The sequence below is a fragment of the Lemur catta genome, chromosome 15 (assembly GCF_020740605.2).
Source record: "Lemur catta isolate mLemCat1 chromosome 15, mLemCat1.pri, whole genome shotgun sequence".
NCBI lineage: Eukaryota > Metazoa > Chordata > Mammalia > Primates > Lemuridae > Lemur > Lemur catta.
Genome location: NC_059142.1, coordinates 38,977,628 through 39,045,207, shown reverse-complemented (window position 1 = coordinate 39,045,207; position 67,580 = coordinate 38,977,628). Strand labels below are relative to the sequence as shown.

At 58.0% G+C, this 67,580-nt stretch overlaps 4 protein-coding genes across 4 annotated transcripts; all 4 read left to right on the top strand.

Moving 5' to 3' along the window:
* The first annotated feature begins 23,719 nt into the window (after positions 1-23,719).
* Positions 23,720-29,442, top strand: LOC123621188 (keratin, type I cytoskeletal 42-like). Its single transcript, XM_045527024.1, is given in 13 exon segments — positions 23,720-23,788; positions 23,919-24,006; positions 24,093-24,166; positions 25,189-25,335; positions 25,465-25,614; positions 26,714-26,860; positions 26,862-26,882; positions 27,469-27,594; positions 27,852-28,042; positions 29,113-29,129; positions 29,132-29,161; positions 29,305-29,343; positions 29,346-29,442. Coding segments are annotated over 13 exon segments (1,155 nt in total). The 3' UTR covers positions 29,402-29,442.
* A 1,840-nt stretch (positions 29,443-31,282) lies between these two features.
* On the top strand, positions 31,283-36,379 carry KRT17 (keratin 17). Its single transcript, XM_045526515.1, has 8 exons — positions 31,283-31,878; positions 32,851-32,933; positions 33,365-33,521; positions 34,142-34,303; positions 34,758-34,883; positions 34,977-35,197; positions 35,299-35,324; positions 36,136-36,379. Exons 1-8 carry the CDS (start codon positions 31,447-31,449, stop codon positions 36,228-36,230), a joined length of 1,302 nt encoding a protein of 433 aa, XP_045382471.1. The 5' UTR covers positions 31,283-31,446; the 3' UTR covers positions 36,231-36,379.
* Positions 36,380-42,813: 6,434 nt separating this feature from the next.
* KRT16 (keratin 16) lies at positions 42,814-45,814 on the top strand. Its single transcript, XM_045526510.1, has 8 exons — positions 42,814-43,400; positions 43,864-43,946; positions 44,097-44,253; positions 44,368-44,529; positions 44,621-44,746; positions 45,049-45,269; positions 45,362-45,408; positions 45,563-45,814. Exons 1-8 carry the CDS (start codon positions 42,891-42,893, stop codon positions 45,661-45,663), a joined length of 1,407 nt encoding a protein of 468 aa, XP_045382466.1. The 5' UTR covers positions 42,814-42,890; the 3' UTR covers positions 45,664-45,814.
* Positions 45,815-61,605: 15,791 nt separating this feature from the next.
* On the top strand, positions 61,606-66,134 carry KRT14 (keratin 14). Its single transcript, XM_045526509.1, has 8 exons — positions 61,606-62,214; positions 63,465-63,547; positions 64,094-64,250; positions 64,517-64,678; positions 64,764-64,889; positions 64,997-65,217; positions 65,309-65,355; positions 65,881-66,134. The coding sequence occupies exons 1-8, from the start codon at positions 61,669-61,671 to the stop codon at positions 65,976-65,978; spliced, it is 1,440 nt and encodes a 479-aa protein (XP_045382465.1). The 5' UTR covers positions 61,606-61,668; the 3' UTR covers positions 65,979-66,134.
* Positions 66,135-67,580: the final 1,446 nt, after the last annotated feature.

Below are 67,580 nucleotides of genomic sequence, written 5' to 3'. Positions count from 1 at the left end.
TTAGTTGACTTTCAAGTCCCCTCCAATCACTCTCTAGCTGCAGTTCATGTTCTTTGCTCAATTCCCCAGGAATTAGAGATTCAGAGCCACAGTTGGCAAGCATTTAAGCTCCCCATTGGCAGTCAGACGTTTTCTCACTGATCAAATAATAAGCTGGGGCCAGGTGTGGTGGCTCATGCCTGTAATCCTAGCACTTTGGGAGGCCGAGGCGGGAGGATTGCTTGAGCTTAGGAATTCAAGACCAGCCTGAACAAGAAAGAGACCCCCATCTCTACTAAAAATTGAAAAATTAGCTGGGTGTGGTGGTGAGTGCCTGTAGTCCCAGCTACTTGGGAGGCTGAGGCAAAAGAGTCGCTTGAGCTCAGGAGTTTGAGGTTGCAGTGAGCTATGATGATGCCACTGCACTCTACCCAGGGAGACACAGCAAGACCCTGTCTCAAAAAAAAAAAAAACCCAAAACAAAACAAAAAAACCCAAAAGCTTGGGTGAAGTAAAACTGTTTTAGTGGACACTGGCTTGGAGCCTTCAAGCTCTGCCTAGAATACTTTGCGCGTTGGTCATTGCCAACAGCTGGCTGTAACCAGCCAGCCCTCTCTCAGAACCCAGGTGAGCTTTTGCTTACCCTATCTGGGCTCCTAGCTGCGTTTCCCAAAATGCCACCAGGTGGCAGCAGATACTAAGAGTCGGGGCTCATCGCTAACCTGCCAGCGCCAGATCGCCAGCAGGGGGCGCTGCTGCCCCGCCGCCAGGTGAGCGGGGTCAACGCAGGCAGAGATCTGCCAGGTGTACCTGCTGGACTAAGGGAAGCTGGGTCTGACCCACTAGGAGTGGGGGGGAGCGGTGCTAACAGCAGCAGAGAAGGAAGGCTTTGTGGCCCCCTTACTCTCCCTCATTTGTACATGAGGACTTAACGTCTACTTTATGGATTTATAGGCAAATTGTGCAAGGCCATAGGCCTCTGCCACAACCGCTCAACTTTGCCCTTGTAGTGTGGCACAACCCATGGATGAGTGGGCCTGGCTGTGTTCCAACAAATCTTTATTTATGGACACTGAAGTTTGAATTCCGCACAATCTTCAAGTGTCACAAAATGCAACTGTTCCTGGATATCCTTGGGGCATTGGTTCCAGGACCTCCCTCGGATACCAAAATCCACAGATACTCAAGTCCCTGCTGTAAAATGGAGTAGTATTTGCATATAACCTACACACATCCTCCTGTATACTTTAATCATTTCTAGATTACTCGTAATACCTAATGCAATGTAAATGCTATGTACGTAGTTATACTGTATTGTTTAGGCAATAAGAAAAAAAAGTGTGACTGGGCACGGTGGCTCATGCCTGTAATCCTAGCACTCAGGGAGGCCTAGTGGGGAGGATTGCCTGAGGTAGGAGTTCAAGACCAGCCTCAGCAAGAGTGAGAACCTGTCTCTACTAAAAATAGAAAGAAATTAACTGGGCAACTAAAATAGACAAAAAAAATTTTAGCTGGGCATGGTAGTACATGCCTGTAGTTCCAGCTACTTGGGAGGCTGAGGCAGGAGGATCACTTGAGCCCAGGAGTTTGAGGTAGCTGTGAGCTAGGCTGACGCCACGGCACTCTAGCTTGGGCGACAGAGTGAGACTCTGTCTCAAGAAAAGAAAAGTCTGTACACGTTCAGTACAGGCACAGTTTTTTGGGGGGAATATTTGCCATCCGTGATTGGTTGAATCCATCCCACCTGGGCTCCTAGCTGCGCTTCCCAAAATGCCACCAGGTGGCGGCAGATGCTAAGAGTCGGGGCTCATCGCTCACCGGCCTGCGCCAGGCCGCCGACAGGGGACGCTGCTGCTCTGCCAGGTGAGCAGGTGAGGGGTGTGGAGGGCCAACTGTATTGTTCTTTTGATTTTTAAGAGGACTACCTAAAAACGTAAAACTCGTTGTTAGCTCTTGGGTCATAAGAAAGCAGGCAGGGTGACCCTGTCTCGGTAAAGTCTCCAACAGATGCCTGGCACATAGTGGGCGCTAACTCAGTGGTAGGTGCTGCTAGCCACCTGGGAGCGCTCAGTGGGGGCGAGTCTCTGCAGTTCTCCTGCAGCCCCTGCGGTGGGGTGGGGCCCCATCCTTCCGATTTTGGCCCCCGGCTCTCTTCCTCTTCGCAGAAAGCCCGCAGTGAAGATTAGCTGTCTCTCTCCTCCCCGACGGGGCACTTGCACTTCCATCCTGCCGGCCTCTGCTCTCGCAGTTCCTTCGTCCCAGTGAATCCCCTGTCCTTGTCATCTCTCAAGGCCCAATCTTGTTGGTCTCATTTAAAAAATTCAACTTTATTGAGATATGAGTTACGTAAAGTAAAATTCATGTACTTTAAGTGTAGAGTTCGAGTTTTGACAAATGTGTACATCCAAGGAACCACCACCACAGTCAAGAGAGAGAACATTCCCTTCACCCCAAAAGCTTCCGTGTGCCCCTTCCCAGTCAACCTTGACTTAAAAAAATCTCCCAATCACCAAGAGCTCCAGAGAGGCCCTTGAGGAGTTCGGGGAACGTGGAGAGGTGGGGATGATTGTCACAGGTGGGGGCCTTGGGGCTGAGGACTCTGAGGCTGTGGGGTGGGAGGCAGAGCTGGGATGTGAATCCGGGCCCCTCCCTTGACCGCTGTCCCGCCCTGCCTTTCCCCAGCGCCCTTCTCACGCTCAGGGCCAGTTTGCACACACCTTGGCCAGTCCCAGCTACTCCAAGTGTGGCCTGGGACCAGCAACCTTGGCATCCCTTGGGAGCCGCTCAGAAATGCAGCTCTCAGGCCACTCCCACAACTGCAGAGTCAGCCCCCTAATTTCAAGGCTGAGAAGTTCTGTCTGGAGGCCAGGCTGAGGCTGTCTCTTCCTGGGCAGCGGTGGCTGCGTCTGTGTCCCCTTCATGGCTTGACTATGACCTCCTGGGGGGCAGAGACTGAGCGCTCTGGTGCTCACTTCAGGGCCTCGCCTTCCAGCCCCCATGAATCAAAGTTGAATTCATAGTTGAAGGGAAGGGCAGGAGGTCAGAGATTTGGGGGTGAGGGTTCGGGGTGTGGGGCTGTGTATCTCAGGGGCTGGTGGGGGAAGTGAGGCCAGCAGGCAGGGGGTGGTCCATCCTCTTGGAGTTTGGAGGTCTGGTTCTCCACTCACTGTGGCCCAAGATGACGCAGGGAGCCTGGGTTCATTTGCATACCATTTGCATGTGCTTAGCGTATCTGTGGTGCACTGGGTGGGGCAGGCTGGATTTGTGGGGAGGGTGGGCAGGACAGAGGGCTGGGGATGTTGGGGGGCTCTAGGGCTGCAGATGCCTATCCTGGAGCAGGTCTGAAGTGTCAGTGCCCACCCTTTTTGGGTGAGAAGAGGACCTGCTAGATCCTCCCAGCTCTGGGCACTTGCTGTGGCTTGGCTGTCCCTTGCCTGGAATGCCCTTCCCCCTGTGTCCCCGTCACAATCCTGTGATCTGGGTGCTGGTTACATAGGTGGGTTCACTCTGAAAGTTTATTGCGTTGTTGTACAGTGGTTACATGTGCATCTTCTGTATAAAAATAAAAAGTTGCCAAAAGACCAGACCTGACTTGCAGGAAGAGTCCTGTGCATGTTCCCCTGGCTGGGAGACCTTCTGGTGCCTCCTTCCCTCCCGCCCGCCCTTTGCGGTGAAGGCCACGGTTGCCTCCGATGTGTGATCATCCTGCCCTCCCCCGAGCTGGTGCACTGGCCTCTCACCACCACTCTCTCTAGCCCCCTGGCACCTCCTCTTGTGCGTTCACCCCCGACCTTGAGACCACCTGGGTCCCTACTGACTCCCTCTTCAGACTTGGGGACAGGGGAGGCAGAGGCCTGGCTTCTCTGGACTCGGCCCTGTGTGCTGGGGCTGCTCTGGACCTGCCCAGCCCGGCGCCTGACTCACCCCTGCCCCTCCCTGCCCTGCATGTCGGGGCCTCCATGCTGCCCGAATTGCAGGGGCCTGTAAGCAGGCACACAGCCCCCTCCCCACCATCTGGAGCTTGTCATAGAAGGACTTCAGGCAATGGGCTGGCCTCTCTGGCCTCAGTTTCCCTTTTCTGTAAAGTGAGGAGAAACAATTCTGGCAGCTGTGAGGTTGGAGAAGTTGGAGGGTGCGGGGACTCTGGGACCTGGAAGTGCGCGGAGCAAAGGCCTGTGGGGGGTGGGGGATGGTTACTGAGGGGCCACACACAGGCCTCCCTTGCAGTTGGGCTGGGGTTTGCACGGTGGGGCCAGGCGAGGGGACGGGAACGACGCTGGGGAGAGCACGGGAGGGTCAGGGCCTGGGTTTTAGCCCAACTGGATCCTAACTGGCTGCAGGTCCATTCACCCCTTGCCTCACTTTACCCTTTGTCAAGGGGGCCATTGGGTTAGATTGTCCCTCTGGCCCCATGAGCTCTCAGGCTGTTTCAATGCCACGCTTTGTTTGGCCTGTGCAGGCTATTATTTTAGGATTCATTTCTAGAAGTCGTTTCTAAACTGTAAACATCGGAGGCTTCTCACACAAATCCAGAGTTCCAGCTTCCGGAGAGGAAAACGAGAAGCTCTGGCCCTTCTGGGATTCCACGTTTGCAGGCAGTGAATGGCACAGCTGCTGGGGAAGGGTCCCTCCCCACCACCCACACCGAGCAGGCCCAGCCTTGCAGGTGTTGGAGTGTGTCCCTGCCTGGGACCCTCTGCTCCTGGCCGCCTGAGCCCCAGCCCCCCCGCTCCTGGCTGGCGCATGCCCGGGCAGGCTTCTTCTCTTTCGCTCTGCCAGCTGGAGGCCTCGGAGGGCAGGTCTGGATCGGACTGGACGGGCATTAGCTCACGTGCTTACCCTAGCAGAGAACCAGGACTGGGCATTTACGGGGGGTGTCTGGAGCCTGGGTCAGGGTCCAGAAGCAGTGTCTATAGGTGGGAGGATGGGTCCTGTTCCCAGTGTCCCAGCCTGGCCATAAAGTCCTTGGAGCCGGGAGCCTGCCGTCTCTTGGCCTCCCCACCAGGCCCCCACAGAATGCCCACACTCCTTGTGTTCTTTGTGGCACTGGCTGGCCACAACTTAAGTCCCCTCCCTTTCTTCCCGGTCCCCCTCATTCAAGCCTCAGCTTCTCCAGACCCTGCGAGGCTTCCCTGCCCTATCAGCCCCCTGCACCAGGCTGTGTGTCCCTGGCCACCTGACGGGATTGTGTCCTGCCTCCCTTACCCTGTGCACACCCCAGGCCATGGGGCTACCGAGTGCTCTATTGCAGGAAGGCTGGCTTTTGTCCGAGAGGCAGGGGGCTGAGGCTGGGGCAGGGACTCGCAGCTCCCAGGGCCGATTGGGACTTGCTCCCGACCTACCTTTCTGCTGGCTCTGGGAAACTCAGCCGGGCCAGGGGAGCATGCGGGGGGCAGGGCAGATCCCTGCTGCTCAAATGGGGGCCCAGCAAGGCAGGGGCTGCGTGAATGTCCTGACTGACTTCACACCACAGCCTGGCTCAGGCCACCCAGGAGAGGGTCCCAGCACCCCAGGCCTGGGCCCATGGCTTTGAGCAAGTCACTGCCCCTCCCTGGGCCTCAGAGAGGCCCACAGCAGAGTATGAGCGGACCCTGGGCCTGGGGCTCAGGCTGCCAGGTGAAGGGGTCACCAGGGGATTCCTTGGGCCACTGCCCACCTCTGCTGGGATAGGGGGGCTGCCGCCTCAGGGCTGGTGGGGCGGGAGGCCCTTCCCTCTAACCCCTTGTTGGCCAGCCACTCCTGACCACAGCCCTGGGCTCCTGCACTCATCCCTTGGTGGCAGCCACTGGGTGCCAGCCCCAGGCAGGGCAGCGGGGCTGCCGAGATGGGTGCCAAGCCTTCCAGCTGGGGCTCCAAGGCCAGGTCCTGCTTCCCTGCCCAGAGCCCGACTCCTCCACCTCTCAGCACAAGCCTGCCCAGCTCAGGACAGGGACTGTGCAGGCCAGCTCCTGACACTTTACAGATGGGGAAACTGAGGCCCGGATAGGGGAAGTGACATGCTCAAAGTCATGGGCTCAGGCCTGGGGTCCTGGGACCCTCTCCTGGGTGGGCTGAGCCAGGCTGTGGTGTGAAGTCAGTCAGGACATTCACGCAGCGCCTGCCTTGCCGATGTCCCAGACCCCCGGGCCCCCGTTTGAGCAGCAGGGAGCCTGCCCTGCCCCCGGCGTGCTCCCCTGGCCCGGCTGAGTTTCCCAGAGCCAGCAGAAAGGTAGGGCGGGAGCAAGTCCCAATCGGCCCTGGGAGCTGCGAGTCCCTGCCGGCCCTCCTGCCCTGGGGCCCTGGGAGAGGGAAGAGAAGCTCCACACCCCGAATCCTCCCGCCTCCCCTCCCCACCCACGCCTGCAGCCCGGGGCCCAAACATGGCAGCTTGCCAGGCCCCAAACCCTCCCTCCTTGGTAACCGAGGCGCAACACCCAACACTGGAGACTGTTTGTCCTGCCAGCGCCGCACCCCAGCCCGGGCCTTCGTGTCCCGGCTGGTGGGAGAAGCCTGGCTGGGGGTAGGGGAGGCGAGCAGGGGCTGCAGGGCCCCAGGGCCTGGAGACCCTTCCCCTCCACGCCAGCTCCCCAGGGGCTTCGGGGCACAAGCCAGCCAGGGCTGTCCTCTCAGCGCCTTTGGCGGTGAGGCCCCCAACCCCAGGCCCTTAAGACCTTGTAGGGCCTGGGAGGACAAGGGCCAGGCTGTGCCTGAACCGCAGCAGAGTAGCACAGGGCAGAGGGAGAAAGTCCTCCCTGGCCAGCCCGGCTGCGAGAAGGGCTCAGGGGAGGGAGGCCTGTGGTCCCTTTCCTGGCAGGCAGGGGACGGATGGGGATTCAGCCAGCCCCAACCCTGGCCCCAGCCCCGGCCCCTCAAGGCTCTGCTTCCTGATTGTCAGGGTCCGTCTGAGTGGGCACCATGAGGCCCGTCAGCAGCATGTCTGGGGGCTGGGCAGACATGGGTGGGCAAGGAGGGGATGTCAGAGCGGGAGGGGAGTGGGGGGTGGCACCGGGCAGGGCAGTTTTTCTGGCCTTCGCTGGCCTGTGGTCTCTGTGGTCCAGCGCATGGGACTGTGGGGAGACGGAGCCAGGCAGACGGGGTCTCCGTCCCTGGGGAGCCTCCTGTCTGGGGGAAACAGGGCCCAGTCTTCAGGGAGCACCTGGTCTGAGGGGGAGACACACTCCCTGTCCTGGGGAGTTTTTAATGTCCCTTCTGGGTGACAGGAACAGGACGAAGGAATCACTCTGCTCTGCCTGGAGCACGGACTCCCTAGGCCTCACGGGCCTTGGCCAACGCTTCTGCTCCTTGGGGACAGCTGGGATCGGAGGGTCTTTCTGCTTCTCTGCCCTGAGGGGGAGGCACCTTCCCAGAGCTGGCAGACCCTCCCCAAGTTACCAGGCCTGGTCAGAGTTGTCAGTGTTCCCCAGCCGAGCAGTAGCTTCCCACACGCCCCTCCACCACCTCGACCCGTGCTGTGGGCGGGAACCCGCACTGTCCCCCTTTTGCAGATGAGGACACTGAGGCTCAGAGCAGTGTCAGTAAAGTGACAAGTTTCGTGCTAGGTGGCTCAGGGCTTAAGGGGAGGAGCACTGTGCTTAGAGCACCCAGCTCTCCTGACATCCGGGGGATCGTGCGGCGGGCAGCCCCCCACCCAGTGCAGGAGAGGGGTGAGTCCGACAGTCCCTGCCGGTCCCCGGAGCGCTGAGGCCCCGTGGGTGCTGTCCCCACTCTCAGCCCGGCTCTCAGGCTCTCCAGGTTCAATCCCGGGCAGGCCTGTGGGGAGGGTGGGGTGGGAGAGGCTCGGTTCTGCTGAGGCTGCAGCCTCCCGGCCCACCCAGGCTGAGTCAGGGCCGGGCAGCAGCCGGGCGCGGCAGCTTTCCCAGGGCCAGTCCAGGCGGTGTCCACATTCCTCGTGAGCAGGGTGCGTCCGGGCTTGGCCAAGCCAGGTGTGCTGTGCCCCGCCCAGGCCCCCACCTGCCCACCGGCCCCGGAGCCAGCTCAGCGCTCGCCTTGTAAGGAAGCTTCTGGCAGTCGCCTGGAATGGGGTGTGGGAACTGCTTGCCTTGCACGTCCTTGCTGGGTGGGGTGCAGGCCAGTGGGGGGGTGCAGCCTGTTGGAGCCCCAGATCCCACAACAGCCATGGCAAGTGGGGTGCCCACTGCTCACCCGCTACTCACAGCCCCCTGTGCCCCTGCAGCTGGAGAGCTGGAGGCTGGGCCTGGACAGTCTGCAGTCTGGGGCCTTGGGTTCCGTCATGGCTCAGTGAAAGCTGGTGGCAGGACGAAAGATGTCTACGAGCTGGGGGGGCTGAGGCCCCACCGTGGCTGGGAAGCAGCGGGGAGCACGTTCTGTTTGTTGTCCTGGGTCGCTCAGGGAGACCTTTGTCCTAATCAGCTTGGGGCTCTGGGTGCCAGGTGGGGTCCTGGGGCAGAGGCTCTGTGGGGGCCCTGCGTCATGGGGGATCCAGCTCTGGGGGTACTGCCAGCACCTTGCCACCCTGGCCCTACCCCCCCCCCCCCAGCTGGGCATCTGGGGCCAGGAGGTATCTGTGTGGGGGTTGGTCAAGGTCAGTCCTCACCACTTACTTGCAGTGAAATTCTTCCCACAATCCATCTTCTCTCTCTGGGCCTCAGTTTCCTCACCTATAAAATGGAGATGGGAACCCCCTTACCCTGTCAATGTCCATGGGTTCTTGGTGGATGGAATGTGATCTTGTGACTTGAGGATATGCTTTGGGACCCGAGATGGGCTTTGCTGGGACCCCACCCCTTCCCCACCATGGGACCCCCCCAAGTTAGCTCTGCAGCTTCCCATCAGGCCAGGCTCCCGGCTTGGGGAGGGGCAGGAAACTTCAGGTCTGGGATTTGGGGACCCTGTCCACTGTTCAACCTCCTCCTCGAGGGCTGCTGGTAGAGCCAGCGTTTCAATCACACCAACGACTGGCTATGAGGGGTCCCTTATCTCCCCATCACCCAGTTCTGAGGCCTCAGCGGTGATGAGCACAGCCTGTGAGGCCCGGGCTCGTCCCCTCTGTCATGCATTTGAAACAGGCAGGGCCGGACTCTTTCCTGGGAACCTCGCTGCAGGCCTAGGGCTGGCCCAGGGTGGCTTGGACTGTAGAAATCACTCCGCAGGCCTTGGTGAACCACCAGCTCCTGGCCCTGGGTCCAAGGTGGGCGTGAGAATTCTGTCCTGAAGGGAGGTCAAGAAGGGGGACAGCAGGGCTTTGGGGACAGAGGCTGAGGGATGGGCTGGGACTCTGGGTGGGGGAACAGGGAGCAGACAGGCACAGCCCCCGGCCAAACCTAGCCCTTCGCTGAGCAGTGGTGGGCAGGCCTGGCTGGGGATGTCCCAGGCTGGGGCAGGGGCCCCCTCTGGGGGCAGCACCTCTCTTCCCAGCCCTCCTTTGGCTGAGGCCTGGAGCTGGTGTCTGCAGTGAACTTATCTCCAGGGGATCTCTAGGGACTTTGGCTGCTTTCCCTCCTCCCCTGTCCGGGGCCTGGTAGCAAGAGGGCAGGACTTTGTCCTGGGGGGTGGTGCTGCTTGCAGTGGATGGAAGTGCCTCAGCCGCCTGAAAGTCCTGCTCTGTGTCCTGGTGTCCTGAGGTTGAGGACGGTGCAGTGTGTGAGTGTATATGTATGTGCATATACATGTGTATACGTGTGCACATATGTGTGTTGGTGGGGGAGGCAGCTGTCTTGGTGGAGGTGGGCTTCTGGCCATTCAGACCTGGGTCCCTGTGGTGGGTTCTGAACCCTGAAGGATTCTGGGAACTGGCACTGAGAGCCGGGCCCAGGGCAGCCTGGGAAATCGTGGGAACAGGTGAGAACAGGCTGGAACCGGCTGGAAGGGCGCGCCAGCAGCTGGAATGTGTGGGCTCAAGTAGCCCCACCCTCCCGCACCCAGGAATGGGCCCTTGCTGCGGAGCCAGGACCAGCCCCTTTCCCCAGCTGTCCCCAGCTCGGCCCTGCCGGCCTCCTCAGCCCCTGCACACCCCTCACTCTTTGCTAGGCTAGAGCCAGTGGGGTCCAGCTGGGGTGGGCTGTTTGGGAGACGCTGGCAACTTTCCCTGAAGACCCCCAGGTTCTTGGTGCTGTGTGTTTCTGGCTCTGTGCGCAGACAGACCCTTTGTCACTTACAGGGGCCTCGTTCTGCTGAGTTAGGGAAGAGCATGAGGACACCTGTGAGGGGCTTCCCTGCACCATGGTTGCGTTTCTAGGCCAGCTCTGCTCCTGGGATGGGGGCCGAGGGCAGCCTGCCAGTCTTGGAGGTTCTGGGCACAAACTATGGGCCTCTGCAGAGTGGCTTTGTCCTCTCCTGTCCTGTGCAGTTGATCAGGACCCCCTGGCCTTCAGGAGCAAGGCCACACTCCCCAGCGCGGCACGAACGGCCTCTCCCAGGCAGGCCTGTCCACCTCTCCAGGCCCAGCTCCCACCTCCGCCTCCCCAGCCAACTCCCCTCATGCGGGACGTCTCTCTCTTCCCTGAGGGTGCCCGGCCCCTGTGTGCCATGCCCCCTGGCCTTTGCATGTGCCAGTCACCCTGCCTGGAAGACTAGAGTCTCCCTGTGGCTCCTGCTGAACTTGACCCTGCTCCGACTCCTTCCCCTCCATCCTGCCTCCAGGGCTGTGCCAGGGACCCCTCTTGGGTGTCCCCAAAGCCTGGCCTGCTCAGCCTTCCCCAAGATCAGGGCCCACCGTGTGGCCCCTGTCATGTCCCCAGGGCAGGCCCTTTCTCACGCAGGGCAGGGGTGCAGGAAGTTTGGGGAATTCCTCTGAGGACTGCCACTTTGCAAAGCGCTGTTGCACGACCCTGGCCACCATTCTGCTTCCTCCAGTGTGAGGAGAAACATCCCTCTGCCTTGGGATTAGGGTCTTCTGGGGAAGATTCCAGAAGTATCTCTTGGGATCAGGGAGGGTACAAGCTCCTTCTCTCCCTCATGAGGATGCAAAGTTAATGGCCTAGAAGTGGCAGTGGCAGCTTTGTGTGAATGTATGAATGAGTGTGTGAGGTGTGAACACACAGGAGGCCAGGTGAGTGTGAAGTGTGCACAAGTGTGTCCATGAATATGTGAAAGTGTGAGTGTGTGGGTGTGAATGTGTGTTGGTGTGAGGCTGTGCCAATCTGTGTGAGTGTGTGTGAGCTTATGAGGGTGCGGGTGAGTGTGTGGGAGCCTGTATGGCTGAGTGTGACTGTGCACGAACCTGTAAGTGTGAATGTGTGTATGAGTTGTGTGTAAGTGTGGGTGTGTATATGAATGTGTGCGAGCATGTATGAATCTATGTGTGTGTCGTATAAGTCTGAGCATGAATGTGTGAGTTCATAATTTTGTGTGACTGTGTGTGTGAGCTGTGGGTTAACTGTGTAAATGTGGGAGTCTGGGGGCGTGTGAATGTGTGGGAGTCTGTGAGTGTGTAAGTTCGTGTCAGTGTGTGAGCGTGTGCATGTGAGCTGTGTGTCAATGTGTGTGTGCATGAGTCTGTGAGTACGTGCATGAGTGTGTCTGAACGTGAACGTGTCTGTAAGTGTGCGTGTGAGCTGTGTGTCAATATGTGGCTTCTCCCACAGGAGTGTCACCCCGGGAAGCTCGGATCCAGGCTGTCCCCTTCCCCGAAGCCATGATCAACCACCGGGAAACGCAGAGCCCCCCACCCCCATTCTGGGGCGTTCTGGGGGGCATCCAAGAAGGCTCAATTTTGCACCAGAATTGTTAAGTCTGAGGGGTGGTGGTCTTTCCACATTCCAGAGAGAGCTCAGAGGCTATGCTTTATTTTTAAAAAAGTAACGCGGAATAGATTCAAACTAATATTTACAAAATATGTGTAGGATTTAAGAATTAAGATACAACAGACACCCGTGACTCCAGCACACAATTTTAGACACGTGACATGTGCCTTTGACATGTGCCTTCCCGCTCTGGGCCGCGGTGGAACCAGGCGCCCGGGTTTTGGGTGGTCGTCCCCCTGCTGTTCTTCATAGAGCTCGAGCGTTCTCGCCGCCCGTGTGCCCCGGCGTCAGGCGACGCGGCTCAGTGCTGCCCTCTGCGGGCGAGGGACGCCGGCTTCCTCGGGCTCAGCCCCAGCCGGGTGAGAGGAAGTCCGCCCATCTCGCCCCGGTGAGCCCGCACGGACGTGGACGCAGTCGCTGTGCACACGCACATGCAGGACACGCGTGGACACCGATCCACGCACGGGCCCGCACAGAGGTGTGCATAGACTCTTCCGGCGCTCGTCTGTGTTGTGTCCCCAGCGGGGGCCACGCCCTGTGCGGGCAGCTCCAAAAGCAGCCGCTATGCCTAAGGGGTGCGCCCTGGGAACGGGGCGGTCCCCGCGCGCGGGAGGGTGCCCCGCCCCCCCCCCCCCCCGAGCAGGGACCCTCGGACTCGGCTGGGTGGGCGTCCTGGCTTTGGAGCCCGTAGATTAATAGAGGGGGTGGGCGGGGAGGAGGGAAATGTGCCAGAGGCAGGGAAGGGCTTTTTTGAGATGGAGGGCGGGGGTCGAGGGGCACGACACAACGACATAATGCGCAGGCCAGCTCTAGAAGGGAATTTCGTGTCCACGGGCCCGGAGGCGGGGGATGGACACACTGCAGCCATGGGAGGTCTACGGGGGTCGTGGGACCAGAGAGGGAGCCGAAGATGGTGTGGAGGAGCCAGGCCTGGAGGACAAGGGGCGGGTTCGCAGGGCGCAGGCGGACCTTGGGTCCCCCGGTCCTCGCGTGTCCCCCGCCCCGGCGGCCCCTCCCGGCCCTGCCGCAGAGGCGCGACCCGGGGCGGCCAGCAGAGGGCGCTCCTGCCACAGAGTTGAGGCGCCGGTGGCGTGTCCCTGTTTAACGCGGCGTCAGTCTGGGCAAGGGCCGGGCCTGGGGTCCCCGTGGGAAGCGCTGGGGCTTGCCCTTGGGGGACCCAGCATGGAGGCGAGAAGAGACGAGCTCGCGAGGTGCAGCCCCACGGTGTCCCGTTTCTCCCCTTCCGCTGCTCTCTGGTCAGGCACATGTCTGGACAATGTTTCCATCCTTTTGTCGCCAGGTGGTGGCCTTGACGTCACCCCTCAGGAATGTGACTCCCCGCCCCCCCAACCTGCCCTGGAGGTCTTCCCCCGGGCCTCCAGTTCGGCCTGGGCCGGCTGCCTTTCCAGAAAGTTCCCTCTGTTCCAGCCCGGGATTCTGCCTCCCGCGCCTCCACCGGCCTGTAGGAGGAGGACTTCCTCGGCCTGGCGCCGGGGCCTCCGAGTGAGGTGTGGCCGCCTCCATCCACTACTGGGGGCCCGATCAGGGAGGGGAAAGTGCCTTCACAGTGACCCTCCTTCCACCTCCAACACCATCGCCACCTGGGCAGAGGGATCGTGAGCTCAAGTCATTTTATTCATTCATGTCTACGGTTATTGGGCACCATTTGCTATGTGCATTTTTGGAGACAGAGAAGGAGACAGGGTCCCCACCCCATGTCTAGAGGAGCAGACAGGTGTACAGGCAGGTGTGACGAACCGGGTGATACATGCTCAGAGACAGGTGAAGTGCTGTTTTCCTGTGAGCTCTGCTTTCCCTTCTGGCTTCTCCATCCCACCCAGTGGCACTGCCACCCACCCACCTGCTTGGCCCAGAAAATGCAGAGTCATCCTGCTGCCTTCCCCGCGTTGGCCACCATGTCCCCGTCCTCCCCTGGCATCTGTCTCCCAGGCCCGGGGCGGCTCTGCCCCCATCCAGCTTTCACATCCCCACCCAGGTGAGCCCCTTCTGCAAACTGCCTGCTGCCCACACACAGAAAAGGCGGGTTTAACACACGTGACTTGAGTGAGGGAGAGAGTCTGCTTGGAAAAGACCCGTAAACAAAGTAGGAAAACCCGCGAGCAACTGGGAAAACACATTCACAACACCTGTGCCAAGTCGTCATTCCCGTGTTTGTGAAAAGCTCACACAAGCTGGTAAAGACAAGACCCGGAGAAAAACAGGCAAAGGGTTGGAAGAGCCAGTTCCTAAGAAACAAGAAGGAAAGCAGGAAGAGACCAAAAAATACAGGAAAGGATGTTGTCTTAGTCTGTTTTGTGCTGCTCTAATGGATTGCCCGAGACTTGGTAATTTACAAAGAATAGAGATTTATTTCTTGTAGTTCTGGAGGCTCAGAAGTCCAAGGTTGAGGTGCCCACATCTGGCGAGGGCCTTTGTCCTGTGTCATCCCATGGCAGAAGGTGGAAGGGCAAGAGAGCATCCGAGAGAGAGAAAGGGAAGGAAAGGGACAAGAAGGGGGCCAAACTCATCGTGTTTTTTCAAGACCCCACTCTCGAGATAACAGCACCCATCTGTTCATTAGGACAGAGCCCTCCTGACCTCAGCAGCTTTTAAAGATGCCACCTCCCAACACTGATGTATCAGGGATTGTGTTTCCGACACGTGAACCTGGGGGGGCACATTCAAATAATACCAAATGTTCAATTTCATTCATAATTAACGGAATGTTAACAGAGGTGTTTTTCAGCTATCAAGGAAGATAAAAAATGGAAAATAACAACAAACAAACCTCGACCATACCAGTGCTGAATTAGAATTATGGGGGGGGACGTTATTTTCATTCATGGTTAGTGGGAGTGAAAATTTGTGGAACTTTTCAAGGAGACTTCTTTTTTTTAAATTGTGGAAAATTTCAAATATACACAAAAGTAGAGAGAAGTAGCAAAACACACTCCTGTATTTGGTGTCTGATTTTGCTAACGGTCAATGTGTTGCCATTCTGGTTTCTTCTCTTTCCTCCTACCAGCTTTTGTGGGGGAAGTGAGAGTATTCTAAAGCAAACTCCAGATATCATTTGATTTTACTCTGGAAGAAAACTTGGCAATAACTGTCAAATTAAAAATTGGATTTACCCTTTAACCCAGTAAGCCCACTGCTAAAATTTCCTCTGAGGATATGTTTGCAAAGGTTCACCATGCTATGTGTTCAGGGAAGTTTATTAAGCCTTTGTTTGTAAAAGAAAAAAACCTGGAGACCAGAGAAGTGGTCAGTAGGGACGGAGTAAAATTAAAACTCATGGGTAGGGCCAGGTGTGGTGGCTCATGCCTGTAATCCCAGCACCCTGGGAGGCTGAGCAGGAAGATCTCTTGAGCTCAGGTGTTCGAGACCAGCCTGAGCAAGAGCGAGATTCCCGTCTCTACTAAAAATAGAAAAATTAGCTGGGGTTAGTGGTGCACACCTGTAGTAGGCCCAGCTACTGGGGAGGCTGAGGCAGGAGGATCACTTGGGTCCAGGAGTTGGAGGTTGCAGTGAACTATCATAACACCATTGTACTCTAGCCTGGGTGACAGAGTGAGACCCTATCTCAAAACAAAACAAAACACAAAAAAACCTACTCATGGGTGTGATAGATTAAAGAGAATGAGGTGGCTCTCTAAGAGATATTATTCACTGGGAAACTGAGGCATTGGAGACATCAATGATATCCCTTTTGTTTAATTAAAATCTATATAAATAGACTCATTAAAAACAAAACCGAGCACAGCAGTGCTTGGATGACTCTGTTGCTACAAGATAAAGTCCATACACTTTGCAGACTTTCCTGGTGGTCTTCCTTTCTCACCCTTGTTCCAGTCATTTCTCCCACTTGCATGTCCTATGAATTGGCCCAGAGATTCCCAAAAGGGGTTCCAAGGAACCCTAGCTCCACAAGCTCCTCCTGGAAGTGGTTCCATGTCCAAATGAGTTTGGAAAACTCTGAGCACCGTGGAGAGTCCCAATGTGCATTAGCTTGCTAAAGGCTCTGGAAAGTCTGCTGTGAAACACGCGAACAAAAGCTGTTTGTCAAGGAGGTGCCTTGCCCTGGCCCACCAGGCTGTGGGTCGGGTTCTCAGCCCCAGCTCTCTAGAGAGCGCAGAGCCCAGCTCTGGGACATCAGGGATGAGCGCCTCCGTTCTGCAGGGCCAGGCCTGCCCCTTTCTGGCCTTACATGGTCTCTCCCTCACTCACGCCAGCCCAGCCACGCTAGCCCCTCTTTCTGATCCCCGAAGAGGAATACCTTGGTCCAGCCTCAGGGCCTTTGCACTCACTGTTTCTTCGGCCTGGAGTGCTCTTCCCTGCGCATGGCTGACTCCTTCCTTAATTCAGCTCCCCTGTTAACTGTCAACCTAGGAGTGGCCTTCCCCGGCCTCCGAAGCACTCATATCCCCCTTTGTGTGTCCTTGGAGAACACATCATTCACTGGTTTGTTGGTTGCCCCCTCCCCTGCTAGAATGTCTGCTCCGTAAGAGCACAGATGTTGTCTGCTGTGTCCATATTCCCAGAGCCTGGGAGGGTGCCCAGCACCGGGTAGGTGCTCGGCTAGTAGTAGCCGAAGAAATGTCTTTCTTTATAAGCCCAGTTTCCATACACCCCTGTTGTATCCCCCAGAGATGCTGGTCCAGCTACGAGTCTCCGGGTGTTCCCCCCCAACACCAGGCACCTTCCCACCTCTGCCTGGATGATTTCCCACCTCATCATCCCAGCTTGGCAAAGTGCTGCCCTTGCTTCGAAACCCAACTCCACTGTCCCTCCCTGTGAAACTGTCCTCAGTCGCCTGGACTAAATGAATGAGTCACTCCCTCCCTGGTCCTCCCAAGGTGCTTGTACACACATACCTTTATCACCATGCAAACAGCATTGTGCTATAATGAACTATCCGTGCGTCTGTCCGTCTCTCGCTCACGGGCCTGCTCTCATTAAGGGCAGTGTTCGGTTGACTCAGTACTCAATTCTGAGCACCCAGCCCAGTGACTGCCACCCAGTGAATACGATGAGTAGATGCTGAATGAAATCCAATTTTGGGCTCTTACTGCTTGTGTCCATTCAGCAAGCATCAATAGGGCACCTACTGTGTACAAAGCACTGATTTAGACCTTGTAGGCGGGTCCAAAGATGAACAGAAAGCCATCTTTTGGCTGTTAAAGGATTGCATTCTAGGAGGGTAGCAAAGCCACCTCCCATTAATTCTAACACAAGTGAGAGTGGCTACTACTCATGGTACTAGAATGGTCCAGGGGAGTGAGTGTATTGATTTTATTTTTCTTTTTTTTTGAGATAGAGTCCTGCTCTGTCACCCTGGGTGGAGTGCTATGGCATCATCATAGCTCACTGCAACCTCAAACTCCTGGGCTCAAGCGATCCTCCTGCCTCAGCCTCCAGAGTAGCTGGGACTAGAGGCACACACTGTGGCGCCCAGCTAATTTTTCTATTTTTAGTAGGGATGGGGTCTTGCTCTTGTTCAGGCTGGTCTTGAACTCCTGACCTCAAGTGATCCTCCTGCCTTGGCCTTCCAGAGTGCTAGGGAGTATATTACTTTTCTATTGCTGCTGTAACAAACTACCACAAATGTAGGGGCTTAAAGCAACACACATTTATTCTTTTACAGTTCTGGAAGTCAAAAGTCCAAAATGGGTCCCATGGGGCTAAAACTAAAGTGTGAGCAGGGCTGTGTTCCTCCCAGGGGCTCTAAGGGAGAATCCGTTCCTTGCCTTTTCCAGCTTCTAGAGTCTGCCGCGTTCCTTGGCTCACAGCCCCACGTCACTCTGACCTCGGCTTTTGTTGTCCTGTCTCCTCCTCTGACTCCAACCCTCCTGCCCCTCTCCTGTTAAGGACACTTGCGTTTACACTGGGCTCACATCTACAAAGTCCTTTTTGCCCTCTAAGGTGCATATTTCCAAGTTCTGGGATATGAGTACTTTGGGGCTGTTATTCTGCCTACCACAGACAGGGAAGGATCACCTCTCACTGCAGGGGGCCTTCGGCCAGCCAGCTTTTGGAGTGACTTGCTCCAGGCTACATAGAGTCCAGATTTGACCCCATGTTCTTGGACTTAGAGTTTGGAGCTCTTTTCATGACATCGTAGAGTCCTGATCGTAGATACCATGATGCCTGACCCTGGGGGTTGTGAAGATTGGGAGCTCTGGTTCCTCCCCTATAAAACCTTGCTGAGGAAGCTGTATCAACCTGAAATGCAAAATAGCAAGGCTCCCAGGGCCCCTGGGTTCTGAGGAAGAGACAGCAAGGACAACAGGGCTGCACAAATTTAGTGGAGGGGAGCTGGCTCCTGGCTGGCTGGAGGGACAACTCAGCTCCAGGGACGGGCGGGGCGGGCCGTGATGGGGAGCAGCTGGACAGGGCTGGTGGGGCAGAGTAGTCCATGGAGCCCTGGGCTCTGCAAAGGAATGTTCCTGTCTTGCCCTTCTGTTTTTCCCTTGGAAAGGAAGGACAACCGACCCTGGTCCTCCTCCCCAGGTCCTCCTCCCTAGTCCTGCTACCTTGGTCCTGCTCCCCTGGTCCTCCCACAGGCCCTCCTTCCCCGGTCCTCCTCCCCTCATCCTGCTCCCCAGTCCTCCTCCCCTCATCCTCCCAGTCATCCTCCAGCCCTCCCTTGTTGGTCAGGCAGGTGGGTCATCGTGTGGTGGGCTGGGTGGTCGGCACCAGGGCGAGAGCCAAGCGCCCCCTTCCTGTAGGCTGTGCTGGGTGAAGGGAGGAGGAGACAGTGTGCTCAGAGCATCCTGAGGCTCGAGGCTCGTGTGGGGGAGAAACAGCCCCTGTGTCAAGGGAGCTCCCACGGGAGGGGAGCCACGCTGCTGCCCTGAGGCAGTGTCCAATCTGAGGGGGGAGACACGGCCTCTGTTTCAGGGAGCCTGGCCCCACCTGCCCCGGGGGGAAGCTACGCAAGAGCATTGCAGCGCAGGGCAGCTGAGTGCGTGAGTGGGGAGCAACCAGCCTCCGCAGGGCACCGGGAGAGGAGGGAGGTGGGGCTGGGAGGGCGGGAAGGAGTCTCTGACTTCTGGTTCCCAGGCCCTCAGGGCCCCTGGGCCAGTCTGCAGGGCAAAGTGGGGAGCAGTTGTGAGCCCCTGGCCTGAAAGGGGAGCTCCCCAGAGTTGCTGCCTCTTGCCCCTCCCCCATGGTCTCTCAGGCCAAGGAAGGGAGAGGGGAGGGAGGAGGAGGGGAGGGGGAGAGAGAAAGAGAGAGGATGGAAGGGCAGAGGGAAGAAGTCAGGCTGGTCAAGCTTGAGTTTTCAGTCTATGGGAAGCTGCAGGATTTCCCACACGTGGCTACCTCTTTTGGGAGACTTCCTCCCCACCCATTCCCGCAGGCTCCCAGCCCTCTCTCCCTCCCTGGCCTGTCCTCCTGCCCTGGGCCTCCTCTAGGGCATTTGGGCCTCTGGGTCCTTTCTTGGGAGGGGCCCTGGGCAGCTGCTGCGGCTCAGCCTGGAAAGGTGGGGTGTCCCTGTGTGTCTGTATCCTACGTCTTGGGTCCCCCGGGCAATGGTTCCTGGAAGCCAGTCAGAAGTGGCCGGGTGGGGCAGAGGGAAAGAAAGGCTGAGTCCCTTGTCCCTGGATAGGGAGCCCCTGGAGTGTGCAGGGGCGCTGGGGGATCCCCCTGCCCCCATCTCTCCAAGCTGGGAGGAGGCCCGGAGCCTGTGGCCCCAGGGAGGAGCAGGGTAGGGCACCTTTGGAGCCAGACACAAATCATTAGTGGGTGGATCTGAGCAGGAAATGGATCAGAGCAAGATGGGGTTCCACTTGGGAGCAGGCAGCCGGCAGGTGTGGCTGGGTGGGGGTGCACTTCTGGGGGGATCCCTGGCCTGGGGTGGGGAGTGCTTGGGAGAGGTGAGGGGTGCCCATCCTGGGCAAGATGCTTGTTGGTGAGGGGCTCAGTGCCCGTGGGGCCAATGGAAAGGGGCTGATGGGGCCCTAGTGGCAGGGGACAGGGGTGGGGGGTATATGCAGTGAGGCTCTCTTGCCAGCCAAGCCAGGATCCCAGCTGGGGCCCAGCTGGGACTCCTGGGCCTCTCACTTCCCCTGACCACTTGCTACTGACCCTTTCCCTTGGGGGTGAGGGTTGGTGGCCATGTTCTCCTGGGACCCTGTCACTGCCCAGGCTCCATGACCCTAACAATTCAACAAGCACTTACAGAATACTGGCGGCATGCAGCCCTGCTCTGTTTCTAGACAGGGGTGCGGGGGTGGGCGCGGTCCCAGGGGTTGACAGCTAACACTTGGGAGGCCTCTGGGAGCCAGGGTCAGCTGGGCAGCATGGCATGACCCTTGTCAACATCAGCATGCACCTACTGCACACCACCTGCACACAGGGCCCCGGATCCTTCTACACCGTCTGCCTTCCATCGGCAGAGTAGGGGTGGTGTCCAGGGACGCCTCCCCCTCACCCCAGTCCTGCTCCACGCTTGAGCACACTGGCTTTTCAGCACTCTGCAGGGGAGACCCAGGGCCTATAGGGATGTGAGGCTGGGCGGGCACCCAGGGCACTGGGGCACCTTCGAGTCCTCCCAGCCACCTCCCTGGGCCCCTCCTGCCTCCCCGCTGTGCTGGGCTGCAGCAGCCTGGGCCGGGAGTGAAGCAGCTGTCTGGATCGCCCCCTCCTGCTCCTCTTCCTCTTTCATGTGGGCCAAGCAGCTGCCGCTTTGGGCGGTGGGCCGGGCGCTGCCCCTCTAGGACCTCTCCCGGTGGGGGCGGAGGACAGGCCCGGGCAGGAGGAGTCGTGCCCCAGAGGGCCTCTGTGCGGACTGTGGCCGGCTCCTGCCAGGGCTCCCTCCCCAGCAGGGCGAGTGGGGGCTGCTGCGGCCCTGGCTCCAGGCCCGACGCCAAGGCTGCGCTGCCCACCGCCCCTGCGCCCTGCACCTCGGAGCCTGTGAGGAAACTGAGGCTCTGAGGAGGAACATCCGGGTCTTCTCAGCCCAGGCCAGGCTTGGCCACACCCTCCAGAGGCCTGGGGTCCTGCTTCCTCTCCGCTGTGGCCTGGGAGAGGAGGCCACGCTGGCCCGTCCTTCAGCACTCGAGGCCTCTTTGGGCTGCAGCATCCGAGGGGCTCTCACAGTCGGTGGGGCCTCCAGAGAGCAGAGGCCAAGTGGTCCTGGATCCCTGGCCTGGGGAAACTGAGGCCCAGAGAGGAGGATGAGTCGGCCGACAGCAGGAAGCCTGATTGGTGGTGGGGGGACCTCGTGGGGGCCGAGTGGTGGTAGTGGGGGATGAGGCCTTGGTGAGTTTGGATGGAGGAAGGTTAATAAACTCTCTGCCTCTTCAAACCGGGCTTCAAGGCTAAAGTCTGGGGGCTTTGGAGGTGGGGTTCCCAGACAGGGTGAGGGCCGGGGGTCATGGGCTCTAGGGAGAGGCAGTGTGGGGAGGTGGAACCCCATGGCCTGGCCCCCTCCCTGGATTCCTGGCTCTAGATTTGGTGCCGGAAGGCAGAGCAATCCCTCCTCTGAGCCCAGGGTGGGGGTGAGGTCAGTTAGCTCCTGGGAAGGGGGGCTTGGAGCAGGGTGGCTCTGGCAGGGGGTGGGGAGGGGTCTTCACTGCATGTCCTTCCATGTGAGGGTGACCAGCTGGTGCAGGGCCCGGCTGTGGCCCACTCAGGTGAACCCAGGTTCTACTGGGCCTCTCACCTCCTTCAAGACAGTCTTGGATTGCCAGGAAGTCCTTCCTGATGTCTATCCTCAGGTGGTCTGACCTTGCTCTCTAGCCTTGGCTTTGTGCCTCTCCCCCACTCCCCCCCCCCAGCACCCTTCGGGAGGAGGATAAAGTCAGGGCTGAGCCTCTCTCCCAGATGGCTCCTGCCATTCCCACCTGGTACTTTCCGGAAAGACCACCCACTTTCTAAGCAGGAAGTCCTTTGAGCAGTCTAGCCTTGTCAGAGGAGCTCTGGGCTACATGGAAAACCTGACTCGCTCCTTGTCCCTGTGAGTAGGCAGAGAGCCCAGGCCACCCATGCACTCCCCTCCCTGGCCCTGTCCCTCGGGCCCTGGCCGCCCCAGGGAGCTCCGCATTCAGACAGGCCCGGCGCAGACGCCACTGTCCTGGCAGCGCCTAAATCATTAGTGCCGCGGAGATTAGGCTGGTAATCTCCTCGCTGCGTGGAGCGGCGCCAGCGCCAGGATGTGGGCTCGCTGCTCCCCGGCAGGGGCTTTCCTCAGGGCACGCAGGCTCCTGCACAAACCCTGCTCCCCCCGGCCTCCCCCTTTCCCTCCACCCTCCTCTGGGAGCCCCTCTGGGTGCAGGGGGAGTGGGCAGGGAGGTCACTCTTACCCTCTGGTCTCAGCCCCTGGCCCCCGCCCACCCTGCTTCTGTTTCACCAGAGCTTGACTGATGTCACTGTCCCTCTACATTCCCTCAAAGACCTTGGGAGACAGGAATGATCCCCCTTTACAAATGAGGACATGGAGGCTCTTGAGCTGGCTTCCTGAAAGGTTTGGACCCAGAGCTCCTTCCGTGCAGGGACATGTCTGTCCCCTGCGTCTGCTCATGCAGACTTGGAATAATCCCGGGAGAGCCGGGGGCTCCCGTGGGTCTGAGGCTAATTCTCCCCCTCTGACTGGGGCTCCATAAGAGCCACGTTGGACCTGGGGGAGGACATCAGGCCCCCAATCCCTCCCCCTTGCCCTGGAATGCGGGGTGGGGGCCAGACTGGCCTCCTGGCTCCAGGCCCGTGAAGCCTTGCTCCACGGCGGCCTGCTCCCAGGCCTGGGCTCTCCGGGCTGCCCCCGAGAATGAGCTCAGCCTCCTAATTGTGGCTGAGGCTGGAGGACCACCCTGGCCTGGGGCGCAGCTCCAACACCACCTTTGTTTCTGAACGGACAATGGACTGCTAAGAGGCCAGGGCACCCGGGCTGGGCTCCTGGGCTCCAGCTTAGGAGGGGGCCGGGGGGGAGGGGGGTGCACTCAGCATGTCCCACCCAAGCCCCTGGCCCTGGGCAGCTGGTACAAGGTGGCAAATTCCTGGGGTTTTGGCTCAGACTTCAGGGGCCAGGGCCCAGTCCCCCTTCAGCCTGGCTATAAAGGGCTGACCAGTGTCTCCGTCCAGACCGGCCCCTGCATCTGACCCACTGACACCGTGGCTGCCACCACCAGCAGCATCTGCCAGTTCTCAACCTCCAGCTCCAGCAAGGGCCTGCACGTGCCTGGCGGGGGTACAAGAAGCGGGACCCGACCAGCCCAGAGTGGGACTATGGCCCCTACTTCAAGACCACTGAGGACTCTGCCCTCTGTCCTCTGCCCTTGGTACTTGCTTCTAATTCACTCCATCTCAACCTTGGGCCTTTGCAAACAATTCTCCCCTGTCCTAGGCCTCCATCATTCATTCATTCATTCATTCATTCACTCGCTTGCTCTAGACCCAGCCCTGTGCCCTCTGGTCCCAGGCCTGGAAAACATCCTGTGCTGAGGGCTTGTTGGGAGTTCTCCAGGGGGACAGAGGGGAACTCCTCCCTTCCTTGGGGGAACATATTTGGGGTGGGTGACGGAGGAGTGGCCAGGGAAGTCTTCAGAGCCTTGAAGGCAGGAGTTGCGTTCCTGGTGTGGAGAACAGTGTGGGCAGAGGCACAGAGCTGGGGAGTTTGGTGTGGCTGCTGGGAGATGAGGCTGGACATTCCATTCCCCTCTGGGGCTGCCCTCCTGTCTGCCTAACCTCCTCCAGGCAGTCCTCCTGGATGGCTGGCACTTGTCTTCTATCCCCGGATCTTGGGGGCTGTTCGACACTTTGAGGCTCAGTCTACACCCTGTTTCTTGTGCTGATGTTGCCGAGTGCGGTGCATTCTCGTGGCTGCTCTTGCTGTGGGTCTTCCTCACTCCCTCCACGACGGTCACTCTGGGCTTCCTGGAGGGCAGGAACCCTGTTTGGACGCTCTCGAGGGAGGAGTTTCTCTAAGTTAGCCTGACGGAGGAACTGACACCACACACACACACACACACACACACACACACGCACACACTTCCACACTCTCATGACCTCTGAGAACGTGGCCTTGGCATTCTGTAAACATGGCCACTTGCGTCTTCTGTACAAAACCTGCCCCTGGCGGGTCCTACAGTGTGCAGCCGCCACAGGCAGTGAGGGGCTAAAGGGGTGTGTGAAGCAGGCGGGTCCCGGGTGTGGGGCCTGCCCAGCTTCCCGGGTGGAGAACCAGCCTGCTGCTGCCCCCCACGGGGCATTGCCTGCTCCTGCCCCGACCTCCACCAGGCAGGGAACTCCTGCACACAGAGCTGCCGGCAGTGCCAGATCAGATACCAGGCTCGGGCCTGGCGGTGGGGAACCCAGGGGAGCCCTGGTGAGTCAATGCTCCTGAGCTTCGGGGTCAGCCAGCACCTCACCCCTCCAGCCTGTGCAGCACGTGCCAGGCCTCTGCCCCCTGAGTCACCCTGCACACCCCTCACCCTGGGTTTCACAACCAACCCTCCCTGTGCCCGATCGGCCTCCTGAGCACGGAGGTGGGTGGGGGGCGGGCTACAGATGGGCCCACTGAGGCCGGGGGCAGCTAATAAACTGGGGCCTGCTCCAGCGGCACTTCCACAGAACCGAGGTCCTTGCGTGGGGTCTGGGAGGCGCTGCACACGATGAGCCCACGGGGCCGCTTTGGTCTGCGGGGGCTTCTCCCTCTCGGGTCTCGCACGGTCTAGCCCTCAGCCTCAGCAAATCCCAAACTGGCCCGGCCCACATGCCACCTTCGCCAAGCTCTTCTCTGCTCCCTCTGGGTGGTGCAGAGGGGCCGTGCTGTCTTCCGCACCCCCATGGCCTCGATTGGAGCCTTGCTTGGGCATTTCCAATGGTGCCAGCGACAGCGGCCACAATCATCACCAACCCTCTGCTCTTCCAGGGCCCCTCCCTTTCATGTTCCCATTTAAACCACCCAGATGACCTTGTGGGAAAAGAAAACTTTGCCCCAGGTTTGAGGTGGGGCCAACCATAACCTCATTAATTAGTTAATTAGTCACTTAATTAAACAAACGTACCCTGGGGGCTGACTCTGGGCCAGGGCACTGTGCCCAGGGCTGGGGGTTCCAAGGAGAATAAGATGGAGATGGCCTTGTCCCCCTGGAGTTCAGAGTCCAGCAGAGGAGAAAATATCCAAAAAAGTTATAGAAATAGGTATAAAATCGCAACCTAGTGAAGTGCTGAGGAAGAGAGATGGGCAGGGAGGAGGAATGTCAGGGAGAGGAGATCCAGGCAGGAAATCCAGGAGGGCTTTCTGGAGGAGATGGCACTGAGCCTAGAGATGAATTTAGCTGGGAAGAGAGAGTGAGGCCTAGGTGGAGGCCATGATCCCCTAGTGGAAGAGGGCTGCATAAGGGTCTCTCTCTGGGCATCCATGTTTGCTGTGCCTGGGAATCCTGCTCCTACCACTCTGTGAGCCCCCTGAGGGCCTTGGCTGGGCCCCTGAAATTCCCAGCAGGGTGCTTGGAGGAGGAGACTACCACCCTCATGACCCTCGCTCTGGCCCATTCCCCCAAAGGCTGCATGGGTGCTGCAGGGCCTCCCTGGGGCTGCCGAGGGTGTCTGCTCACTGAGCCCGCGTCTCTCCCAGATCCTGGTGGCTACGATTGACAATGCCGGCTTCGTGCTGCAGGTCGACAGTGCCCGCCTGGCAGCTGATGACCAAGTGAGTCTGGGTCTCTGGGGCTGCCGGGGGCTCTGCACACCATGGAGTGCTCTGTGTGTGCATGAGGTGGTGTCCCTGTGGCTCCACGAGGACCCTAGGGCTCACACCTCCAGCCTGCCCAGGTCCAAGACAGAGTTGAACTTGCACATGAATGTGGAGGCCAACCTCAACGGCCTGCACTGGGTGCTGGACGAGCGGACCCTGGCCAGAGCCGACCTGGAGATGCAGGTTGAGAACCTCAGGGAGGAGCTGGCCGACCTCCGGAAGAAGCACGAGGAGGTGGGGCAGCTCAGGGACTGCAGCAGAAACTCGCCCAGGAGCAGCGCTGGGACCCCAGGATCTCCCCGGGCTGGGGCGGTGCTTGCAGTCCAGCTCCCGTCTGGTGGGTTCCTGGCCCTGACGTGCAGAGGGCCCTGGCCGAGGCCTGCGGGGGCCCCGATTCCCAAGGAGTCTTCTCTTGTCCCTTGAGGCTCGGCCCATTGCAGTTAACTAACTAATGAGTGAATCGGTGTAAGAACACACAATGCTAATTATTATAATTAATTTTAATAGTGATAGTCATAACAACAAGGACTATCTGCCCGGCACATTACCAGTGATTCATAGCAATGATCTCAGCTGATACCGACAACATTGCTGGGAGAGATACTCCGAGGCTTAGTGAGGTTACGGGATTTACCCAAGACTGCACAGGGACAGTCCCTCGGGTCTGGCTGGCTCATGTCCACATCCAGGTCTGACTCCACCTCTCTGCCTCGCTCCTGCCTCCCTCTTCCAGAGAGCACTGGGTCCAGGGGACCCCAAGGTTCAACCCGTGGATAAGATCCAGGGACCCACTGGGAGACTCATGAGTCCTCTAGTGCCCTGTCCTTGTGGCTTCTCAGCTGACCTCTGCTCTGGCCTGAGCTGGGGGAGCCTGGTCCCCAAGTAGCAGGACACCCAGAGAGTGCTTCCCCTTGGCTTTAAGGCTGGTCACACGATTGCTTTCCCCCCAGCAGATTAACATTTCCTAAGAGGTCTGGCTTGGCCGATGCCGACACAGGGGTGCTCTCCCTGGGCTCCTGCTGTGAGCTCGGGCGTGGGTGAGGCTGCCCTCGCTCAGCCTGGCCCTGCTGGGGAGCTGCCATCCCCCTCTGGCCTCAGCACACGCTGGGGATGGGTGGAGCCCACCCCCATGTCACAGCGTGTGTTGGGGAGAATTGATATCCGTAGTCCTGCACATTTGGGATGTGACCACATCTGCCTCCGCCTTCAGGGTGAGGAGCTGTTGGCCTGTCTGCCTGTCATCTGCTCCCGTCTCCCAGGGGCGGAGAAGGCAAGCCCCAGGGTCTCTCTCCAGGATGGCCCTGGGTGAGCTCCTGCTATGCGCCCTGCCTAGGAAATGAATGGGCTGAGAGACCAGGTGGGTGGGGACATCGGCATGGAGGTGGACGCCACCCCTGGTGTGGACCTGAGCCGCATTCTGAATGAGATGCGTGACCAGTACGAGAAGTTGGCGGAGAAAAACCGTGAGGACGCGAGGATGTGAGGACTGGTTCTCCAGCAAGGCGGGTGGCCGTCTGCGAGCGGCGGTGCACACGTGTGGGCACATGTGCCGTGTGCTGGTGCAGGCTGGAACACTGTCCCGGCTGGAAGGACCTCTGGGAACCAGTTGGACCAGCCCCTTGCGCTTTAGATGTAAAATGTGAGCTCAGAGAGGACTGAAGCTCACACAACCCTGCGCTGTGGCCTGGGGAATGGATCCAGGTCTCCACAGCCTGCTCTAGCGCTTCTCCCACCACAGGTGCTTGCAGGCTGTGTGGATCTGAATCCACAGCGCACACACTTGTAAACACATACCGAGCATCTACAGCTTCCCAGCGACAGTAACAGTAACAATAAAACTCAGTGCCTGTCTTTGAGGTGCTGCAGTGCAGGGGGAGTAACGTATGCAAATGGCTGCAGAGCAAGGTGAATTCCGCCACGTGCCATGTGGGTGCAGAGGGTCTTTGTGTGCAGGCGCCTTTGGGGCCCTACAGAGGCCAGAGGGGCTAGAGGGGTAGTTCTGGGAGGCAGGGGCTCAGGGGCAGCCCCTGTCCTCTGCCCTGTCTCTGAAAGCCTCCTGAAGCCCCTGGGGCCCACCCTGCCTTCCAGACAGAGGAGCTGAGCCGCGAGGGGGCCACCAACCCTGAGGCCCTGCAGAGTGGCAGGACAGAGATCGTGGAGCTCTGCAGCTCCATGCAGAACCTGGAGACCGAGCTGCAGTCCCAGCTGAGCATGGCAGGGCCTGCGTCCCCTCCCTGCCCTGTACCACCACTCCGGGGCAGGCCCCGCCTCGTAGACCACCCCACTCGGAGAACCAGAGACTCCCCAGCCAGCCTGTCTCTTCATACGCAGTGACCGGCCCTCTCAGCCCCAGTCACCTCCCCACTGTGCTGGCAGCACCTCCACCCCACGCAGGAGGGGCCTGGCTAGTGCTCCGCTGCAGGGAAGGTCCCAGCACCGTCTCGCTGTGCCACCGACCCCTTGGTCCACAGACAGCGTCGCTGGAGGGCAGCCTGGCAGAGACAGAGACGCGCTCCGGGGCCCAGCTGGCCCAGCTGCAGGGGCTCATCAGCTGTGACGGGAGCGCCCAGAACCACGAGTACCAGGTGCGACTGGTCGTGAAGACGAGGCTGGAGCAGCAGATCGATACCTGCCGCTGCCCGCTGGAGGGCGAGGGTGCCCAGTGAGTGGGCGAGTGGGCACCCAGGCACCTGCAGGGTTGGGCCCCGGCCACCCAGGCAGTGGCATTTGGGCACTGGCAAAGGCCAGGAGGTGTGAATGTAGGAATCTGCGGAGGTGGCAGGAGACGAAACTGAGAATGCAGGCTGGAGTTGGGCTGAGGAACCTCGAATGCTGAATTAATGCATCGGGACTAGACAAATAGGCAATGGGGAGCCCTGGAGGGATTTGGAGCAGAGCAGGGCAATGATCATCAAGCTCTGTTGGAACATTCACTCTGGCCGCAGAGGGGACAAATGGATCAGAGGGGTCAGTGTGGGGCTGGAGAGACTCAGCAGGAGGCTGGAGCAGGGGGTTAGGCCAGAGAAGCCCTGCTGTATGGGGCAGAGGCAGGGAAAGGACGTGGTGCAGGCAGGAGAGAGGTTGTAGCTTAAACAGCAGGACTGGATGCCTGAGCATGGGGACGAGCACGCTCGCAGTCAGGACTCAGCAAATGTGCAGTGAACACAGAAGGAGTGGGTGACGATGACCCGGGTTTCTGGTTGCGATGACTGTGTGGCTGGGGATGCCAGGATGGGCCAAGCAGCAAGGTGGGCGGTGGTCCGGTTTGGAGTTGGGAAGGTTGATCAGGCCCCCGGATGAGAGTGTGCTGGTGTCTCTTAGTCACACATCGAGCTTTTTGCTTCCTGACAGTGGTGAAGTCCATTTATAGTCTAACCACAGTCTCTCCTGCTTTAATTGAGTCTATCTGTTGGGCCCTTTGGGATATGGAAAAACCACTTGCTCAGCTTCTCCTTGTAACTCCCTGGTTAGCAGCCACAAAGGGCCACGGGGCCTCCCGGTGCACTGTCCCCATGCCTGCTGCACTGAGCCTGTGCCCTTGGTCCTCGGTCGTTGGGCCTGGACTAGTTTCCATGCACTGCACTCCCAGCTGTGATTTCCTGCCAGTTTGCAAGACCCTATGTCCCCTCTGTCCCCTCTGTCCAGGGCCTCCTCAAGTGCTGCCCACAGCAGGGCTCCCAGGGGCCGGGCTGGCCAGTGTCCCTGGGCCGATGGGTCCTCCTCTCCCCGCAGCCTGGCCACGCAGTACTCCTGTCCCTGGCCTCGAACCCCACCTGGGAAGGTAAGTGCCTGCCCTGTCCTGCCCAAAGGAGGGGCTGTGTGGACTCCAAAGGAGGGGACCCTTCTGTGTGGGGGCCTGGGGGAACCACAGGCTGGGTGGCTCCTGCCGAAGGTTCCCTGTGCCCTCTCCTCCCCCTCCTGCAGCCGTGGTGACCAGCCGCCAGGTGTGCACCATCGTGGAGGAGTCCAGGATGGCCGGGTGGTCTCCTCTCAAGAGAAGGTTCACCCCTCCACCCTCTGAGGCATGTGACAGCCCGGCCTTGAGGGCCCAGGGCAGCCCTCACCTCAGCCCCCAGCACACTATTGCCACGCCGAGTGGCCCCGTCCATGAGCTGCTGCCTTTCTGTGTCTGCTTCCTGCAGCCCCCCCAACCCCCACCGGGGAGGCCTCCTGGGTTTGCCCCAGTGACTGCTATTAAAGCTTTGCCTGAAGTTCAATGCCTCATGTGCTCTGGTCTGGTCATTGGCTTGGGGCAGTGTGGGCTGAGGGATTGGGAGAAGAGAGGAATTTATTGAGTGTTTGGGTATCGACTTGTCACCTGCCAGCCTGTCCTGCCCACTCCATCCAGACCTGGGGCTCCCGGAAGGAGAGGGAAGGAGGTGGAAGGATGAAGGCTGGAGGGAGGGGCAACCCCCCATGCTGGGAAAGTTTCCAAGAATCAGCCCCAGGGTCGCTGTTACCTGGGGCCGGTTCCCAGGAGGGCCCCACAGACCTGTTAGGAGCGCTCCCTGCCTCAGCCCAGGGCAGGTTCCAGAGCACGGGGAGAGGGGCTGGGGGGGGCGCTTTCTGAAGGAGCCATCCGGGCGCTGATGGGTGAGAGGGGGCGGCAGTGACACAGCCAGCCCAGGAAACCAGACCGGCTCTGCCCAGCTCGGGGTGTGTGTGGGGTGGGGTGGCCGCTGCACGTTTGCGCGTGGGGGGCGTCCTGTTTGCTTTGGTGGCTTGGCAGCTTCTGGGCTATTGAGGAATCTCCCTCCGCTGCTGGCGGGCTGTCTGGGCCTGTCTGGGAGGTGGAAGCCATGGGTAGTCTGTAACACGACCACATTCCTCCCAGCTGGCCTGCCGGGACCCTGGGACCCAGGGCAGGGTGGGGCTGTGGGGTGGGCACGGTGCCACCTGTGGAGTGATATCAGGGAGCTTGGGGGCAGGGGGCTGGCTGGGGTCTCAGGAAGAGCCTGTTCTGGAGCAACGTACTTTAGGTTCCCAGTGGGCTGGGACCTGAGACAGATGCCCCTCACCTCACCCTGGGCCTCTTGGGGCAGAGAGGGGTGGGGGTGATGGAAGGGGGCATCCCCCTCATTGTTGGTTTAGATCCCCCCACAGCCTGCCACTTCCCCACCCTATGGCTGAGCTCTTTGCCCCCCAGCTCGGGACCCCCACCTGCACAGAGAGGAAGGGAAAGGCTTAGAGGAGAAGGCTGGGCCACCACTGGCCCTCGGGGTGGGGCAGGGTCAGACACTGGCCAGCTGGACCCGTGGCCCCTGGGGTGCATCCCTGGGTGTTGGGCTCTGCAGAAGGGGGCCCGTGTGTCCGGGGTTTCTGGGGGATGGCTGCTGTGGCACAGTGAGGCGGAAGGGCCTGGCATTAGGCGGGGCAGTGTGCACCCTGCATCCCTTCTGAGGCCCCAGTTTCCCCGTCTGCGATGTGGGCTGGTAATCCGAGTTTTGCCAGCGGTCCTGAGCTGTGAGGTGGGCCCGGTGGGTTCAGTCCGGTTTGTTTCCAAGGCAGGGTGGGCTCTTAGTCCTCTTGCCCCCCAACCCGGGGCCAGCCCCGGGTGTGGAGTAGTGTGTGGAGAGCACAGCAACTTGGGGGGCTGTCTGACTCCCCTACCCATGTCCCCACCAGACAAAGGGTGGAGGTGGGCAGGCGGGGGTGACAGCTGCCTGGGAGGGCCCGGTGACGGTGACATCCTGCCTTCTCCTCTTCTCCGTATTAGGTCATGGGAAAGCGTAGCTGGAGGGCCTGCCTGAATCACAGGTGACGGGCCTGAGACCAGAGACACGCACACAAAGACGCAGACACCAGCACGGGGTTCGGAGAAATGAGGCAGAGCCCCGATGATGGGAGGGGAGGGGGCCCCCCGCCACCTGGGAGCTGGCAGGCGGCCAGCGGTGATGAAAGCCCAGGGGAATGGAAACAGAGCCGTGAGCCTGTTGTAATCGCTACGCCCACTTGCCGGCCTATAAAAGAGGCGGGCGAGCCCCGGCACCGCACGCACCTTAGGGCCTCTCTCCTCCTCTCGAGCCCTCTCGCTGTGCCCGCTGCCCGCTGCCCACCGCCGCCACCATGACCACCACCATCCGCCAGTTCACCTCCTCCAGCTCCATCAAGGGCTCCTCCGGCCTGGGGGGCGGCTCGTCCCGCACCTCCTGCCGGCTGTCTGGCGGCCCGGGCGCCGGCTCCTGCAGGCTGGGCTCTGCCGGCGGCCTGGGCGGCGCCCTCGGGGGCAGCGGCTACTCCAGCTGCTACAGCTTCGGCTCTGGTGGTGGCTATGGCAGCAGCTTTGGGGGAGCCGACGGGCTGCTCTCGGGCAACGAGAAGGCCACCATGCAGAACCTCAACGACCGCCTGGCCTCCTACCTGGACAAGGTGCGCGCCCTGGAGGAGGCCAACACGGAGCTGGAGGTGAAGATCCGCGACTGGTACCAGAAGCAGGCCCCGGGGCCCGCCCGGGACTACAGCCAGTACTACAAGACCATCGAGGACCTGCAGAACAGGGTAGGCTGCGGGGAGACCCGTGGGGGGCAGGACTCCTCCCCCCCATCTCCTGCCCTGGACGAAGGCCTGGGGTCTAGCCTGGGGGCTGCCAGGGGGCCTCAGGGAGCCCAGGGCAGCTTGGCTCTGACTTGACTTTGGGAGCCCGTCTTGAGACCTCTATGGGGCCCACGTCCTCCTTTTTGGGGGATAGCAGGTCAGGCCAGGGACAAACAGGCCTCGTGGAGCCCCTGGGAGCCTCAGTTTCTCCATCATGGAGCTTCTTGCCACCTTGTGCGTCTGTGGGGTCAGAGAGGATGCATGTGGCAGACGGGGCCTGAGGAGCAGGTGTCAGCAGGAGGGCTAGGGCGATGGTGGGGCGGGCTCTGGGTGCCTGATGGCACCTGCTGGGGAGGAGGCCGGAGGAGGGGGCGGGACCTCAGGAGCGAAGGCCTCTTGTGTGCCTTATTTGGGGATGTCTCTGGCTTCCCCTTCCCTCCTGCTGCCCCTCAAGGTGGGCTCAGCAAGCCCAGGGGCGGGGCTGCCGGTGGAGCCGGGGCTTAGGGCCTAGGAGTGGCTGTGACTTCTGAGTTGGCGAGGGCTCCTTTAGCCTCCTTTGGGGGAGCCTCTCAGGGGCACCCTCTTGCCCACTGTAAAATGAGGGGGTTGCACACATCCCCTCTTCCTGGAGTTCTGGGACAGCGTCTGCCTGGGGGACGTTTCCCCATCCGTCCCTGGCTCTCCCACAGTCCCAGCCAGCTGCCTCCTCTCCCTCAAGGCTGAGCCTGGCGTGGGGGTCCGTGGGGGGCGTGTTTCAGCCCATCAGACTCCTGCTTGCCCTGCCTCTGCCAACAGCACAGCACAGCGTAGGGGAGGGAAGAGAGGCTTCCAGAGAAGGCGGCACAGCGTGGCCCCAGGCCGGGAGGGCCGTCTCCTAACCCTGATGTGGGCTGAGCCACCCCCACCCGTGACCTGGTTACTCTTCCATCTCCCCAGATCCTCACGGCCTCTGTGGACAATGCTAACATCGTGCTGCAGATCGACAATGCCCGTCTGGCTGCTGATGACTTCCGCACCAAGTGAGTCCTGGCCAGTGGCTGGGGTGGCCTGGGCAAGGTCGGGGAAGGGCTTGGGGCTCCCCTCCCCATGCCAGGACTCCTCAGTTGCTTGTGCCAAGGCCCAGGAGCTGGGGCTGGGGCAGTCTTAGAAGCTGCTCGGAGCCCACCCCTTATTCTAGGATGCAGCAAATTCTGAAGGCCGCAAGGCTCTGGGCTGGTAGAGGAGAGGGAGAGAGGCAGGAGGCAGAGAGGAGAGAAGTCAGGAAGCTGGGTCTGCCTGGGGTCTTGCCCTGTGATGGCCCCAGGCTCCCAGAGCTGGCCTGTGTTTCCACTCCATCCTTTCATCATCCCTCCTGAGCCCTTAGAGCCTGGCAAAGTGAGGGGGGGAGGAGCTGGGTCCTGGGCCTGCAAGTCCAAGAAGCCTGGACTGAAAGTCCTGGTTCCTGCCACAGGTTTGAGACGGAGCAGGCCCTGCGTCTGAGCGTGGAGGCCGACATCAACGGCCTGCGCCGGGTGCTGGACGAGCTGACCCTGGCCAGAACCGACCTGGAGATGCAGATTGAGAACCTCAAGGAGGAGCTGCTCTACCTTCGCAAGAACCACGAGGAGGTGAGGTGGCTGGGGCAGCAGGCCAAAGAGGCTGAGGAGTGGGTGGCAGAGCCCTGCGGCTGGGTCACGACCGAGGCTGTGGGAGATTGCAGAGCAGGTGTGCCGGGTCAGTCACCTTGCAGGGCCGGCCTGGCTGCAGAGCGCCTGTCCTGGGGGTCCGGAGCCAGCAGGCAGGGCAGCCTCGTCCTTGTACCATGCTGTGTCCCTGCACCAGGGAACCTCCCGGGGGCCCGTAGGTCTTCCCCTGCCTGCCCTGGCCTCACTCACGAGGACAGAGGATAAATGAGGAAGTCCCTTCTTTGCCCCAGTTCAAACCCTCAAATCTGGCTCCCCCATGGAAGTTTGGAAGTTAGAGGGGAAATTCTGGGTGCATAGGCCTAAGAATTAACATTTCTCTTTGGAGAGCCCTCAGTCTAATGGGGGCGACACAGTGTGATGGTGGAGGCAGGGCCTGGGCAGAGCAGACGATCAAAAGTCACTGGGAGGGTCAGAGGGTAGAGCACAGGGAGAACAAAGGAGGGGTCCTTGGGAGGGGTGGGGGACCCCCTGTGTGGGAAAGCTGGGGCATGGGAGGCCAGGACGGACCCCCATGCCCACACCCACGTCGCCCCCTTCCACAGGAGATGAATGCCCTGCGAGGCCAGGTGGGCGGCGAGATCAACGTGGAGATGGACGCCGCCCCCGGCGTGGACCTGAGCCGCATCCTGTCCGAGATGCGCGACCAGTACGAGAAGATGGCAGAGAAGAACCGCAAGGACGCTGAGGACTGGTTCTTCAGCAAGGTGAGGGCTGCGGCAGGCCGGAGGCCTCTTATGGGGCTGGGGTTCAGGGGCCTGAGCCCTGATAGTAAGCCCTGGTGTCCTGGGGGGGTCCCATCTTCGGCAAGTTGCATGGACCCCGTGGGCATCAGGGTCACCTGTTGCATCTTAGCTAACACTGGGGCCTGGCGAGGTGGGAGTGAAGGTGGAAAGAGAGTAAAGACCTGCGAGTCCCCATCTCTCCCTCACGAAGTTGGGAACTAGCACCAGGGCCCTGCTGGTTCTTGTTTCCTGTTCTGGGCCTCCCACTTGCAGGGATTAACCACACGAATGTAGCATTTCAAAGGGCACGTTTCTGGGCTCTGGAAAGTGGGAAGCCGGTGAGAAGGCATCCCTTCCCACAGTCAGATTTGGGAGGAGGCCCGACGTGGGGAAGGGATCCAGGCTTATGCTGCTGTGTCCCGTGTCCTGTCTGCAGACAGAGGAGCTGAACCGCGAGGTGGCCACCAACAGCGAACTGGTGCAGAGTGGCAAGAGCGAGATCTCCGAGCTCCGGCGCACGGTGCAGGCGTTGGAGATCGAGCTGCAGTCCCAGCTCAGCATGGTAGGAACACTGCCAGGCACGGGGGTGGGCCCAGGGATGGGAAGGGGGCATCGATCACCCTCACTGACCCCCGGTCCTTCTGCCCTCCTGCAGAAAGCATCCCTGGAGGGCAGCCTGGCAGAGACAGAGAACCGCTACTGCGTGCAGCTGTCCCAGATCCAGGGTCTGATTGGCAGCGTGGAGGAGCAGCTGGCGCAGCTGCGCTGCGAGATGGAGCAGCAGAACCAGGAGTACAAGATCCTGCTGGACGTGAAGACACGGCTGGAGCAGGAGATTGCCACCTACCGCCGCCTGCTGGAGGGCGAGGACGCCCAGTGAGTGGGGGGCGCCTGGGGCCAGGGCCAGGGGGGCCTCTGGGGCGGGGCTGGGGCTCTCAGACCCACATCTAATCTCCCCTCTGTCTGTTTGTTTGCAGCCTGACTCAGTACAAGCCGAAAGAACGTAAGCATCTCAGTGGCAGAGGGCTGGGCTGGGGCTGGGGCTGGGGTGCATAAGACAGACAGCTATCTGCACACTGCTGGGCACAGTCCCCAGGGAGTTCCAGGGCAGGACGGCTGCCCCTCAGCAGGGGCAGAGGAAGGGACACATTCAGGAGAAGGATCAAATGAGAGAGATCTGTCTGGTCTGATGGGGCAGGGCAGAGAACCAGTCCTCACCTTGGAGATCCTAGTCTGACAGGAGGCAGGGTCCCAGCTCTGGGTCGCATCTGGTGGGAGATAGGGCCATGGTCTCGTGATCTTGGCTCTTGAGACCCTTTGGATGAGCAAAACAGTCCTATCTCTGGGGACTCTAGCCTAACGTGGTCAGATCCCAGGTCCCAGTCTGATGGGGAAGATGTGATCCTAGCCCTGGAGTTCCTGGTCTAGTGGGGGTGATGGGGACCTGGGTTTTGTCTAGGAGATCCCCTCAGATGGGGAGATGGGAGCATTGTCCATGCCCTGGAGACTGCAGAGGAATGGTGATAGATTTCCTATAGCACCCAGTCTACATGGCTCCTTTCTTGCAGAAGGACACAGTGGATCAGGATCAAATAACCCATCATGCGAGGACACTGGCAGAGGGATGGGACAGAAGGGAGGCAGCAGCAAGGGCAGGAGGGACGCGTGTGTGGTGTGATTTGAGGGGCCAGCAGAGGCATTCACAGCGGCTGGGAGAGGACTGGAAAGAGAGTCAGCTCTTCCTCAGAGGGGCTGGGGGCTGAGCAAGGATGTCTTAGCCCCTGCCCACCTCCAAGTGTCTGTTTCTCCTGCAGCCGTGACCACCCGCCAGGTGCGCACCATTGTGGAAGAGGTCCAGGACGGCAGGGTCATCTCCTCCCGGGAGGAGGTCCACCAGAGCCCCCGCTAGGGACTGGGCTCCTCCTGGCCAGCCCCCCAGGAGGCAGGGAGGCGGCCGCCCCATCTGCCCTGCAGCCTCCAGCCTCTCCAGCCCCAGCCCCTGCTTCAGTCCTGTCCTTACACTCCCCTGCCTTGCACCAATAAAGCTTGTTGACTCAGATGTGAAACGTGTCCTTGTCCTGGCCACTGAATGGGTGCTAGTGACCAATGGGTGGGCTGGGAAGGGGTGAGGGGCAATGGTGCTTGGACACCCACTGTCATTGGCTTGGAGGTCAGGGGTCAGCTTAGACCAGGGTAAGGAGCAAGTCTGGGGAGAACTTCTCGGGGGGTGTTTGCATCTCCTAAGGGCTGATGATCCTGCAGGGTGGTCCAGGCTGTGCAAACCCAGGCGGAGCTGGCGTAGGGTGGTCCTGGGTGGTCTCTGCTTGCCCTGTAAGTAGCTCCATCACTGCAGTCAGGCAGCCGCTTCCCCTCCCTGAGCCTCGCTTTCTTATCCATAAATGGATGAGAAGATCTCAGGATCGCAGGTGCCTGAATCCCAAGGGATGACTCACCCAGTCAATTGCTCCTCCTGGTCCTGTGGGCGGTGCCTTCCCCCCAGAGGGGCGGGGGGGGGGGGACGGGGGCTGGGACAGGCACACAGGGAGGGTCGGTGGGGACCCAGGTGGGTGGTTAGGGCCGGGGCTCCTGCCTGAGCCTCAGGAACCCCCTGAGGAGGCGCTCCCATTGCCCCCACCCCAGGAACGTGAGCAGGAGGCTCTGCTTCCAGGGGAGGCTGTGGACCCCAGGCAGGTGTGGGAGAAAGGGAGGCCTCTCTCAGGGATGTTTCCTCAAATGGTCAACTACAGCCCAGGATGGGGCAGGGTGGGGGTTCCAAGGAGCAGTGCATCCTGGGGAAGGGAGGGGGGCTGACTGTCCAGCCACTCCCAGGACCCTCCGAGTGCCAGCCTGGTTTATTCTGGTGGCGGCCAAGGGGAGCTGTGGGGAACAGTGAGTTGGAACGCCGTTCCCACACCTGGAAGTCTTCCTTCGAGTAAATCCGGAAATCACTGAGCGGTGGGATGGCCTGGCTTCCGGGTTTTCTTTACGGAGGGGGTGGGCGGAAGGGGTTAAAGAGAGGATGGTGTCCCCAGCCCTTCACTGCTGGCCAGGGTGTCTCAGCTGCTGCAGACTCGGCCCAGGGCGCCCACTCGCCCTCTCTCTCCTGGTGCCTGGAGGCTAGGGGGCAGGAGTGGCCAGAGCCCCCTGAGCCTAGTGTGGTGGGGGGGCTGGGGACGAGCGGTGGGGGCAGTGGCACTGACAGCCGTGATATGGGGACTTTGGGCAGGCCACGGGACCTCAGAAGCCGCAGGTTAAAAGCAGGGTAAGAAGGGCCACAGCTAGGTGCCCCGACGACGGTGAGTCTCAGGACTGTCTGGGGTCGGGGCTGGTGCCACAGCGGCAACTGCAGGACTGCAAGCAAGGGCGGGCTCTGCGCCCTCAGAGGCTGGCGTCTCCCAGCTGCCTGGCAGCCAAGACGGCGCGGACACGGACGGAGGGCGGGAGGAAGGCTCGGTTCCCACCAGCCCCACCGCACTTCCGGCCACAACCAGAAGAACCAGCCCTGGGCTGCGGTTGGCTCATCCCGCAGGGTGATCTCACCTGAGCAACAGTCCAGGAAGCGGGAGGGTCTGGGGAGAGGCCCCCATTGTGTGGATGGGGACACTGAGACTCCGTGAGCCAGCGTGACTCAGCCCTCGTCGGAGCCTGGCGTGTCAGTGCCTGGCGTGTCAGTAGTGGGGCAAGGCGTGGGAGGGGTGGACCCCACTCCGTGCTGGGGAGAGGAGCTGAGCCTCACCCCTGCCCCGCCCAGGCCCTTCTGTAGTCTCGGGTCTACTCTCACTGATGGGGCGAGTGAGGAGGGCTCGGAGTGTGGGGAGGACTGGAGACTGAGCCTGACTCTGCCCCTCTGCTGGGGAAGAAGCCCCTCCCCACCAGGTGTGTGTGTGGGAGCACCCAGGTGTGCTGGGAGTGAGCAGGTAGAGGCAGCGGCTACCCTGCTGGTGGGGTTCCCCGGGGATGGCGTGAGGACTTTGGCTGCCTTGTCCAGGCACCCCAAGCAGGCCCAGGCTGCTGAGGACATGTGCCTGCGGCCGGATTGGGGGCCCGGCTCTGGGACTCCGTGGAGGGACTCATGGTTCATCCACACGCACTCTGTCCCCCACACAGAAGGTTGCACACCCCTCTCCATCAGTGAGGCAGAACTGCAGGTCTGTGGCTGCCCCTGGGCCATCGCACTGCTGTCATATGATGGACGCACGCGCCTGAGTCCCAGGCCAGGCCCGTGGCAGGAACAGCCAGTCCCTGGGACATCCTGGCAGCGTCTCCTGCAGGGAGATGGAGGTGGGGGTGACATTCTGTCCACGGTGTTGCATCACTGTGTGCCTGGGTTTCCACTGAGTCCAGGGGAGGGAGGAGACCCGGCCCTGACCCAGAGGGACAGCACCTGCCCCTGGGGGATGTGAGGGAGCCCCCAGTCTGGGGTGGTGAGCAGGGCACAGTGGCAGCTCTGGCGATACTCCCTCAGCCCTTCTGCAGTGTGGGTCTCTTGTGTCTTTTGGGGAGTTGAGGGCCACAGAGGGACCAGAGCCAGGGTGGGTCTGGCCCCAGGCACAGGGCAGAGGCTATGACCAAGCTTGGCAGAGCCACGGTACCCCTGCAGGGCCCATTGTTCGTGCAGACCACCGTGAAGGGTTGTGACAGGTCCTCCAATACTCCGGAGGCCCTGCTAGGACCCTTCAGAGGGCTGGGCTAGGAGGGCAGCCCCTTCCTCTCCTGCTGAGGTTTAGAGGGGGTGACGTGTACCCAAAACACGCTGGAGGGGAGAGGACCCTCTAAGGCGGGCCTGGCACTCACAGATTCCCCAGGCCCTGGGACCAGTCCCAGGGCCAGAGCCTGGACTGGGACATTTGTTCCCCCCACCCAGGGACCTGCCTCCTCTGTTTCCCCGAGGCCCCTCGCCCATCACAGCCTGACCACAGGGTGTGGGGATGGTTTTTACCATCCTCTCTGTCCCACCTGACTGTATGTTTTGAGGGCTTCTGTGTCTTGTTCTTTGAGTCTGAGTGCCCAGCACAGTGCCTGGCACATAGTAGGTGCTTTATAAACACTGCTGAATAAATGTAATGATAGCCACCAGGCTGTGCCAGGTGCTTTATTTATCTCACCTGGAAATCCTCTAACATGCCTGGGAGGTAGTGCTGTTGTTCCCAGTTCCCAGAGAAGGAAACTGAGGCTCCGAGAGGCTGAATGGCTCACCCACTCAGGGGCCTGTCTCACCCCTGCTTGCCCGACTCCAGGCTGCTCTGTCCTGGCTCAGTGGGGCTCCGCTCTTTCCTGCTGCCCTGAAGCCTGTGGCTCCGGCCTGCCCCCCAAGGTTGGGGGCCCTGCAGCAGCGCCCTCTCTCCCCCCAGCCTCCCTGCAACCCACCCCAGCACCCTGGGCTGCCTCCTGCCTTCCCAGCCTGGGCATCTGCTGCGGAGCTTATATTATAAAACAGCCCCACGAGCAGGCATGTCCCGGGCCCTGAAGATGCAGGGGTTGGAGCAGGGCTGGGAGCTCCATGGGGACTCTGATGACCAGCCAGGTTGCGAATCCCTGCAAGCCGAGGCGTGACATTGGCCAATGGAGCTTCCCGGCTGTCTCAGGTGTGACATGACCTCATGCCTGACGTGGGCAGGCCAAGGAGGGTGGAAGGAGGCAGGTGGGGGGGGGGATCGCTGCCTGGAGGGGGCCCCAGTGCTCTGTGCCCACCAGGCTTCGCAGTCCTGAGCTGGGGGCAGGTGTACACCGCTGGCGTGGAGCAAACGCCCCTGCTTCTTCTCTGCCGACTCAGATACTCCTAGGCCCCGCTAGGACCCTTCAGAGGGCTGGGCTAGGAGGACAGCCCCCTCCTCTCCTGCTGAGGCTCAAAGGGGTGCCGGTACCACAGCTGCCTCCTGCTGAGGGGTGTGACATGGGCCCAGCTCCCCAGGACTTCCTGCTGTGAGGTGCTGTATTCTGTGGCCCCCATTTTCTCTCCAGGGTCAAATGATAAGTTCTTTGAAGGTTGGAGGCTATGTTGTCATCTCCCTTCCCTGCCCCAGCCCTGAGAGCGGGGCATGCGGTGGGCGTGTGATCCCCGGAGCTGGCCGAGCAGTTTGATGAGCTGGTCGGCAACTTCCTGCCGCTTCTCAGCCCCTGCAAGTCCCCAGATCCTCAGCGCTGGGCCTGTGTGTGATCCCAGAGTGGGGGGCAGGGGTGGGCACTGAGTCAACTGGAAAGGAGACGTGTGTGTGTGTGTGTGTGTGTGTCTGGGCACTGGGGGCAGACAGTGAAGATTTCGGAGCCTCCACTGTGAGAGCCGGTGCGAACCTTGGCCTGGGAGCCGGAGCCTGGTCCGGTCTCTGCTCTTTACCTCAGTGCTGTTTAACCTGGGGCAAGGCGCTCACACTCCCTGATTAGGGCTGGGTGGCCTTGAAGGCCATTTTAAGCTCTGAGGGTAATGGGTCTGTGATTGGACCTGAACTCCAGTCCCACCCTGACACCTGGGCGTCCAAGATTCCAGGGTCCCCTCTGCCCCCTTTGGGGTCAGAGTGGGGAGTACCGGGTTCCCTCTCTTGGTTCGGGACCCGCAGGTGTGCACATCCGCTCTGCTCTCACCTCCGGGCTGAGACTGACGGAAGGAGATGTGTGACAAAGCCCTGGTTCTGCTGTGACAGGGAATTCCCCGCCCCAGCGCAGCTCAGGCCGAGGCCAGCCCTCTCTGGGCTCCCCACACCTCTGCAGAGGCACTATGGACCAAGGACAGTGGCCAGTGCTGTGGGTCACCCCAGCACCCCGAGGAGGCCTCTGTCTGGGTGCCCAGACCCCTCGATCCTCCCTCCAGCCCTCGGTGCTGGACCAAGCTCTCAGGCCGCGGCCACATCCGCCATGGGCAGGCCTGTGCAGGCCACTGTGGGGAGGCGGGTGGCAGCCGGGATCCCGGGCCCTGCCTATGAGGCAATGCGGGTGCCTGGGAGGGCTGGTTCTAGCCCCGGCTCAGCAGCTTAGAGCGAGTGACTTGGGGTGAATCACCGCCTCTCTCTGCTTCCCCTTCTGTCCTACTCACCTGCGCGTTAACTCTAGGGTCGAGAGAATGATGAACATTTGAGATGTGCAGAGAGAGCGGTGCGTTGGTGGGAGGGGAGGGGCTGGCGTGGCAGGTGCACATCCCACCTCCCTGTTGACTGCTGTCTTGGGGAGCCCACTTACCCGTCCCTGCGTCCCAGCTCCCTCCCCTGGGGAGTGCTGGTGGGAAGGATGCCCCTTACACCCCCCTCACAGAACCATGTGACATGCGTCAGGTACTCCGTGCTTTGCCTGAGCGGGCAGGTGACCAGTCTTGTGCCCCCCGACAACTGCACGAGTGAAGCTCCCGGGCCCCACCTGGAATCTGTGGACACATTAGAGGAAACTGCTAGAAACTGATCCCCAGATAGGAACGTTTCCATGCAGGGACTCAGCAGCCCATGGCAGGGGCAGGGGTCACACGTGGCAGTAGTGGCAGGATGGGGCTCCCTCCCATGGGCCTACAGGTGGATGCCTGTGATTAGGAGAGGGCAGGAGGGAGAGGAGGAGCCGGTGTGGAGTGGGTGCCCCTCAGGGGGGAGTGTGGGGCATGGGGGGGCGCCAGGGTGTGGCGGAAGGCGTGAGCAGCTGGTGGCTGGAAGGGAAGGAGAGGAAGTGGAGGGGCAGAGCTGGTCAGGGGTCAAGGGCCAGTGGGGTCCTTCCTGCATGTTTCTTTGTTGCTGGTGGTGTGTTGTCCCCTTTTACAGATGAGAACACCGAAGACCAGGGGGGCTAAAGAGCCTGCCATGCAGCTGTAAGGGGCAGGGTAGGGACAGCGGCCACCTGTCTCCACAGCACCTGCTGTTTCCAGGTGCACACACGTCTGGAATCCTGCTGGCTCAAGGCTGTCTCTGGAACTGGGATTAGATCCAACAGGGGAAAGAGGGTCCTAGGATTTTTGGAACTAGAAAGGACTCTGCAGTCGCCCAGTCCAGCCTTGTCATTACCGAGGGGAAACAGGTCCAGAGAGCAGAGGTGACGGCCCTCTGGCCACACAGCCACAAAGCAGAGTGGAGCCACGAACCCAGCTCCTGCCGAGAGCCGGGACTCTAGGATCCCCAAAGCTGCATCCCCAGACAGCCCGGGATGGCATCCCTGAGGTCTCTTTCAGCCAAGGCTGTCACCGTGGGGCAGGGAGTCCTTCCGATGGGCTGACTCACTGCCTGGGGACGCAGCCGCCACAGTGCCGCCCTCGCCAAGGCCCCGCTGCCCCTCAGGCTCCAGGAACGGAGTCGGATTCCCAGCACCCAGCCTGAGTCACGACGACGACGACTCGCGTTTGTGTGTTTTTCTCGGGGCCCCACACCCCCAGAGCTGGGTGGGAACCCTGAGCCAGCACCCAGCGGAGTGAGTCGACCCTGGGCTGAGCAGCCCAGAGTGGGGAGCCGGGCAGGACCCGGAGTGATGAAACCCGAGGGCCCCACCTTCCCCAGATGCATATAAAGGCTGCTGCGTGTGAGGCAGCCACAGCACTCTCTCAGCCGCCCTGAGCACCTTTCACTTCTCTCTGCCAGCTCGCTCGCTCGCCTCCCTCCTCGGCACCATGACCACCTGCAGCCGCCAGTTCACCTCCTCCAGCTCCATGAAGGGCTCCTGTGGCATCGGTGGTGGCTCCAGCCGCATCTCCTCCGTCCTGACCGGAGGGTCCTACCGGGCCCCCAGCGCCTACGGGGGCCTGTCTGTCTCCTCCTCCCGCTTCTCCTCCGGGGGAGCCTGCGGGCTGGGGGGCGGCTATGGCGGCGGCTTCAGCAGCAGCAGCAGCAGCTTTGGCGGGGCCCTGGGTAGCGGCTTTGGCGGAGGATATGGTGGTGGCCTTGGTGGTGGCTTCGGTGGTGGCTTTGGCGGTGGTGACGGGCTCCTGGTGGGCAATGAGAAGGTCACCATGCAGAACCTCAACGACCGCCTGGCCTCCTACCTGGACAAAGTGCGCGCCCTGGAGGAGGCCAATGCTGACCTGGAGGCGAAGATCCGCGACTGGTACCAGAGGCAGCGGCCCAGTGAGGCCAAAGACTACAGCCCCTACTTCAGGACCATCGAGGACCTGAGGAACAAGGTGGGTGGACTCTGGTCCACAGCGTGTTGAGAAAGGCCAGGACTGCAGTGGCTCTTAGGAAACCTCTTTCCAGCAATTTCATTTTATAATTAGGGAAACTGAGGCACCTTGGGGGAGTGGCCAGGGTTGCCCAGAGAAGGAGGCAGAAGGTTCCTTTTCAGCATCTCTGTGTCTGAGCTGGGGCTGGAACCCTGAATCTCCTGCTCCCTGCGAGGGTTCCTTGAGCTGCATGCTCAGCTTCTCAGCCTTGGGCCCAGAGTTGGGGTGGTCGGCGATGTGGGAGCCGCCCCCCACACCCCGAGCTGGGAGAAGGCATCCCAACCTGGCTGGGGGAGCGCAGGGGCTGCCTGCCAGCAGGAGACCCCTGTGTTTGGGGAGATTCCTCTTGCCCCTCTCTGCCCTTCACCCTGGAGCAGCAGGGACGTTTGGCTGACCAGGTCCGCTGTCCTCCATCCCCATCCAGATCATTGCAGCCACCATTGAGAACGCACAGCCCATTCTGCAGATCGACAACGCCAGGCTGGCAGCTGATGACTTCAGGACCAAGTGAGCGCCAGCATGCTGGGCTGAGGGCAGAGGGCAGAGGGAAGAGGGCAGAGGGCATGGAGTGGGGCTGTCTGTTCAGCAAGGCCAGCAGACCTGGGGGCTCAGAATCTTCAGGGATGGAGCCTGAGGCCCTGACCTCTGCCCTGCCAGGTACGAGCACGAGCTGACCCTGCGCCAGAGCGTGGAGGCCGACATCAACGGCCTGCGCCGCGTGCTGGACGAGCTGACCCTGGCCAGGACCGACCTGGAGATGCAGATTGAGAGCCTGACGGAGGAGCTGGCCTACTTGAGGAAGAACCACGAGGAGGTGGGTGCGCTGCTGGCTTTGGGGGTGGTTGGCGGGCTTGGTGGGGTTGCCACATCCACCCAGGGCCGGGAGAGGAATCAGCTGAGCTGACCGCTTCCTGCTGTTCCTTCCTAGGAGATGCTTGCCCTGCGGGGTCAGACCGGTGGGGATGTCAACGTGGAGATGGACGCAGCGCCCGGCGTGGACCTGAGCCGCATCCTTAACGAGATGCGCGACCAGTACGAGCAGATGGCAGAGAAGAACCGCAGAGACGCTGAGGCCTGGTTCCTGAGCAAGGTGGGGCTCAGGCCCTCAGCCCTCCCGCAGGACTTCTCAGCCGGGGGCTGCCGGAGCCCCTCATACCCTCTGCTCTTCTGTCCTATCTCAGACCGAGGAGCTGAACAAAGAAGTGGCCTCTAACAGCGAACTGATACAGAGCGGGCGCAGCGAGGTGGCTGAGCTCCGGAGGGTGTTCCAGAGCCTGGAGATCGAGCTGCAGTCCCAGCTCAGCATGGTATGGAGGACTCAGCCCAGTTGCAGCCCCTACCTCACCAGTAATGGCCACCCCCCAACACTGCCCCAATCCAGCTCCGCCTTTCTTTTCCCAGGAGTGGGGCTGGAGGGCTCATTGTACCCATCATATGGATGAGGAAATTAAGGTTCAGAATGGTGGAATAAATTTCCTCCATATTGCCTGCCCCATCAATACCCCAGCTGGGGTCAAAAATCCACGCAACTCTCAGGAAACATGCCCAGAGACCCGGAGGGACAGGAGTGACCACCTTCATTGACTTTTTCTCTCTTTCTCATCTGCAGAAAGCATCCCTGGAGAACAGCCTGGAGGAGACCAAAGGCCGCTACTGCGTGCAGCTGTCCCAGATCCAGGGGCTGATCGACAGCGTGGAGGAGCAGCTGGCGCAGCTGCGCTGCGAGATGGAGCAGCAGAGCCAGGAGTACAAGATCCTGCTGGACGTGAAGACACGGCTGGAGCAGGAGATCGCCACCTACCGCCGCTTGCTGGAGGGCGAGGACGCCCAGTGAGTGGGGGGCCAAGTCCTACCTCCTAGACCCTCAGCCCCCACTTGCTTCTCCCAGCACATCTAACTGCCCCACCTTTCCTCTCCTACAGCCTCCTGTCCCAGCACACGTCCGGCCAGTCGTATTCTTCCCGCGAAGGTAAGGCTCCCAAGGCCCCCAGCACTGCAGCCCCTCTGCCGGTTCCACGGGTCGGGGCCAGGCCCTTCTCCCCAGAGCCCCCGGCCTTCCCCTCCCCCTGCCCTGGAGCCTGCTTAGCTGCCGTAGCCCTTCTCACCTCCTCTCTCTCCAACAGTCTTCACCTCCTCCTCGTCCTCTTCCGGCCACCAGACCCGGCCCATCCTCAAGGAGCAGGGCTCGGCCAGCTTCAGCCAGAGCCAGAGCTCCAAGCACTGAGCTGCCTCTACCAGAGCCTCCTGCCCTCCCGCCGGCCTCACCTCCTGAAGGCCCAGAGTCAGGATCCTGCTCTCTCGGCACGGTTCCCAGCTGTCTCCCCTCCCCTCCGCTGGTGGCGGGCTAATAAAGCTGACTTTCTGGTTGATGCAAACCTGTGTCGTCTCCATTCTTGAACTGGTGGGAGGGGAGGTGAAGAAACCTCCCAGAAACCCTTCTGGGGCTCCATAGCCTGAGACATGCAGGAGAGGAAACAAACCTCAGGGACCCGGGGGGGCCTCCCTGGAGGACCTGCACGCCGTGTGGGAGTGGGAGGTGGGACTCAGGAAGGGGAGTGTTCACGCGTGCTGGCAGGCACTGTCTGGCATTCTGCAGGGGTCCTCTCATGACAGTTTCGTAGCAACTCTGTGAGGTGGGAGTGGTCAGGCCCACTTTGAAGTCAACAGCTCCTGGGATTCGGGGAGGTTAAGTCACTTGCGTAAAACCAAGCAGACAGTCAGTGGCGTGACGGGAGTTCAAGCTTAGGTCTGTCTGGCCACAAAGTCAGTGCTTTTCTTTTACTACCACTCTGCCTTTTTAGATATTTTTAACACAAAGACTCCAAAGCTTGAGCTCTTAACTCTACCCCTCGGCTCCTGTGCTGGAGGGTGGGAGGGAGCGCTGTCCACCTTGGGGTCTCTCTCTTTAGCAGGTTTTACTGTGGAATTGTCTGGTGGAGGATAAGCTATTTCACTGGGGGACAGACACTTGGGTAGGGTCTTCCTCAGAAGGGATGTCTCTATTTCCTGTCTGGATTGTAAAAGCTACCAGCTTTCTGGAAGCTGCATGGGGGAAGGGGACAGAGAGGGTCTGAGTCTCAGCTAACCTGCTAACTGATTGATTTCAGTTTATTACATCTGCACTTGGCCATGCTTGGTGTCTCAGGGTTCAGAGTCCCTCTGGGTGAATTCTCTAGTGTAAACCTCTAGTTTCTCTGGGGTAAAGAAGAAATGATTGGCATCAGGCTGGTGGGGAGAGAGAGAAACTATGGAGGCCTCTTGCTTTTTTTTTTTTTTTTAAATTTTTTTTATAGAGACAGGGTCTCACTATGTTGCCCAGGCTGGTCTCGAACTCCTGGCCTCAAGGAATCCTCCCGCCTCAGCATCCCAAAGTGTTGGGATTACAGGTGTGAGCCACTGCGCCTATTCTGTCCCTACTTCTAACCTGTCCTCCTGTTTCTAGCTCCCTTGCCCCCACTTTCAGAGGTGCCTGGTGCCTCCTAGTCCAGAGCCTTTCCAGGCTTCTGAAGTGTGAATCTGCTTGCGTCGTGGCTTCTCCCTGGGCAAGCACTGAGTTTTCTTTGTGCCTATTTTCCACCTTCCAAAATTTTGTTGCTATAATCTAATCTCCTGCTCTCTTTGTCAAAATGGATTTTATCCATTTACAGTAATTTTAGTTGTGTTTAGAAGGTGGAGACAAACTGCATGTTTAACCTGCCAGTTTAACCCAAAGTCCCTGCCTTACATGATAAAATCATATTCGTCTTTCCAGGTTGCCGAGTCTGATTCATTACTCTAGTGTTCACGTCTCAATGGACAATGGCTGTTGGTTGTTCAGCAAATGTCTCCCTATTGCTGGCCACCAACACTGTCCCCAGGGCCAGAGGGTGAGCCTATGAGTCAGACTGAACCCTAAATTCCGATACCCAAAGATAATCACTGGTAATATTTTTGCGAGTTTCTTTCTCATCTAGTATATATTGAATATATACAGTCATGTGCTATATAACTATGGGCTGTAAACACGGTGATGGTCCCCTAAGATTATGATATTGTATTTTTATTGTACCTCTTCTGTGTTTAGATACGTTTAGCTACACAGATACTTGCCACTGTGTTACAGTCGCCTTCAGTGCTCAGTACAGTAACGTGCTGTACGGGTCTGTAGCCTGGGAGCCATAGGCTTCACCATGTAGCCTAGGTGTGTAGTAGGTTATAGCATCTAGGTTAATGTGAGTACACTTTGATGTTCACATAGCGACAAAATCTCCTAATGACACATTTCTCAGAACATATACCCGTCATTAATATACATAAATGAAAAATATATTGATATATATTACAAGTTATAATTACAATTACACCGAATGTCTATACCATTTTGCATTCAATTTTTTATTAATATTATAAGAGAAACACTTTCCCATGCTATTAAAAGTGTCAACGCATTTTTATTTTTTCTAAAATTAGTTTATTATGAATAAATCTGGATTTTTTGTGTATATTAGTTCTTTTTTATTTTTATTTATTTTTTATTTTTTTATTTCAGCATATTATGGGGATATAGAAGTTTAGGTTACATATATTGCCCTTGCCCCCCACCCCCCCCGCCAAATCAGAGCTTCAAGGGTGCCCATCCCCTAGACGGTGCGCATCGCACTCATTATGTATGTATACACCCATCCCCTCCCCCCCATATCTGCCCGACACCCGATTAATGTTATTCCTAAATGTGCTCTTAGGTGATGATCAGTGAAACCAATTTGATGGTGAGTACATGTGGTACTTATTTTTCCATTCTCGGGATACTTCACTTAGTAGAATGGGTTCCAGCTCTATCCAGGAAAATACAAGAGGTGTTATATCACCATTGTTTCTTATAGCTGAGTAGTGCTCCATGGTATACATGTACCACATTTTATTAATCCACTCATGTATTGATGGGCACTTGGGTTGTTTCCACATCTTTGCAATTGTGAATTGTGTCACACATTTTTAAATGCTGTTTCTTTCTTTTTTGGTTGCCATTGAAAATAATGCAGAAATGAGCATCATCATTCTGCATAAAGCTCTTACAAATATTTTGGATTATTTCCTTTGGCTAGATTCCCAGAAGTCTAATTACTAAGTGAGAAAATACAAATGTTTTAAGGTGCTTGATTTACATGGCTAAATTGATTTATAGAGAAGTTGTGTCAATTTGCATACATTGCCAGCAGGGAATGGGAGTGCCTATTTCAAAACATGCTCACTAACTTTGAGTGATATCTTTTAAAACTTCTTTGGTAAATTGATTTGTCTGTCACTTTTAAAGCTGATGTTATGGAAGGACCCTTATATAGAGACATAATCCTGGCCTGGGTTACTAAACAACTCCTGGGCTGGCGCACACATTATGAGTTGTTCATTAATGAGATGCCAGAACAGAGGACATAGAATACCATGGGCAAGGGGCGAGGGGAGCTGTTTTAAAGAAGGTGTCTGTCCCGCTGTCTTCCGAGTGCATACCTTTAATCAGTGCACCCTTGGGAAGCTCCAGAAGAAAAGCCTCTACTTGATGAGGAAACTGAAGTTGAGAGAAATTAAGGGAAAAATAAACTTTCTTGGGGTCTCACAGCTCGTCAGTAAAATTCCCTGAGAGCAGGAATCACGTTTCTCCTGTTCATTGCCGTACCATGTGGAAACAAAACACGAGTCCCTTTTAAATAGAAGAATAGCGTTATGCAGAAATGTGAGTTTCCCCTTCAGTAAGGGTACCGGTTTTGTTGCATCTGGAAACCGCTTGCTGCCTGCATTTTGCAAGCTGGCATTCAAGTCCCTGATCAGACTGCATTTTGCTCGTGGCTAGTCTTCCCCAATTCCTGAGATGCTGGCCCCTGAGACAGGAGTCGGATGGAGTAATCCCAATGTTCTTTGTAACCTGTCCATTTTGAACACACCCTCACATTCCTTATGCTTGAGTTACTTCAAGGTTTGTGAAATATTGTTTTAGATAATTGCATAAAGTGCTAAAACAATGACTAGAGTGAGAATTAATGACGGCCCATAAAGCGTGTCTGCTGATGTCAATGACTGAGTGCGAGCTTGTAAATTTTGCTTTCTTTGGGCCCATTGTTTCCTAGAGCTAGAAGCAGCCCAGTGTCTCTCCTAAAGTCTGAGATAAGCAATTTCTTAGGCTTATCTTCCCACTGCTGTGGCTTGGTGTTTGAGACTTTCTCACTGCTCCCTGAAAGGTAAACACCAATGAAACTGCTTGTTTTGCTTGTCCCCCACCAACCCTTAGACAGTACCCAGCGCCTGAGCGACACTTAGTGAAGACTTGTGGAGTCGAGCCTCAGAGGTTTGCTATAGACGTCTCTGCGTGTTCAGGTCTCCGTGGAACCTTCTCGGAAGCAAGTTTCTTGAGGGCAGGCTTCTTTGGGTTCCATGTGCCTCTCATCCCGTTGGCATAAGGCAGCCTCCATGGGTAGGTATACTGACGCGCTATCGTGGAAGAGAAAGCAAATATCTTCCTGAGCCCTGGAGGGACAGAGCCCATCAGAGAGAGCTGAGGCACCAAGCAGGTGGAGCTGCTCACCAGGCTCTTCCTCTGATGTGCTGTCTGGGTCCCCACCACGGGCAGATAGAGCTCTGCGTCCCCCCTTCCCCAACAGTCTCAGACTCCTGAAGGGCTTTGAGCAGATCGAGGAGTGTTAAAGCAGCAGTGGCAGCTATTCAGAAAGACACCCCTTTTCTGACATCACCCCCTTGTTGACACACTTTCGGGTTGCAAGGGTCCCTCTTTCTCCTACAATGATAGGGTGGTGACACATAAAACACACACGTCTTGTTCTTTCCAGCTTTTATCTACCATACAAATAGTGTGACAACATCAAAGGGAATACAGAAAATAAAAATATTCATCCATTGTTCTGTCCCCAAAGTGTTTATTCTCCCAGATTCTTTTCCAGCTTCATGATGTGTGAGTGTACAGCAAAGATGATTTTCAAATTATTTAAGGGGCGTCATTTGATGTTAAATTAATGGAAATAAAAGATTGGTATAAAAGGACATATGTGCGAGAATATTTACTGCTTCATTACTTGTAGTGGCAGAAAATGGAAAGCAACTTTTCTGTTGGTAGTGGAAGACTTGAATAAATAATGGCCCACTCCTTCCATGGAGTATTAAGCAGCCGTCACCATCAATAAATTGCAGCTGTGTCAGATGGCAAGGAGGATTCCTCAAGGCATTGGGAGAGAGAAATGTACGATGCAGAGAAGCACAGAAGTGAATTGATTTCACTTGTGTGAAATGAACAATAACCATCTTCTTCCCCTCCTTTACGTAAACGCATGTATGTGTGCCTGTGGTTACATGAGCACCAAAAATACCAAAGGACACGTATGAGATTATTAACATAGACTCCCTCTGGGTCGGGGTGGGACAGAGGGAAGAGGGAATCCAAGAAAAACAGAAAAAGAAAAAGAAGTGCACACATTTTTATGCATGTACAAAAAGTTGTATATATGAATAAAGATATTAAGCAAAAATTTAAGAACTGAAGAGTCAATTAATTTGTCGAATACCACATCAGCTTCCTAATTAAAAACGGATTGCACACACTAACATCCTGGCCTGTCAATTTTATATTGCCATAAAATAGATTTTTAATTTACTTTGTGGCTTAGCTGATAATATGACTATACAAATGAAAAGTGATAACTGAAAGAAAAGAAATAAACCTAAAGTCCGATCGTAGTCCCTCGCAGGAAGCAGTGTGGGATAGTGGGAGGAGGGTAGGGGCCAACCTGGGGCTGAAGTTTGGTGTGAACTTGGGTGGATCCCCCCATCTCTCTGGGTCTCAGTTTCCTCATCTGTAAATTTAGGGTAGTAGTATTTACCTGAAGGGGTTCATGCAATAATTAAAGGAGATTAAAGGTGGACAAAGCACACAGTAAGTATTCAATAAATGCTTCTTGCTCCTTCCCTCTCCCTGTTGACAGTTTTTAATGCTACCACCTTATGATTGCTTCATTTGATTCCAGCGGCGAGGCTGCAGACAGGCAGCTGTGTTCTGCTTCCTAAGGCTGAACTGGAGCAAATGCCTCCTCGCTGTCTCCACGCACCTGCTCAGCCCATTTTACAGGTGAGGAAATTAAGGCTCAGGGAGGCTGAGCGACTTACCCAAGGGTGCATGACTAGTAGGTGGGGTGTCAGAATCCTCCCCGCCCACAGTGCCACCTGTGCATAGGTCTTCCAGGTGAGCAGATCTCTGGCCTCGTTTGACTTGATCAGGTCTGCAGAGAAGGTGAGTTCCAGCAGTAGCCCAGTGAATGCAGCCCATGTCCACTTAGAGGCTGCTCTGGGCCAGGTGTTGTGCTGGGCTTGGGGTGGGTGCAGGGTGGGCTACAGTGATAAATCAGGAGCCGCCTGGTCCTAAACGAGATCCTCACTTACTGCGCCTGTGCAGAGAATGGTGTTCTTTGTCCTCCTCCTGGAGGCCCCTCCAGTGTGTGTGGGTGGGCGGTCCCCGTGGTGTGCTTTCTCAACACCGGGCCTTGGCTGATGTCTCTCCTTTCTCTCCTCCTCTGCTAGGTGGGGTGGTGAGGACTGGGCTCTGGACTTAACAAAGTCCTAAATAGTGGCTAGTATTTGCCCTGCCTTGTAGTGTGATTCTGAGGATTAGAAGAGATGATGAAGTTAAGACCTGGCCCAGGGTACCCTCCTTACATGTTAGCCTTTTGGAAGGAGAGTGTAAGAGCGTGTGTTTTACCCCTAAGCTCTTCCTAGGGGAGCCCTGCTTAAGCTGGCTCTGTTCTGTCCCACCGAGAGACTTGACTCAGGGGTTCCATTTTCATATCTGCATTCTCTACCACCACCACCGCCATCATGATCACTACCATCATCATCACCACCACGACCACAATCACAACCACTATCACGGCTACTACCACAATCATCACCACCATCACCTCTACCACTACCACAATCAGTCTATGAAGACAGATTCTTCTCAGACCTTAGAGGATGTTTGTCTCCTTTGACAGTCAGACGGGCCTCCTTGGGAGTTGAGGAGAGTTTCAAATTCCAGTTTGCTCCTTATCTTGGCTGCTGGGAAACCCAGAGCTAAGTGTCAGGTCTGGTTGCCTCCTTCTTCCCTGCAATGACCCCTCCTTTTGCAGTAGACACAAACCTGGGGGGCTACTTAGCTGCTAAGGGTGCCCTTTCTCCTGATACCTTCCTCCCTGGTCATGGGCTGGGGGCATGTGTACCCGCTGGGTTTGTCATCAGATTCCAGCCGCTGGCCACATCGGGCCATGCAGAAGCTTTCCCTGGGATCGTTCAGGTTTGAGCTGATCCTCTCTGACCTTGGGCCGAGGATGAGTTCAGGGCTGCCTCCGCCAAGGTCCAGCCTCCTCCCAAGGGGCCTCTGTGCCTTTTCTGCCTTGTTGTGGTGATGTGAGCCCTGAACCAGCAAACCGCCTCTTTTTAAAGCGAATGCAAGCTGAGTTTCTGTCGCTTGCAACGACAATGTGCTCGTCAATGTACCCTGTTACCCAATGCTTGATTTATTTTTCTTCTAGCCATGCTGGATATTTTGTTTTATTATGCATGTGTCTTTTATCATAAGCCATCCAAGCCTTCTTTTGGAACTGGGGGACATAGAAATAGTCTTTTTTTTTTTTTTTTTTTTTTTGCAGGTACTGCCTCCCATTGCACTGACAGGCAGGGCTGGGAGGAGAAGAACCAGGTCGGGGCTGATGCTGAGTGGCCTCAGGACTGCGTTGGCATCTGAGGGGCCGCTTCCACATCTCCCTCACTCCAGGGCTGGGCAAGGCCAGCGCGAGGCCTCCAGTCCCCAGGTCCCACTGGCAGCTCCCCTGCCTTCTCCCCTCACACCCAAACATCCTGCTGACTCTTGCTTACTGGGGTGTCCAGGCCTGCCCTGTTCCCGCAATCTCCACCCCACCAGGCCCTGGCAGACTCACCAGCCTGTCACCCTGCTGGCCTCAGCAGCCCCCCCCGCAGCTCCCTGCTTGCTCCCAGCCCCGGCGCTCTGAGCTCCAGCTCTTTGTTCTCTGCCTCAAGGTCTTTGGCTGAATGATGACACCTGTTCTCCATTTGTGCTCCCTCAATCCCCTTTGGTCCAACTCTAGGGTTTAATTGACAGGAAGTTTTGGCAAACATTTCCTCTGCACCAAGCACCACGCTGGCCGCTTGCCCGGACGTAGCTACTCCTCCCAATAAGCCCACCAGGTAGGAACTGTTGTTCTTCCCACTTGAGAGGGAGCCGAGGCTGGGAGGGCTGCAGTGGTCTGTCCAGGGTCACATGGCCAGTCAGTGGTGGAGCCCAGACTTGAGCCCTGGTCTTTCTAACTGAGGAGGCCCCGCTCCTTCCCCAATCCTACTCGGTATCCCATTCTGCAGGGGTGGGGTGGGCTGCAAGAGGCTGACCCTTCTCCCAGACCTCTAACTGGTGGACACGACTCCTCTTTTTTCTCCCTGTGAGGCTGCTAGAACAGCTGGGAACCCCAAGCTCCCCTCCTTCCCTTCTCCCCATTCTGCTGCCCGGGCATTCAGGACTCCTGACACAGCCATTCGGACTCCCAGGTGCTGACTCCTCGCCTCACCACCGGGAGCTGGAGTTCCCACAGCCACACCCCTGGCTGGGAATGCCCTCTTCCCGCTCCACCCTCTGGGGCTCTTCCTCTTTCAAAACCTGTGTCAAAGCGCACCCTTTCCAAGAAGCCATGTGCTGACCCACCCCCCCGGTGGCTCCTCAGCTCTCAGCTCCCCTTGGTCTGAGGGACAGAAAACTCTAGGCCTGGCTGCCCTCCTCCATCAGACTGGGCAGCCCAAGGGCAAGGGCTGTGTCCCCCCAACCAGACCAGAGTAATTGCAGTAAATTGCCGTGCCGAGCCCCTCCTAGGTGAAAAACAGGTTGTGGCCCCCTAAGGCACTATAGCAAGTAGAATGGGGGGCACCGATCACAGAGGCAGTGGGAGGGCAGAGAAGGGGAGAAACCCAGGTGACCTCAGGTGATGGGTGGGACTTCCTGGGACAGGAGAGGTCTGAGCCAATACCCTCCTTTACCTGGGTAATAGCTAATCTTCCTTACAGGTTTTCCTCCCCTGCAAATCCCACCAAATGTGCTCCATGTGGATATCAGAGTGGCCTTGGAAACACAGCTGGCAGCATCACTCCCCAGCTTAGAACCCTTTGGTGGCCCCCGTGTGGCAGGATAAAGTCAGGAAGGTCCAGTCTTGAGCTGGAAGCTCCATCAAGGCTTAACCACGTGCAGTTTCCATCAGACCGGCGTTGCACACCTCTGCGTCTCTGCTCAGGTGCTTCCCTGGGCGAATGGGCTGTCCTTCCTCACTTCCTGTGCTCACTTAGCATCTGCTCATTTTCAAGGTGCAGATGAGTTAAGAGCTCCTCTGGGATGCTTGCCCTCCTGCCCCCGGGCTGGGCTACCAGCTCCATCCACCCTTCCCCCACCTGCCATTCATCCCTGTCCACCAACCCGTTGTCATTCCTTCCTTCCATTCATCCCTTCTTCTGCTTCCCTGCCGGCCCACCCCATCCATCCACCCATCCCTCCCCTTTCCTTCTCACCTTCCTCCCACTCACGTGTCCATCTGTCCACCTGCCCGCTGTCCATCCATCCATCCATCCATCCTCTCTTCTGCATTCCCTTGGCCTCTTCCCTTTCCCCTCTCCCTCCCTCCCTTCCTCCTCCCTTCCTTCATTGAGCAGCTACTTTATGCCACAAAGTTTGCAGGAATTGTATCTTAAAGCTATGTGTCCAACTGGGGCTTGGCCTTAAAGGACGTGAGGGATCCGGGTAGAGGGGAGGACAGATGTGGGAGTTCAGGCAGAGGTTGGGAATGGATGAGGATGTGGGATCGGCAGGGGGACTGGCCTGCTGGGGACAAGACCTGGTGTGCAGTGGGGCCTCACGGCTCAGGGGCTGGAGAATTTCAGCTGTACTTTCCCTGAACTGGGAGCTGACAGGGGTTTGGAGATTTGCAAACCCATCTAATGCTTGGCCTTGGCCACCTATTGTCTGTATTTTAACAGCCTGAACTTGATTCTGGGGTGCAGGGACAGCCCTTTTCACCCTACACATATTCTTACCCTGCCCTGCTCAGAACTCTGGGTGACATTTAAACTTTTTTTTGTTTGTTTAGAGACAGGTCTTGCCATGTTGCCCAGGCTGGAGTGTGGTGGTGTGGTCAGAGCTCACTGCAGTCTGCAACTCCTGGGCTCAAGTGACCCGCTTGTCTCAGCCTCCTGAGTAGCTGGGACTACAGGAACGTACCACCACACCCAGCTAATTTTTCATTTTTATTTGTAGAGTTGGGGTCTTACTATGTTGCCGAGGCTGGTCTTAAACTCCTGGCCTCAAGTGATCCTCCCACCTCAGCCTCCCATAGTGCTGGGGTTACAGGCATGAGCCACCCTGCCCGGCCACACTTTGCGTTTTTGAAGCAGGCTCTGCTGTGTGACTTTGGACAGGTCCCTTTCCCTAGCTGGGGCTCATGTTTTCTACATGTAAAGTTAAGGGGCTGGTCTAGGTGACTGCTGAGGCCCTTTTAGGCTCTGCCTTTTGAGGACTTTCCAGCAGGAGGGGACCTGTCATTGAAAAGTGAGCCTTGCAGCCAGCAGAGCTGGGGTGGAACCCTGACCAAGCAGCTTCCTTGGCCCTTGGGAGGGTCTGAACCTTCTGAACCTCTGAACCGTCTTCGTCTATAAGGTGGATGGTCACTGTCTGTCTGTCAGCTTTGCAGCCCAGCTAGGAGGCTCAGACACGGCTGTGGACAAACTGAAATGATTTGTTTAGCCCATCTGTTGTGTCAGCCCAGGCTCTCGAGGACACTTGGCCCAGACAGGCAGGCTGGCCTGGGAAATCGGCGGGTGGCAGTGCTCTCTGGGGGAAAGGGAGCCCCAGGGCCTTGGGAGGTGCTGTAGGCTCCTGACTGCCTCCCGTGCTGCAATCCTGCCCGCTGGCCTACTCCCGGCCCCCACGCGAGCCCTGCCCTCTGGCAGCAGAGGCCGCTCAGTCCCCAGCCCAGTGTCCCTGCAAGTGACAGCCCTGAGCTCTGGGACACTTTACCTTCTCCACACACAGATAGCTGGGACTTAGTGGGCAGAGGGATGGGCAAGGTGAAGGGGGCAGGGGAGGGTGTGAAGGGGCAGAGAAGGAGGAGGGCACAAGACTCTGCCAGGAGAGAGAAGCCCAGCCCGGGGCAGACCCTGGGCATGTGGGAATCACAGGGGGGCCCTAACTTGTCACTGGACTGTGAGCTTTTCTGGACCTCAGACTTCCCACCTATGACATGCGGAGGACATGGCTTGGCCCCTTCCTTCCCCCAGGGCTGGCGGGGCTGGCGGGGCCTAGGAAAAGACCCCAGACAATGATCTGGGAAACACTGGATATTTCTCCACGCATGGGAGTGTCTTGGGGTACAGAGTGGGTTCGAGGAGGACCAATCCGGCTTTGGGACCAGATGAGGAGCAAGAAAGAGTCCATTCTCTGGGCCCAGACCCCCCAAAATCTCTCCTGAAAGCCACAGTCCCTGAAGGAGTCCAGAGCAAATGAGACTCTTGGACCCAGTGGGTGACAAGGACTCCTTCTCTCTACTGATGGATGTAAAAATTAGTGGGTCAGAGTTCAAGGAGAAGCAGGATTCTTGCATAGTCTCTAAGCATCGTCCTTAAGGTATTTATTAATTTCAATGGGAAAAACGGGAACCTTACAGCGGAGAATCCAGCAAACACCACCTCAGCCAAGTGAACAAAGTTAGTATCACCCTCGGTAAGACACATCGACGTACCTGTCCTATATGCCTGATGGGACACAACAACATTCCTGTGGTTTTCTCGCCAAAATGCATAACTTCCATCTGATCAGGAGAAAACATCAGAAAATCCCTAACCGAGGGATATTCTAGAACATAATTGATCACCACTCTTCAAAAATGTCAAGATGGTGAAAGACAAGGAAAGACTGAGGAGCTGTCTCGGGTTGGAAGAGACCAAGGTGATGTGACGGCTAAATGCAATGCGGAAACCTGAGTTGGATCCTGCAACAGAAAAGGAAAGTTTGTGGAAAAACTGGTAGAAATTCCAACAGAGCCTGTAGCTAATTAATACCATTGTGTCGGTGTTCATTTATTGGTTTTGAAAATTATACACCACTTATCTTCATATTAGGGGAAGCCGAGTAAGGGGTACACGTGAACTCTCTGTACTATTTTGTAACGTTTTCGGGAAATCTACAGTTATTTCAAAATAAAGAGTTAAAAAATAAAAGCTGTCTTCTGGAGCATCTCGCTATTTTTGAAGAAGCCAGAGAAATCGGGTGGCAGAAAGTATGGACACAAGACCTGAGCATTCTAAGCCTCCCTGCCGCCCAGTCCCGGCACCCTTAGGCGCTGAGCTACACCTGTTCCCAGAAGCCTTGCAGATTAGGCCCGCCCACGTCTTATCTCACCCGGCTCCCCACCAAGACTCACCACTGCCTCTGCAGTGTGGATGGCCCCAAGCTGTTATATGGTACAGTGGGTTGATAGCGTCCCCCCAAACTCATGTCCACCTGGGACCTTAGAATGTGACCTTATTTGGAAATAGGGTCTTTGCAGACGTAAGTAAGGTAAGGTTCGAGATGAGATCACACTGGATTCGGGGTGGGCACTAAATCCAAGGTATGTCCTTTTAAGAGACAGAAAAGGACACACAGAGACAGAGATGAAGGCCTTGTGAAGGTGGGATCAGAGGTTGGAGTGATGCTGCCACAAGCCAAGGGACTCAGAGAGTCCCCAGACGCTGGGAGAGACAAGGAAGGAGTGTCCTCTAGAGTCCTCAGAGGGACTGTTGCCCTGCCAACACCTCGATCTGGAGACTGTAGCCTCCAGAATGGTGACAGAATACATTTGTTTTTGTTTTTTTTTTTGAAACAGAGTCTTGCTCTGTTGCCTGGGCTAGAGTGTCATGGGATCAGCCTCCCTCACTGCAACCTCAAACTCCTGGGCTCAAGTGATCCTCCTGCCAAAGCCTCCCAAGTAGCTGGGATTACAGGTGTGCACCATCATGCCCGGCTAATTTTTTCTATTTTTAGTTGTCCAGCTAATTTCTTTCTATTTTTAGTAGAGACGGGGTCTCGCTCTTGCTCAGGCTGGTCTCGAACTCCTGACCTCAAGCAATCCTCCTGCCTCGGCCTCCCAGAGTGCTAGGATTATAGGCGTGAGCCACCACGCCCGGCCCATTTCTGTTGTTTTAAGCCACTAATTTGTGGTAACTTGTTACGGCAGCCCTGGGGAACTCATATACATGGTCTGCACTTTTCTTAACGTTTGTTCACATCCTAAGTGATTCAGATGACTGTCCCCTCTTCCCTTTCAGGCTGGAGACTTCCTAAAGACAGGGTCAGTTTCTTCCACCAGACTGTGGACTCTGAGGGCAGGGCCATGCGTCCCTCCTGAGACTGGGCTGTCTCAGGTCTCCTCCTTCCGCAGGATGCCACCCCGTAGCGCCCAGCTGGTCCTTGGCACACAATGCAGGCTCTGTGAGGGACTGCCTGGCCCTGCCCGCGTCACCTGTGTGGGTTGGCACTGGTCTGCCCACCACTGGGCGGTGCAGGGATAAGCTTTGACCACAAGAGGCCCTGCCTGGGCTCCTCCCTGCCCCCTGCCCGCCAGGGCAGGCTGGAGGGAGGGTCAGCTGCTGGTGCCCACACAAAGCCCCTGCCAGGGGTGTGGGTGCTCCGGGCCCAGCAGTCAGATACCCCCTAACCCATTAACCCCTGCTGCCCCAGAGAGCTGTGCCCCTTGAAATGTCATGAGTACCAGGCCTCCCTGGCACCAGGGAGGGGACAGCAGTGTGTGTCCTCCGAGTCTCTGCTCCCTGTCTGGCTGGGCCATGTGTAGCTCCTTGGTCGCTGAGTCTGTTTCTGCAGGGGAGGGGCGTTGGCCTCAGGCTCCAGCTCGAGTCAGAGTCCTAACCCTGGCTGGGGGAGAAGATCAGACTTGTATTCCACGCTGGGGTGCCAGAGTCCGGGAGGGGGAATGGGAGGGGCCAGAGGCTGGCAAAGGTCTCTTTTTAAATTTTGTGCATGGGTTTGTCTGTCGTTGGTTCCCTGCCATCTTTATCTTTTGGATTCCCCTTGTGGTGGGTGGAGGGAGGAAGGAGAGTCTTTTTGCTTCCATTGAACCTACCCTTGGTCCCTGCAGAGGAGGGAGAGAGGGGCGGGGTGCACAGAGGAAGCTGGCTCTGTGCTCTGCACCCCACTCTTGCTCCGGATCCCAATGGACGCTGGACTTTTCTCCAGTGAGCAGCTACCCCAACACCCACCCACAGCCAACAGCAACAAAAGCATCTGTCCCTCAGCCAAAATCCCTGCTGCCTCTCGTGGGGGAAATTGCAGGGCTGGGCCAGGGTGGGGGGACCATTCTCTAGAAGGAGATTAGGAGTGTCTGTCAGGGGCGGGGGCAGTGGGTGGGGCCCTGGCTTACTCACATCCTCGAGAGTCCTTGCCGCGGCAGATTTGGGGAGCCCACAGCCTCCAGTGTCTGTCTCAGCATTGTCTTCTCAACTCCTGAGCCATGATTGGCGGGGGAGAGGCTCCCTGACTTCTGCTTTGGTGACTGCCAAGGTGGGGGGTGGGGCTGGGGGAGGGCGCTGCTTCCCTCTGGGAGCAGTTGATCCTAGGAAGTGCGTTGGAGCCTCCAGCAGGGGCTGTTGGGGCCTGTCTGGGGAGATAGGATGTGTCAGGCAGCCCCAGACAGGACCACATTCCTCCCGACATGCCTGCCGGGGTCCGAGGAGCCGAGGAGCCCAGGGGCTGATGGGAGGGTGGGGTGGCGTGGGGGCCGGGACGGGGGTGGCTTTTGGAGGTGGTCAGGGAGGGTGAGACAGCTGAGGTCTAAAGCAGGACCAAATGGACTCCTGGAAATGTCCCCTGACCCGTGGGGCCCCAAGAGTCAGGGACCCTCATGTCCACTCTGGCCACACCCTGGGCACAGCCCTGCTCCATCCCTGGGAGCCTGAACTCTCCCAGACCATCACTCGGGCCAGCTCCAAAAGGGACTCAAATGAGGGTGCCTGGGCAGGTCTTTTCCCCATACTGGGGCTGCCCTGGGCGTCTGAGAAGTCACCTGGGGCTGGAAGGAAAAAGGCCCCTCTAGGTCTGTTCCAGGGATGCTGCTTTGCTCCCTTTGGGGCCAAGATGCTGGGCTACAAATGATGCTGACCAGACTTGGTGCCACACTTGGTTTACAAAACCTTTCACTTACATTGTCACGTTGCATTCTCGGAGCTGAGTGCAGCAGGCAGAGTGGTTGGTACTTACTCCCACTTTGCAGATGAGCAAACTGAGGCTCAGAGAAGTACTAAGTCCTAAGTCTAAGAACTAAGTCAGGCAGGTGTAAATGGCAGAGCCAGGACTCACCTGGCTCCATGCTCTTTCCTGATATCTCTGGCTGTGCCCCGTGAGGCTCCCTGCCCTCGGCCAGACTGAGCAGCCAGTGCCACAGGAGTGTGGTGGGTGTGAGAGTGTCCCCATAGGGAGGGTATTCGTTAGGGTCTGTGCCCAGGGCTGGGGAGAGCTGCCTGGATTTCCCTTTAATGGGGTTGTCCCAGTGGAAGTCTGAGCCACCTGACTGGCTAGGTGTGTTGCAGGGATGTGACAGGCCCCTTAGCACAGCCCAGCAAGTCAGCCCTGGGAGGGCCCCCGAGACCTTCTTGTCTCCTTCAATAGATGGCAGTGCTGAGAGTGTCGTGTCTGTGCCCAGGTGACCTTGCCATGCAGGTGCTCCTCCAGCCAGGTGTCAGCCCCTGCAGTGGTGGGCTTCCTCTGAGTGGAACTCAGGTCGCCAGGTGTACGTGCAGAGCCCCTGCTCTCTGTCACCCTGCCTGAGCCAGCACGCGGGCTCCTGAGGGCTGTGGCTCCCAGGGCCCGATGGGAAAGTGTAGCCTGCAGGCCCGCACCTCCCTGCGTGAATCACGCCTGGCGGGACGAGAAAGCCCAAAACACCCCAAACAATGAGTTTCCAGTAAAATATGACAGACATGACGAGGCGGAGGAGGGGCGGGGTCTGGCTGGGAGTTGGCACTAGCCCGTGGGTGATGAGAGCCAAGGGGAATGGAAAATGCCAGGCCCGCCCCCTACTCACCAGTATAAAGCGCTCGCATCCTTTTGCCACTCACCTGAGCACCTTTCACTTCTCTCTGCCAACTCGCTCGCTCGCTCGCCTCCCTCCTCGGCACCATGACCACCTGCAGCCGCCAGTTCACCTCCTCCAGCTCCATGAAGGGCTCCTGTGGCATCGGTGGTGGCTCCAGCCGCATCTCCTCCGTCCTGACCGGAGGGTCCTACCGGGCCCCCAGCGCCTACGGGGGCCTGTCTGTCTCCTCCTCCCGCTTCTCCTCCGGGGGAGCCTGCGGGCTGGGGGGCGGCTATGGCGGCGGCTTCAGCAGCAGCAGCAGCAGCTTTGGCGGGGCCCTGGGTAGCGGCTTTGGCGGAGGATATGGTGGTGGCCTTGGTGGTGGCTTTGGTGGTGGCTTTGGTGGTGGCCTTGGTGGTGGCTTGGGTGGTGGCTTTGGCGGTGGTGACGGGCTCCTGGTGGGCAACGAGAAGGTCACCATGCAGAACCTCAACGACCGCCTGGCCTCCTACCTGGACAAGGTGCGCGCCCTGGAGGAGGCCAACACCGACCTGGAGGTGAAGATCCGCGACTGGTACCAGAGGCAGCGGCCCACCGAGATGAAGGACTACAGCCCCTACTTCAAGACCATCGAGGACCTGAGGAACAAGGTGGGTGGACTGGGCAGCAGGAGGTGCCATACCAGCTACCTGACTCTGGAAACTCTAGATGCCTCAGGCCACTGGCAGCTTTAGATTTCCGAGCAGGACAGACTCCACCCAGCTGTCTTCTTCTGAGGCCTTGGATGCCCCCAACAGAGCTGGTCAGTGGGAAGAGAGTGTCCCTTCCCTGCCTTCTCATGCCCTCTGGCCTCTAGTCCTCCGACCAGCTGAGACCAGTGATTCCTACTCTTACTTTTTATAGAGGAAGAAGTTGAAGCTTTGAGAGGTGCTGTGACCTGCTGAAGGTCACAGAGCAAATTAATGGCAGAGCCCAGGCAGGAGCCCTTGCGCCCCTCCTTCCAGCACAGGAGGCAGCTACCTGTTCTCCCGTGCAGGGGAGGAGCGAGGCTGTAACGGGACCAGACTAGACACCCAAACTGCTCATTAGCTCACGAGTCTGGGCTGTGGCCGCCGCCCATGAGCCTTGGCACTGGCTGGCCCTTCCCCACAGCCAGGCGGGCATGGAAAACCCACAGAGACCATCTATGTGGCTCCCCGTGCAGCCTGCACAGAAGGACCCTGGTGGGCTGTGCCCTCGGACTTGTGCCTTCTCCTGCTCCCACGTCACCAGGAGCCCTCCCTGCCAAGCCCGCGTGGCTCCAATGCCTTGCATAGATTCAGGAAACTTGATGACGAGGAAGGAAGACAGGCTCAGGGTCCTTATTCTTCTCATATCTTCTTATTCTTCCCCTGTGTCCTCCTTCCTGATCCCCCTGTGCCAGCTGGATCTCATCTCTTGGGAAAGTCCCACCTGAGATGCCATGCCCCGTGGGCTTGGAAAGGAATGTGCATGTCTGCGGAGGACCAGCAGCACTGGCTGATGCAGAGAGGACAGGCCCGATAAGGAAGGGGGCTAGGGAGCCTTAGGCCATTCCCCTCGTCTGTAGGTGGGAACTTGGAAGCCCCGAGACTGTCTTAGGTTTTGCAGCAAGTCAGTAGGCAGAACTGGGACCAGAACTCTGGGGCTTTTGATTCTAAGGCCAGGGCTGCTTCAACCCCCTTTGCTGACCAAGAATTAGGAAAGTCCCGGGTCAAACCTGGACTGCCTGGGGTTTTCCTGTAGGCTGCTGTGGCCAAGGCTTGTGGGGAAGAGGGACATTCAGGCAAGAGCGGGAAAGCAGAAGCCTGAGGCAGGTTGCAGTGAAATCCGGCTCATGGTGTCCCCTTGACAAATGACCTGGACCCTTTCCATCCTGCAGATCCTCACGGCCACCGTGGACAATGCCAACGTTGTCCTGCAGATTGACAATGCCCGTCTGGCCGCCGATGACTTCCGCACCAAGTGAGTTTGCAGTGGGTGGCTCAGAACATCCAGTCTCCCCAGAGTGGGGCATTTTTGGAGCGGTGTTTCCCAAATAGAGCCGGTGCCAGGATAGGTGCATGAAAACCCCCTGGGGTGCTTGTAAAAAGACAAGACTCTCGGGCTCCACCCTTGGAGTTTGGATTCAGTTATTTGTAGCAGGTTACCCGAGTGATTCTGATCCACAGCCAGGTTTGGGAACCACCACTTTAGGGAGAGGCGCCTCCCACTGGCCCACCTGCCTTTGAAGTGCGGGAGGTAGTCATATTTGGAGGCCTTACACATTATAGGTTGGCTGAAGCTGGACGTGCACCCCTTCCTGCATTCTGCAGCCTGATGAACTGCCCCCAGGAATATTCATATCTGAGCCATCAATGGGCACTGTGTCCAACTACGCCATTTCCAAGATTGGCTCCCTAAACCACCCACTGGGTGCCAGCTCTGGGAAGAAGCTGTAGAGGGAAGAGAACAAAGCTTTCAGTGTGGCCAGAATGGGTGTCTCATTCCTTTTCTCCTGGGTCATTCCAGGTATGAGACAGAGTTGAACCTGCGCATGAGCGTGGAGGCCGACATCAACGGCCTGCGCCGCGTGCTGGACGAGCTGACCCTGGCCAGAGCAGACCTGGAGATGCAGATCGAGAGCCTGAAGGAGGAGCTGGCCTACTTGAGGAAGAACCACGAGGAGGTGAGGGCTGCATGGAAAAGCCAGCTTAGAAGAACAGCAGGGAGGCTGGACGTGGTGGCAAGCACCTGTGGTTCCAGTTAGTCAGGAGGCAGAGGTGGGAGGATCACTTCAGCCCGGGAGTTCAAGACCAGCCTGGGCAGCATAGTGAGACCCCATCTCTAAAAAAAAAAAAAAATAGCAGAGAGAAGAAATGGAATTGGGAGCGGGAACCCCAGTCACCTGCCACAGTGAGGCTCCTGACTGTGGACTATTCTCTGGCTGCACAGGAGATGAACTCCCTGAGAGGCCAGGTGGGTGGAGACGTCAATGTGGAGATGGATGCAGCACCTGGCGTGGACCTGAGCCGCATCCTGAACGAGATGCGCGACCAGTACGAGAAGATGGCAGAGAAGAACCGCAAGGATGCCGAGGACTGGTTCTTCACCAAGGTGGGTATCGTTTGGGGTGGAAGGGACCCAGACCACCTGCCTTCTGGGGGCCTTTTGGTGTGAATGGTGTCCTCTTTTCTTGCAGACAGAGGAGCTGAACCGCGAGGTGGCCACCAACAGCGAGCTGGTGCAGAGTGGCAAGAGCGAGATCTCCGAGCTCCGGCGCACGGTGCAGAACCTGGAGATCGAGCTGCAGTCCCAGCTCAGCATGGTAAGAACACTGCTGGGGGCACTGCTGGGCAGGGGGGTGGGCCCGGGACTAGCAGGGAGAGAATGACCACACTCACTCATGCTTGATCCTCTTCCCTTCCCTTGCAGAAAGCATCCCTGGAGAACAGCCTGGAGGAGACCAAAGGCCGCTACTGCATGCAGCTGGCCCAGATCCAGGAGCTGATCAGCAACGTGGAGGAGCAGCTGGCACAGCTGCGCTGCGAGATGGAGCAGCAGAACCAGGAGTACAAGATCCTGCTGGACGTGAAGACACGGCTGGAGCAGGAGATCGCCACCTACCGCCGCCTGCTGGAGGGCGAGGATGCCCAGTGAGTGCCCGGCCCTGCCCAGTCTACGTCCCACTGCATACCCGCTGCCCTGCCACGAGTCTAACGGTCCTGCCCTCTTCTGTCTTCACAGCCTCTCCTCCTCCCAGTTCTCCTCTGGCTCTCAGTCATCCAGAGATGGTAAGACCTTCCTCCTCAGCACGGCTGGGCTCAGGACCACCCTGTGTACCCCAGCAGGTCTAGGTCCTTGGCTAGAGCCTTCTTGAGGGGTTGAGCTATAGCGTTCTTACCCAGTGTCCCTTGTGAACCTCGTTGGGTAGAAGAAGCCAATATCTAAACCCTCCTTGGGGCTAGGAGGAAGGGCCCCCACATTTAACTTCTCCCCAATATCTGTGGCAGACTCTGTGGTTATGTGTTAGCACCAAGGACAGGGCCCTGCATGGCTCTTCCCGCCAAGACTAGTCTATTGGGTCCATCTGGACTAAGCTCGCAGGAAGCTCAATCTGTCTCTGACCTTTGGGGACTCTCGCGGGAAAGAAATGTGTTGACGGTATCAGTGCTTGGGCAACAGCAGGGTGAAGCCATAATCAGGGGAGAGAGCAACATGGAGATAGTTCAAGTTTCCTCAACTTCTTGGCCTCCCCACTCCTGGTTACTCCATCGTCTGCCCACCTCTGGTAACGTTCTCTCTCCTCTTTTCCCCAGTGACTTCCTCCAGCCGCCAGATCCGCACCAAGGTCATGGATGTGCACGATGGCAAGGTGGTGTCCACCCACGAGCAGGTCCTTCGCACCAAGAACTGAGGCCACCCAGCACTGCTCAGGCCTAGGAAGCCCCCTGCATAGACACAGATCTCACCGGGGGATCCCCTCTCCTGCCCCCCAAGCACATCACACCTGGACCCTGCTTTGCCCTTTCTCCCTCCTGGCAATCAATACAGCTTCATGATCTGAGTTGCACAATTCTTGCCTCTGCCTGGTCATTGTTAGGAGTGGGCGTGGGGAGGAGGTGGGAGAAGCAACTCTTTGGAGCTCGTCTGAGCACCTGGCTGTGGCCTCTGGGACTGGGAGAAAGGGCTTGGGGGTGGGTTGGGCTCAGGTCCCAGATGGCTTTCACCATCTCAGAAGACACAGGTAGATGTGTGTACCAGGTCACAAGTGGTGTCTCCTAGGGCAAGGGGGAACATTCATTCATTCACCCACTCATTCATATGTTTCTTCATTCATTCACCAGATATTGAATGTCTTTATGTGTCAGGCACTGTGCTGGGTTGAGCACTCTTAACATTTTGTGATGAGGGATTTCTTGGAGAACCTATTAAGGCTATAGATCTTCTCCCCTGCCCACTACTTCCAAATAAGCACACACACATTTGCATATAATGCACTTTTGTGGGGTTTATGGGTCCCCAAAGCTCCTCCATGGAGGTCCATGAAGCCAAGATAAGAACTCAAGCTTACATTGGGTTCAAGCTTTACTGACAATCTTGTCTCCCTCCACCTCACCTACTCTTGTGTCCAGGGCTGGATCTAATCCTGCCTGTAACTTAGTTCATCTAGGGCAAGTTGATTACCATCTCCCAGCCTCAGTTTCCACTTCTGTAAAATGGGCAATAATGATAGTACCTACCCCGTGGGCTTGTGAGGAGCTGGAAGAATGCATGCAAGGCCTCTAGCACAATGCGTGGCATAGTGCCAGCTCGGGCTGTGTTAGTGACGCTGGGTGAGCTGCCTCTTGTGCGTGGTGACTAACCAGCCACGATGATGGCATTTTTGGAGGCTCCGGGAATAGACTGGTTTCTTACCCAGGCTCTCCTCTGTATCAGCTATGACCTTAGAGAATCTGAGTCTGTTTCCCCACTTGTATAGTAAGGAGGATGAACCCTGCTTCTTGGGGTTGATATGAGAATCCAGTGAGCAAACGAACCTTAAGAGCCAGGGTTGTAGGGGTGTCCCCTTGGTGGGGAGTGTCTTTTCCTCTCTTTTGGGGGCTGGAAAAGGAGTGGGAAGAGGAGGAGCCTCACCTGGGTGAGTGGTGAGGATGCCAGAGTTGGGTGGGGTTCACTGCTCCAAGCTAGGAAAGAGTTGGATAGTCCCGAGTCAGTTTTACTAGCTCATTCATTTGGCTGCGGGAAGGAAACTTAGTCTAGGGGGAGTCCAGGGTCAGGGTGCCATTGAAGAAGGACTTAGTTTGGGCAAGGAGTCTAAAAGCCTGAGCTTTGGAATCAGACAACTCAGGCAGGAGTCCTGGCTCCTGCGCTAAACAGCCTTGAAGAGTTCGGGCAAGATCCTGAGCCCCTGGTTCCACTTTTACAGGCGGGGAATAAGCACCTTTCCCACATGGGGCTGTTGCAGGGTAGAATGATCTCATGCCGGCAGTGAGTTTGGCATGGTGCTCGACACACA

Coding starts and splice junctions, on each gene's coding strand:
- KRT17 (XM_045526515.1), top strand. CDS start 31,447: ATGACCACCACCATCCGCCAGTTCACCTCCTCCAGCTCCATCAAGGGC. Junction 33,522..34,141: donor TTCGCAAGAACCACGAGGAG/GTGAGGTGGCTG, acceptor CCCCTTCCACAG/GAGATGAATGCCCTGCGAGG. Junction 34,884..34,976: donor TGCAGTCCCAGCTCAGCATG/GTAGGAACACTG, acceptor GCCCTCCTGCAG/AAAGCATCCCTGGAGGGCAG.
- KRT16 (XM_045526510.1), top strand. CDS start 42,891: ATGACCACCTGCAGCCGCCAGTTCACCTCCTCCAGCTCCATGAAGGGC. Junction 44,254..44,367: donor TGAGGAAGAACCACGAGGAG/GTGGGTGCGCTG, acceptor GTTCCTTCCTAG/GAGATGCTTGCCCTGCGGGG. Junction 45,409..45,562: donor GTCGTATTCTTCCCGCGAAG/GTAAGGCTCCCA, acceptor TCTCTCCAACAG/TCTTCACCTCCTCCTCGTCC.
- KRT14 (XM_045526509.1), top strand. CDS start 61,669: ATGACCACCTGCAGCCGCCAGTTCACCTCCTCCAGCTCCATGAAGGGC. Junction 63,548..64,093: donor GCCGATGACTTCCGCACCAA/GTGAGTTTGCAG, acceptor GGGTCATTCCAG/GTATGAGACAGAGTTGAACC. Junction 64,890..64,996: donor TGCAGTCCCAGCTCAGCATG/GTAAGAACACTG, acceptor CTTCCCTTGCAG/AAAGCATCCCTGGAGAACAG.